General features: G+C 43.3%; 1 long non-coding RNA gene across 2 annotated transcripts; it reads right to left on the bottom strand.

The window, feature by feature from the left end:
• Nucleotides 1-14,158: 14,158 nt before the first annotated feature.
• LOC132353749 (uncharacterized) lies at nt 14,159-70,654 on the bottom strand. 2 transcript variants are annotated; one of them, XR_009499083.1, is made up of 3 exons: nt 70,125-70,654; nt 49,270-49,382; nt 14,159-14,332 (listed from the first exon to the last, which is right to left on the bottom strand). It is a non-coding gene; the product is annotated as an uncharacterized LOC132353749 (long non-coding RNA). The 2 variants fall into 2 exon arrangements; XR_009499082.1 differs by lacking the exon at nt 14,159-14,332 and adding an exon at nt 21,704-21,772.
• Nucleotides 70,655-72,089: the final 1,435 nt, after the last annotated feature.

Raw genomic sequence — 72,089 nt, 5'->3', positions numbered from 1 at the left:
TATTCCCAGACTCCCAGGGACACTTGCCAAGCTGTCCATGAATTCTTCCACTGGCAGCCCCAGAGGACCCGCAGGTTTCATCAGCTCAGCCAGTGTCCTGCCCAAGAGCAAGATGCTTGCCTCCCTCTCTCTATACAGAGTTCGCTTAGTGTTGTCAACCAGTTGAAGCCCCCCAAGGAAGAGGGAAAAGAAACTGATGTGTCACCCCCACCGGACTGATCAGTCAGGACTCCTACAGATTCCTCAGATCTACCTCTTCACACCAGGGAGGGGAGGGTGACAGTGAAGGCGGCCAGAGCATTTCTGCCACCTCTTAGTAAGCCCTGGGGAAGGAGTCTGCTGGCAACTTTGCTGCTCTCAGGGCTGTGGAAGTTCTCAGGGCTGATAGTCCTGAGCTTGGGGCTCTAACCAGAGTTCTGAGGTAACAGGATAAGTCCCAACCAATGTTCCACAATTCTATCTGTTATTATTATTGTGATTGTGATTTTCACAGCTACATTGAGCATATTTCATTCATGGTGGCCCTCTTCCAGGCAGTCCTCCTGACTTAGGCACTTGTGGAAACACGATCACTTGCTTCTTACCTTAGTGGCTCCACACTCTAATTTCCTGATGTTCCCCAGAAACTTACTCAGCTTCCAAGCCTGAGCTTCCCAACCCAGGCTGGCCCTAGAAACTCCTGTGGTCTGGCCAGAGCAGGGGCCTGGAAACAAGTTCTGAGAATTTGCTCCAGTGATATCGCCTTTAGGAATGTATGTGTGTGTGTGTTTCTATATGCTCGCATCTATGTATGGAGATGATCTCTGGAATCTGTAATGGGAAGGGAATTGGGTGTTTGGGGATGGAAGTATAAGATTTATATTAATAACGAGTCAGCACTGTGCTAAACACTTTACATATAGTACTTCACTTAGTTATCATAACAACCCTCTGCAGTAGGTATTATTATTATGCTTATTTTACATATGAGGAAGCTTTGTTCTAATTGTTTACTTTGGGCTCACATTACCTATTTAAATAAACAGAGATGAAGGGGAGAGACAGACAAACAGCTAGACAGACTTAAGCTTCTCCAGGTGAACCAATTTCACATCCCCAGTTGAAACCCTCCTCTCTGAGGGTACCATTCCCACCTCATTAAGAGCCAAGGTTTTCCAGAAGACTCCGGAGGGTGGAGCGGGAGGTGAGAGGACCCCTTGGCCAAGACCTCTGCCCACCTGTGCTTAGAGCTGAACTCCAAGTGGCTGAGCGCTAATGAGGCCTGGCCCAACAGCTGGAGTTATCTCATTCTTGTTCCGTCTCAATAAATCGCTGTCTCCCTGATGAATGGTTCGGGGATGAGATCTAAGTCACTCTGTACAATGCTTAAGAGGAGACGGGCCACCAAAAGAGGCTCGAAGGTGTCAGATGAGCTCAGTGCATGTTAATGGGCCATGGGAGCGGGTGGGAGGGGTCTGGGCTCCGCTGTAACTTGGTTTCCTCCCAGGAATGAGGAAGGCACCTGTACATCAAGGTAACTTCACTCGATTACAGCTGAAAACCAGTGAGATCACACCTGTAAACTCCTTCCAGATCCTCCGAGAGGGAAACACCCTCCTGTTTGTGATTAATTCCAAGCTTGCAGGTGGTGCAAACTCTTTTCCCTCTAATCCAGCCTTCCTTCAGAGCCCCCCACAGAACCAGGTGCATGAAGTCGGTAAATGGTTCCTCTTGCCCGAAAATAACCATTACTCGCTTGGGTATAATGGGTAAAGTGGGGCTCCATTATGGCTATGTGACCTTCAGTATTTCAGGACATTTCTGGACTCGGGTTGTCCTCCTCCCTCTCTGCATCTCTCAGCTCCACTTTTCTCTGTTCCGACCCAGTTCTGAGCAAGCTCTTCCATAGAGGGGGCAAGGTAACTGCCTGCCTGAAACACCAAGTCTCCATCCCACTCTTCAGTGGCCCCATTGTCTCAATAAACATCCCTGGATGGTTGCTCACTGGCTGGCTGGGGTCAGGCCACCAAACCTGGACCATCCACAGGTGGAATGGAAAGGTCTCCTTAGACCCAGTAAGCCAATCACACACCCAGCCCTAGAGCCCAGGAGGGGGGTGTCTGTCCCACTCAATCACAGGGGCCAAGGCAGGTGGGGAAGAGTTCACTGAGGAAATGCAGTGTGGCCCCAGGACTGTCACAGGCTATGTATAAAATCACAAAATGGTAGAAATACAAGAAACTTTGGAGAATTTCTCATCCCACCTCCTCATTTTACAAATGAGGAAGCCAAGTCCCAGGGAGGCCACCCTGGACACTGCAATAGAGCTGGGTCAGACTCTCGCCCGGTCTCTTGACTCCAGGGCCACAAGAATGGTGCCAGCAGAGCCCAAGTGCGGGGAGCACGCACCCTGCACCCCTCACCTCCCTGAGAGCACTTTAAAAAAAAAATGTATTTATTTATTTATTCATTTTTGCCTGCGTTGGGTCTTCGTTGCTGCACGTGGGCTTTCTCTAGTTGCCGCGAGCTGGGGCTACTCTTCGTTGTGGTGTGCGGGCTTCTCATTGCAGTGGCTTCTCTTGTTGTGGAGCACAGGCTCTCACCCGCGGGCTTCCGTAATCGTGGCATGCGGGCTCAGTAGTTGTGGCTCACGGGCTCTAGAGCACAGTCTCAGTAGTTGTGGCGCACAGGCTTAGCTGCTCTGCAGCATGTGGGATCTTCCCAGACCAGGGCTCGAAGCCATGTCCCCTGCACTGGCAGGTGGATTCTTAACCACTGCACCACCAGCGAAGTCCAAGAGCACATTTTTAAAAGAAGTTTTCTTAGAAATTGTGAGAGATTCAATATCCTGGCTTACATTGTACTATAGTTTTGCAAAATGCTTGTCATTGGAAGAAAAGGGATAAAGGGTGCACAGAGTCCCTCTGTTTTATTTCTTACAACTGCAGGGAATCTACAATTATCTTAATAAAAATTTTAGTTAAAAATCTGTTAGAGGGGAACTTCCCTGGTGGTGCAGTGGTTAAGAATCCGTCTGCCAGTGCAGGGGACACAGGTTCGAGCCCTGGTCCGGGAAGATCCCACATGCCGCGGAGCAGCTAAGCCCATGAACCACAACTACTGAGCTCTTGCCACAACTACTGAAGCCCACACACCTAGAACCCATGCTCTACAACAAGAGAAGCCACCGCAATAAGAATCCCACGCACCGCAACGAAGAGTAGCCCTGCTCGCCGCAACTAAAGAAAGCCCGCATGCAGCAACGAAGACCCAATGCAGCCAAAAATAAATAAATTAATCAATTAAAAAAAATCTGTTAGTGGAATTTTAAAATGGTGTGAAATTCTGTATCTAGTCAAGACAGTGCTTGTTGTGTTTAACTCAACAAACCTCTGAACCAAATAGAGAAATATAGAACAATGATAGGAAAAGTACTAAAATATATACATTATTTTATAGCCCCACTAAAAATCAAAGTAAACATCTCCCTAGATAAGATCAGAAGTGGACAGAAGCACTCTGCCACAAGGGGATGGGATGGGGGCTTTGTTGAAGCCATGGGTCTACTGCATTCTGGGACTAGGGGTGGGTAGAGCCAGCTGGGAACTCAGCCCCTATGTAGGAACAGGGACCAGACTGGCTTAGGTTAGGGCAGAGTACAGAGAGGCTGTATCAGGCTTCTCTCATCCACGATGGGTCATAATTCTACACCCACAGAGCTGGTATGGATAACAAAATATTAACAGGATAGCTGGAGAAACAGAGACAACCTACATTCACTGGTTGCAAACAGCACTTGCAAAATCCATGCAGGAAGAGAGGTCAAAGTGGCCAGTGTAAGAGCTGATTCTGAACTGCCTGACCTGGAGGGACGAATACAGGGGAGGGAAAACACACACACACACACACACACACACACACACACACACACATTTCACTTTCCTTGCCTCCCCTTCTCCTGCTTCCCCTTGGCTCTGGTTTCTGCACTTCATCGAGGAGTAGATAAAATTCAGTCCATCCAAGGCAGCCAACACTTCTGCCCCCAGAGGTTAAAAACAATGTAAGGTTCTTTTGTCACTGCCTCGGACACCTCTATACCTCTTCCTCTGAGAAATCCTTTAGAAAAAGATGTGTTACAAGGTCCTTGGAATTTCCAAACTGCTATTTTTCTCTAGAAGTTAATTGGTCTGGCCCTCCTGCCCCTGTGCACTCAAAGCCCCCAGAAGGGCACAAAGAACCATCCTCCAAAGCCTCGGATTCAGTCCCCTCTTAGGAGTTTCATCACTAAGAATGTGCCTCATTTGTACTGTGTGTCCCAAATTCATTTGGCCATAAAGCAAAGCAGGAGTTTTCTCCTCATCTGAAAAAATTGAACAAGCATAAGGACAGAGAGGTCAAGAGTGTTCGCTGAGGTCACACAGCCTGTCAGTCAAAGTCTTCTGGGAGCAGAGTCCACTGCCCAACATGCTTTCCCCCGCACCTCAAGGCCACCTTTTGACACTTTGAATACAGAGTATCAAACAGAAAGCTGCAACCCATTTTCCTTAAATTCCGGCTAAAGTCAAGGAAATCGCAACTGTTCAGTATACCATAATTAGAGGATACTTTGGTTTCACACTGCTTAGCACAACTCCGAGATTCAGATAAATACTGTGTTAAAAATTTTCATGAGCTATGAATTGGAAGTGACCTGGGACATATAATCTAAGGCCTTCACTTCTCAGGTAGGAAAACTGAGGTAAAAGGGAGGGAAGGAATTTGATCTAGTCAGGGGCACAGCCCAGGGCTCATAACCATGGCCCCCAGCATTTACTGAGCACTCACCTCATAGGTATTGGTGCACAGCCGTTACCTGACCTAATCTCCACACAGCAGCAGACAGTGGATACCATTAAATACATCCTCATCTTACAGACGAGGATGTAGAGGCTGAGAGAGGTCAGGTGACTAGCTCACGGCCACACAGTTGGTGAGTAGCAGTATCTAGAGTTGAGGCCAGGTTGAGCTAATTTCAAAGACCACTGGTCAAGACCACATGGTGCCACCCTAACCTTACCCAGTAGTAACATGGCTCCAGGAAGTGTTTAGCATGAGACAGATTTCATTCTGTACCCTGGCTCTACCACTTCCTGCCAGACAGCATTTAACTCCTTAACCTCTTTGAAATTCAGTTTCTGCTTCTGTGAAAATGAGCATTATAATAGCACTTACCTTGCAGAGTTATTGTGAGGACTGAGATAACCTATGGAAATCACCTAGCCTAGGTCTTGGCCATAGTAGATAAAGTTTGTTCTCTTGTTTACCGATTAAATTGCGTGTTTGTGCATGTGTGTGTGTGTGTGTGTGTGTGTGTGTGTGTGTGTGTGTGAGCACGCATCCCTCATGTGGTAACCAGCCTCCAAAGTAACTCCCAATGATCCCCACCTCCTGATGTTCACATCCTGGTGTATTCTCGCACCAAACTGTACCCGAGTCAGTCTGTGTGACCAACAGAATATAGCAGAAGTGACCTATGTCATTTCCAAGAATAGGTTATGAAACACGAAGACTCCCATCTTGGTCAGTTTATCCAGCTAGCTAGCTATTGGATCGCTTGGGGGTGCCAGCAGCCACGCCATGAAAGGTTCTGTGGTACGGAGCACACAGCATGGAACTGAGGCCTCTGGCTAACAGCTAGCAAGGAACCGAGGCCATCCAACAACCACATGAGTGAGCTTGGAAAAGGATCCTTCAGCCCCAGTCCAGCATTTAGATGACAGCAGCCTCAGTGGACAACTTGACCAGAGTCTCTTGAGAAATCCTTAGCCAGGACCACCCAAATAAGCCAATCCTGGATTCTTGACCCTCAGAAGTTGTGTGAAATAATAAATGTTTGTTGACTTAAGTTTTGAAGTTATTTGTTACACAGAAATAGACAGCTAATGCACCCTCACTTGATGTGGGTGGGGATGGGGTGGAGGGTCTGTAAGGTTGTGATGACAGATCTTTTGGAGTGTCAGGCTGAGCCCAGAGGAGTTATTGCAGACCTGGCCAAGGTTCTTCAAAGACCCGTAACTGCTTGATTAAGATTTGTCCCACTCAACCCTCCATGTACATCTTCCCCTTGGCCTGCTTCACTGGGTTTGTGTTTAGAAGTTTCTTTTAATTGTCTTGAAACAGAACCCCGTTCCAAGCCATCAAGCAACAAAAATAAAGGTGTTTGTCGTAGGGGGAAATAAAAGCATTCTTTTCATTTACACGTCAGCCGTGGAGAACAACATGGAAGTGTTTTGCAAGTTTTCTTGAATCTGGGTTTCTGCTTTGATTTTTTTAAAGTGCAAATCAGCATCCAAGCCCAAATCTTGGGGTGGCAGAGAAATTTAATTAGATGGTAGGATGTTTTACATACATTTGTTTTTTCTGTTGTTTTCTTAAGGCTGACAGGATCACCCATCTGCTTAAAATATAATTGAGTAGGGAAGTGAGGAGAGAAAAAAAGACTTAATCTGAAATTTTAGTTCCAAACCAGAAACCTATGGGTAACTAATGATACTGACCTTGAACTGGGGTTTCTTTGTAAGCCAAAGATGACTGTGTATTAGTGAGAAGACTGTACTATCAGCTTCCAGCCTACAATAGTCATGAGGGATATTCACAAATATTCTGATCCTCCTTTTGGGCACAGGATAGGATTGCAATTGCAATTCTCTCTGCCCTTTAGAGTTATGCAGAGCCATGTGAGTTGCTCTCGCCAAGAAAATGTGAGCAGAGACGATGTGTGCCACTTTCAGGTGGAAACTTTAAGAGACAGCCCTCCATTCCCTTCCTTCTGCTACAGAGATCATGGAAGCATCTGTTGAGATGGTACCATGGTCAGCCTGGCTCTCTGACCCCTGATAAGCAGAGCATCTCAGCCAGCCCACACTGAACATATAATAGAAACAATAAATGCATTTTTGTTCAGTTAAACTACTGAGATTTGGGGGGGTGGTGGTGTTTGTTACACACCATTATCCAGCCTGCCTGACTAATACATAGACTTAGAAACTAAGTCCATGACTTGTTCAGTCCTTATTCATTCAGTGAACATTAATCAAGCCTTAACTCTGTACTAAACATCTGGTTAGGTACTGGAGGCAGCACCTAAGACAGTATCAGGCACCCAGCACTGGTACAATAAATATTAGTTGAATAAATAATCATAATAATTAATATTATCAACATAAGTCTTGGTGTATAATAAATGCACAAGAAATAATACATGCACTTAATTTTTTCAACAACTCTAGGAGATGAATACTACCACTGTTTTCATTCTTACATATAAGAAACAGGATTTAAAGAGGATAAGTCACTCACTATAAATTACACAACCAATAAGTTGCACAGCTAGCCTTTATAACCAGGTTATCTCTAAATCCATTGTTTGTGCTCTTAGACATTATACTATGCTGTCTCTAAACAAGTGAATGAATAAATGAGAATAGGATGAAGTATCTGTCTTTGAAGACTTTACAATACAGTGGAGAGACTCATGTGTACAATTACAATTACAAGTAATCTGAGCCTGGTAGAACTGGGAAAGTTTTACCAAGAAAATGACATTTGAGCTGGGTATTGAAAGAGAAGTTCAGACAAGCTAACAGACAAGGAGGAAAAGGCATTCCTGGCTAAGGGAATGGCATTTTCAAGGGCATGATGGGCAGTGCCACCACGAGGAAATAGGCTACATTACAGGAATGATAAATACCCTTTTGTCATTCCCTATAATCCATACCTGATCTGAGAAAGTCCTCAATTGTGACAAAACAGGCTGTAGTGGGAGGAGGAAAGTAGGCACCATGCAGGCTGACTGCCTTTCAATGCCACCATCCATTTATGAGGGTTTATTGAGCCTCACCACCAAGGCTGGTGCTGTGGTGGCCCTGGGGCTAGAGCAATGAGTAGTTGGGCTTTGCAGACCTGAGCTGTAGGCTTCAGAGTCCAGTCCTCATCCAGAATAAGCTGCACAGGCCAGACAAGGCTCAGGAAAAAATCCTCACCAGCCGAATGACATTTGGGAGGATTTTGAACTAGTGGTTAAATCCCTGGGACATAAGTTCACCCCCTTCTAAGGCAACCTTTGTCCCGGTGGGCAGTCACCACATCAAGTTGCTTAACTGGCTCAAAATGTCCAAGAGAGGCTGGGCCAAAAGATGCCTTATCCAAAGACACACTCACTTGCCTTGTCTTCCCTGGCCTCTGGGTGCTTGCATCATTATTGCACTAACAATAATGAGAGTTTCATTTTTTAAAAAATCCCACAGCATAATATGGGGGCAGCAGTGTTTGAGGGCTGGCTGAAAGGGCTTCAGAGGCTTGTAAGAGGATCAGGTTTCCCAGAAGCTCATGTCTGCTTGGCTCTGCTTCAAAGGCCACTAAATTCCTGCCAGAATTAAGGAGAAAGATTCCTCAAAATCCTTTTCACTCAAGGTGTGCAAGACAAGAATTAGATCCATCACGTACAACCTGACTTACTATCTATCGTTCTCTCTTTCCTGTGGATTGAGCTGGCTCAGGGATGCTCCGCCTGGCTGCAGAGGGATGGACCAGATGGACTTAAAATCTGCATCAGCAGAACCAAAAGGTCAAAGTTGCAGACCTCCAAGTGACTGGACTGACCCCTCAGAAACAGACCAATTTGCCACAAATCAGCTATTCAGAAGCTAACTTGCAAAATGACCAGTTTTCCAAAAGACTAATAAAGTAAGAAAAATTCACCAAGTTGGGATTTTTTTTTCCTAGATGCTCCTGCCGCTCACACTGCTTCTGCTCTTCAAATATTTGCCTTAAAATTTTTCTCAAAGTAATCAATCAATCGATTGGACACTCAGTGAACTTCTCATTGAGTGAATTGATTCTCAAGTTGACCCATTATTGGCAAATTGATCTCTAAGAGCCCCCTGACCTGGTGCACACACAGGCTTCTGAACAGTTCCTCCCTCCCCCAATCAGAGTTTGAGAGCATCAGTAGGAGAAGTTCCCATAATCCTCATCCACCTAGCCAGAAGGACTTTGTGTCTGAATATGGGAGAGTTGTCGTCATCCCCCACAGGGCCACAACGTCCCTCCCCAGCATGGGAGGGAGGCTTTAGTGCTGAAAACTTGCCCGATGTTTGTTTACTGAAATTTGGGCACTTTCTCTGACCTCGCTGGAAAGTCATTACGGAAGATCAGGCTCTTGGCAGGTGCGCACATTACAAGTGACATGCTTTAAAAATACATCGTGTAAATCAAATGTTGCCATAAAATGGAAATTGCAGCCACAAATTGCATCTTTATTACAACAGTGTCTGATAAATGAGGTGACGTTGACACTATATAACAGGTAACCTGAGAAGTAGAAAGTTACATGTAGATCATAAAAGATAATTATTTTTCAATCAGCAGTAATACAATATCTCTTATTTTTGCCATCACAGAATCCTACATCAAACCTGGAAAGATTCTTAAGGCCATTATCCAAGCCCTTCATTTTACAGATGGGGAGGCTGAGGCTGACCAGGGGATGAGATCTGCTCAAGGTCACTTGGAGAGAGCCTGGCAGAGTCACTGTTTTGATGTTCACCACCAGGAGGAGGTTCCTTGGCTCTGTCCACTTTCTTTACTGAGTCTGTGAAGACAGGAAATCTCATGAGTCTTTTCCACAGAAGGGTCTGGGGTGAGGGAGGGGGGATTGGGGGAAACAAGGCAGGAGATACATGGCCCCTGTAGTAGAAGCTCGCATGCAGCACAGAGGAGAGACGAGGCTTAAGCCTTGCTTCTGTGACCTTGGTCAAGTCATTCAGTCTCACTGAGTTTCCATTTCTTAGTTTGCAAGATGGACCTGATTTCACCTACCTATCTCACAAAGGTATCATGGAGAATTAAATGAGACATTCTAGGTAAGATAATTAAACAAAGCATTTGACCTATCGAGAGCCAAATTCATGCCATTTTGAACCAGGCTCTACAAAAGGGCCAGCACTGCAGAGAGAGTGAGTGTCGTCGCAGGTCAGGGTCAGACCAAGGGATCACTGTACTCAACAGCTGTATCCTCCAGCCATTGCCCCCAGTGTGTCTCCCCAGAACCTGTGCAGCTCTGCCCCCTCATGCACCCACAGTAACACGATCATTCTTTCCTCCAATTTAGTTACTTGCGATTCCAAAGAACTTCTGATTCCAGAATTTGGAATTCTAAGTCAATTCAGTGGTCCAAGCACACACCTCTAAAATTCTGCCATCACTAATCCCATCTCCCAGAAGGTAAGCTGCCTCAGGACTGGTGTTTTGATCCTTCATTTCACAAGTTCTGGACATTAATGGAGCACCTTCTTTACGCCAGACCTGAACTAGGCACTGTCGATGCCATAATGCACAAGGAACAAAACAGAAAAACTCCTGCCGTAATAGGCTAAGGCATGCAATTAAGAAGTAGAAAAGTAGAAAAGAAAACCATGATGATGTCAAGGAAATACATACATTGACTGAGGACGTGCATGGCACACGATCGGGTGGTGTTCAGCCGGTATGCACAGATGCAGCTGTCCCAGTGGTGTATGGCTAACATCTGTTTGGATTAACCAGTGATTGTGCCAACGCTGTGGTTAGAAAACTTTAATGCCACCGCTGGTGTGTGGTGTGTCATGAGATAGTCAAGGAAGGCGTCTCCAAAAGCACAGTACTGAGCCAGATCTGAATCGTGAGACATCAGCCATGAGTAGATCATAGAGAAGAGTGCTCCAGGAGAGAGTACAAGCATGTGCAAAAGACCTGTGGCAGGAAGAAGCTTGGAGTATGAGAGAACCAGAAAGAAGGCAGCCAGGGTGACTGAAGTATAGCAATCATCCAGGTTGGCAAGGTAGGCGTGAGCCATGTACAGAATTGGGGGGTTATTCTAAGTGTGATGGGATTTGCATCTTCATTTTTAAAGGAGCAACCTGGCTGCCTTTGTAGAGAGGTCATTGTGTATCCTCAGTGCCTAGAATCATGTCTACCACACAGCAGGTGTTGAATAACCTACTACCAAACCTAAGAACGAAAATACCTGTACCTTCTCAGGTGCCAAATGAGGCCACACCCCATCCGAGCTTAGCTTTTTTTAGATCCTCTCTCTGTGGCCACTACTGAGCAAGAATAAAGTGTTCTTAGCTGCTGCTGGTGCTTGAGCTGTTGCCATGAGCCCCAGCTCATGGACCCTTCAGGCAGACTCAGGTCCCTGCATAGCAGAGATCCTTGCTGAGCACCTTGTATTGCTTCCAGGCAGAAATGAGCATCTTACACCTTCCTCACTCACGAACTTTAGCACATAGAAGCCCATGCTGAGGAGCTCCCATTTTTCAGTGGGTCTTTCTGTTATAATGGAAAAATTGGATTGTCATTCAAGAAAAGTTCTGTTTGGCATTGTCATTAGCACCTCGGATTTTGCAATCTGGGGTTTGTATGTGATTTTCTCATTTTGCAGATTGTACTGTTGCTTGTCAACAGTGTTTTTCATTGCTTCTCTGAAGTAACTTTTCTTCTCTCCCCAGTTCCCCCACCCCCATCCCTTCTCAACATTCCAGAGGGAAGGTCTTTGTAATCCTGCTGGGTCAGTGGGAAACCCTCTGAAAGGAGGAAGGGAGTGCACAGGAGTCTACACTGAGGCCTTCAGAAAGGTCTAGCGCCATCTGTACTGACATTGTTGGATGTCCAACCAATATCCCTTCCCCTCTTCTCCTTCCTAACAGAATTCAGTTTGTTTGGGTGCGCATGCAGCCAAGTGCTTCTTGTGAAACTAATCCCACCGCCAGCTCCAGAGATGAGCCTGATTGTTTTCAAAGTAATCCCAAACCCCCTGCAATGATTGGCTTATGAATGGTCATGTGCCCAAATTTGAGCCAATGAAGGGAAAAGAGGAGCTTGGGAGAGAACTTTATCTATTCAACAGATATTTATTATGTGCCTACTATGTTCCAGACACTGCTGTATGTGTGATGGGCATACAAAACTCATGAAATTAAAAAAATAAATCACTGCCTTTGGGAGGGGCACACATAAAATAAAGCATAATATATATACACATAATACTTGGCAGTGATGAGTGAAGCAAGGGGATCTAAAGCAGGGAAGATGAGAGAGAGAGAGTCCAGGGGCGGCATTTTTAAATGAGGTCCTTTGGGAAGGTCGCTTGACAGAGGTGAGGGATTCATCCTAGTGAAGTTTGCAAAGAACACTCCAGGCAAAATGTCCTGAAGTGGGAATGGGCTTAGTGTGTTTGGGGAACAGCAAGGAAGCCCGTGTGGCTAGAGGAGAGTTGACAAAGGGAACAAGAGTAGGAGAGGAAAGCAAAGACGTGATGTTTGGCCATAACCTGTTGGCCTCTACAGGTCTGAGAAGGACTCTGGCTTTTATACAGAGTGAGATGGGAAACACCAGAGGGTTTTGAGAAGAAGTCATGATTTGACTTAAATCCTTGTTTTAACAGGATTGCTTTGGAGAACAGACTGAGAGAAAGCAAAGACAAAAGCTGAAAGAGTCATTCCTCCATATTCTGGAGGGGCTTCCAGAAGCTCCCTCTCCTCTCTTGTCCTTTGGTTTCATTGTGTGTAGACGTGAGAGGTAGCTGCGGCAGCCTCTCCATACCCACCTGAATATGAAGCCACTCCACAGAGTGACAGAGCCAGGAGAACTGTGGGGAAATGCAGCAGAACTGCAGAATCTGGTCAACCGTGAAGCTCACTTTACACCTGAACTTCCATTTTGTGAGTCAATAAACATCCTTATTGTTTAAACCGAAGAGAGTTGGGTTCTCTGTTTCTTACACCCAAGAATCTTTCTAAAACTGATTCATCATCCAGCTTCACTGTCCTTCATCTACTCCATGCATGCTGTGGTTTCCCAGACCGTCTTTACTTGGTTGTGTACAAGGTCTGAATTCAGGAAATGGTGTCACATTTTTCTCTGTGAAAAGTCCTTCCATGGAATCCTCTGAATTTGGATTCCATGAGCTGTCAGACTCATCACCTATTCCTCAGCATTTGTGTATTAATTCACTCAACATTTACTGAATCTTGTGCTGGACCTCACACTGTCCTATATGAGCAAGATCAATCCCAGCTCTCAAGGAGTTGAGAGTGTGTGGAAGAGACAGAGAACCGATGGTTACATGACACAGTATGAAGTGTTTAAAAAGTGTTCTTTAATGCAGTCCATGCATTAGTAAATACTTCACCCTCTCTGGGCCTCGGTTTGACCTTTTGTAAAATGACACTTTCCAACCCTGAAAGTCCATGGGTCTATGACTGATTGTAGCTTTCCTTTGATGTCAATCTCTAGAGTTAGATTTCTGTAACAGACAGAGAACCAGAGGTTGTGAAGAACCTCTCCATATTTTTTTACTCCTCCAGAGTAAAAACCACAATGACATGGCTCATGATAAAGTACATTTGGCAATACCATGAGCCAAGTCAGGTACTTCCAGATATGCACAATAATTTTTTTCATTTTTAGTAATAAGTGTGGTTAACCCATAACAAAGATATTAGTCCTTTCCCCAGTATCAACATCTAATTTCCAGTTTTTCTACATTTCCCCCTTCTTAACCTCTTGCTTTAAGTGATATACCACTATGGTTAAGTCCACCTAGTTTGGAATCAGACTTTCTGTTTAGTACCCTCATTCTTTTTGATAACTGCATATCAATCAATTAATCCTTCTGACTTCCTCCCCCCACCCCCACTCCTTAAAATTCATCCCTGGTTTCAGTGAGACCACTTTTGGGATTTTATCCTAATATCTCTGGCAGGATATGTAAAAGCCAGATAACAGGGGCCACTTCCCAGAGAGGACAAGGGAACTTATAGATCAAAATGGGATAGAAACTGACTTTTCACTATATCCTCCTTTTTTGTACCACTTGAACTTTGCTCCATGTCAATTTTTCAAATAAATAAGTGATTTAAAACATTAAACAAAACACTTCTTTTTTTTTATAGTTACAATTTTTTTTTTTCTGGTGATAAGACAGAGCTGCTCTTTTAGTGCAGGTATTTACAGCTATAAACTTCCCTCTGAGAGCTGCTACTTTTGGTTCATACCTCTAACTATTTTCTAATTTCCCTTGTGATTTCTTTTTAGACCCAGTGGTTGATTAATTTTCACATTATTTGTGAATTTTCCAGTTTTCCTTCCATTTGTGACTCCTAGCTTCATTCCATTGTGGTTGCAGAAGACACCAGTCTTTTCAATGCATTAAGACTTGTTTTATGGCCTAACATGTGGTCTGTCCTGGAGAATGTGCACCTGAGAGCTTGGGTGGAGTGTTGTGTCTGTTGTTCATGTTGTTTCATTGTTGACCTTCTGTCCAAGTAAGATCCTGCAAGTCAAAAAGAAAAAAGTAAATGGATTAATGTCTCCATTCAAAGAGAAGAGACTGGCAGAATGGATGAAAAAAAAACACGATCCAACTACAGTAAGTTACTCACTGTAGACTCAGAAGTTGAAAGCAAAGGGATGTAAAAAATATCCCAAACAAATATTGATAGTAACCTAAAGAGATCTGGGTTAGCTATGCTGACATCAGAAAAACACTTCTAAATAGCATGTAGATCAAAGAAGAAATCTCAATATAAATTTTTAAATATTTTAATTAAATGAAAATGAAAATACAGCTTATCAAAATTTGTAGGATGCAGAGAAAATGGTTCTTGGAGGGAAATGTATAGCAATGAATGCACATATTAGAAAAGAAGAAGGATCAAAAATCACTATTCTAAGCTTACACCCTAAGACACTAGAAAAAGAAGTGCAAATTAAATCTAAAGTAAGCAGAAAAAAATAATGAAAATTAGAGCAGGAATCAATGAAATTAAAAACATGAAATCAATATAGAAAATCAATAAAACCAAAGCTGATTATTTGAAAAGATCAGTAAAATCAGTAAGCCTCTAGCTAGATTAATTAAAAAAGAGAGAAGATACAACTTACTAATATCATAAATGAATGAGTGGACATCACTATAAATCCTATGGACATTTAAAAGATACTAAAGGAATATTAAGAACAACTTTCTGTCCATAAATTTGATAACATAAAATTTGGACCAATTCCATGAAAGACACAATCTGCCAATACTCACACAAGAATACGTAGAAAATCTGATTAGGTCTATATTTATTAAAGAAATTGAATCAATAACTAATAACCTTTAATTAATTAATAAACAGAAAATTAATTACAATTAATTAATAATCCAGGCCCAGATTGATTCACTGGTGAATTCCACCAAACATTTAGAAAGGGATTATACCAATTTTCTACAATCTCTTCCAGAAAATAGGAGCAGAAGGAATACTTCCTAACCCATTCTATGAGGCCAGCATTACCCTAATATCAAAACCAGACAAAGACATAAGAAAACTACAGACCAGACTCTCTCAAGAACATAGACACAAAAATCCTCAACAAAATATTAGCAAATTGAATCCAACAAATAAAAAGAATTAAACACCTAGACCAAGTGGGATTTATCCCACATATGCAAGAATTGTTCATCATTAGAAAATTAATTAATGTAATCTATTACATCAATAGCTAAAAAAGAAAAATCACATGATCATATCAATAGATACAGAAGAAGCATTTGACAAAAATTCAACATCAATTCATGGTAAAAACTCTCAGAAAACTAGGAGTAAAGGGGGAAACTTTCTTAACTTGACAAAGAACATCTACAGAAAACCTACCACTAACATCATACTTAATGATGAGAAACTTGAAGCTCTCCCACTAATAAAAGGAACAAAGCAAAAATGTATTCTATCATGACTGTTTTTCCACAATATACTGGAAGTCCTGATATTGCAATAAGACAAGAAAAGGAAACAAAAAGTACACAGAATGGGAAGGAAGAAATAAAACTGTCTTTGTTCACAGAACACAATCATCTAGGTAGAAAATTCAAAAGTTTCAATAACCAAAAAAAACTTCCTTGAACTAATATGTGATTATAACAAGGTTAACATACAAAAGTTAATTGTGTTCCTACATACCAGCAATGAACAAGTAGAATTTGAAATTAATAACAAATTGCCATTTTCATTAGAGTCCCCAAAAATAAAATACTTAGGGATAAATCTAACAAAATATGTGCAATCTCTAAATGAGGAAAACTACAAAATTCTGATGAATGAAATTAAAGAGGAACTAAATAAATGGAGAGATATTCCAGGTCCATAAGAAGACTAAATATTGTCAAGATGTCATTTATTCCCAAATTGATCCATACGTTCAATGCAATACCAATCAAAACCCCAGCAAGTTATTTCATGGACACCAACAAACTGATTCTAAATTTTATAAGATGAGGCAACTCAATATTAAAGAGAAGAACAAAATCAAATGATTGACACTACCCAACTTTAAGACTTACTATAAAACTACTACAATTAAGACAGTGTAAAAAATTAGACAAATAGATCAATGGAGCAGGATTGAAATCCCAGAAATAACCCACATAAACATAGTCAACTAATCTTTGACAAAGGAGCAAAGGTAGTCTTTTCAACAAATGGTGCTGGAACAATTGGATATCCACATACATAAAAATGGATGTAGACACAGACCTTATACCCTTCACAAAAATTATCTCAAAGGGACCATAGACCTAAATGTAAAATACAAAACTCCTAGAAGATAACATAAGAGAAAACCTAGATGATCTTGAGTATGGCAATGACATTTTAGATACAACACCAAAGACAAGGTCCATGAAAGAACCGATAAATAAGACCATTAAAATCAAAAACTTCTGCTCTGTGAAAGACAAGAGAACAAGAGAAGACAAGCCAGTCTGGGAGAAAATATTTTCAAAAGAAACATCTGATAAAAGACTTATCCTTTATGCACAAAGAACTCTTAAATCTCAACCAAAAGAAAATAAACAGCCCAATTAAAAAATGGGCCAAAGACTTTAGCAGACATCTTACCAAAGAAAATATACAGATGGAAAGTAAGCATATGAAAAGATGTTCAACATCACATGTCATTAGGGAACTGAAAATTTTTTTAATAATGAAATACTACTACACACATATTAGAATGGCCAAAATTAAAAACACTGACAACACTAGATGCTGGCAAGGATGTGGAGCAATAGGAACTCTCATTCATTGCTGGTAAAATGCAAAAATAGTACAGCCACTTTGGCAGACAATTTGACAGTTCCTTACAAAACTAAACATACTCTTACCATAGATCCAGCGATCATGCTCCTTGGTATTTCCCCAAATAAAATGAAAATTTATGTCCACACAGAAACCTGTACATGGAAGTTTATAGCAGTTTTATTCATAATTACCAAAACTTGGAAGCAACCTAGAAGTCCTTCAGTAGATGAACGGTTAAATAAACTGTGGTACATCCAGGCAATGGAATATTATTAATTGCTTAAAAAAAAAAAAAAGAGCGATCAAGCCATGAAAAGACATGGAGGAACCTTAAATGTATATTACTGAGTGAAAGAAGTCAATCTGAAAAGGCTGCATACTCTCTGATTCCAACTACGTGCCATTCTGGAAAGGGCAAAACTATGAAGACAATAAAAAGATTAGTGGTTGCCAAGGGTTAGGAAGGAGGAAAGGAGCGATGAATAGGCAGAGCACAGAAGTTTTTATGGCAGGGAAACTATTCTGCATAATAATATAATGGTGGATTCATGCCATTATACATTTGTCTAAACCCGTAGAATGTACACCACCAAGAGTGAACCCCAAAGTAAACTATGGACTTTGGGTGATAATCATGTGTCAGTGTAGGTTCATCAAGCGTAACAAATGTACCACACTGGTACAGAATGTAGATAATGGGAGAGGTTGTGTAGGGACAAGGAATATTTGGAAATTCTCAGTACTTCACACTCAATTTTTCTGTGAACTTAAAACTGCTCTAAAAAATGAACTTTATTAACTTAAAAAAAAACTAATAGGGCCACAAAAAGAACATCGTTTGTAATGCTAGGGATCCTGAATTCCACTCCTTACTGTGACCCCCCACCCCCACCTATCCAGGTCCTTGTGCAGAGACCCAGGTCCAAAGAGGTCATTCTGCTTTGGCCCAGAATGCAGTGACTGAGCAGAACTGGTTCCTTGTGTAAAATCAGGCACTTTGTTCTGATTGCCCACTCTTATAGCACACTTCCAGACTATTCTGCTTGTCTCTAAGTCCATAAAACACCAGCATTAAGATAATGAGGCTTAGGAAAATATAACTCCTTAAAAATGATGTAGCCTCTCAGAAACAGTCTTAATGGCAGGAATTTTTTAAAAATTAACTTCAGTGCTCCAAGGCATCAGAGTTTATCTGGATTTTATGGCAATAGAGTCACCATCTCCTCTTGCACAGAACATAGAGGTTCAATAATAGAATCTCATGTTATTCAAGCACCATCATCATCATGGCCATCATCGTAATCATCATCATCATCCTAACATTTTGGAGCACTTATTATGTGCCAGGTGCAGTGTCAAGCATTTTGCATATATTATCTCATTTAATCTTCATAACAGCTCTATGACATACTTTGTGGGAAAGTGATGAAACTAGGATTACAACCCAATCAATTCAATTCCAGAACAAATATTCTTAACCATGGAATCCCCAGGCCAAACTGAGAGCTACAATATCTGGCTTCCTGGGTCCTAGGGAAGGTCCTACTGGGAGCTCACTCGGGATCCTTCAGTCTGAGCACCCCTTTACATTCCAACAAAAATTTCAGCATACCTGGGAACACACAGGTTGAATCACCACACATGACCCCAAGCTTACTGGTGCCTGTTGGAGGTGAGAGACCCATCTGTGTCAGCTAAACAGAGAGAAGATGGAAGATGTATCTGTTTATTCTGATAAATGTAAATGAATTCTATTACTTGTCAAAATGTTATCAGGACCCCAGTGAAATGAGCTCTGAGTTTTTTTCCCCCTTTCAGGGTGAAGGGAGAGAAGTGGGAGAGAAATGAATGCTCAAGACAGATTGCTTTGATTTGAAATGAAAACAAACAACTTTAGAAAAAAAAAAAAGGCTTTCATTACGTTGGAGACCTTGGCATTCTTGCAGATACGTTCATGAATTAATCATTAAAATCCTGAAATGTGGAATAAATCATGTGGTTTTCAAGGCCAGACCACGATAAAGGGGGCCTCAAACAGTTATTAAGACACAGCACTCTAAGCTGCTACAGCCTAGAATGACTTTTCTCCAGGAATAAAGTGGGTGAGATGAGTGAGTGTGTGTGTGTGTGTGTGTGTGTGTGTGTGTGTAAGGCAGCCCCAGGGTCCCAGGCTGGAGCTGTGTGCAAACCAGCTCCAACCGTGTGTCACCACACATTAGCGCTATTTAATATCTGCTAATGGAATGGCTCTGTCTGGCGTCGACAGCAGGATCAAAAGAGGGCCATGCAGCTTTTACATTATTAGCACTAATTAGGTAAATCAAAGAGGAGGAGGGCAAAGAGACCAGAGACTGCATTAGAAGGAAAGCAAGGGGATCACTACCTACCTCGTAGTGTCAAGATCGAGGTACCAAACAGGCAATTAGTGCGGAAGACCCTTCCTGAGTGAGGAGAGAATGAGCAAGGCCCGCCCGGGGAAAAGGAGGATGGCTTCATTACAGTGACTCCCTAATTAAAATGTAAGGGTTGCTGATCATTGCATAATTAAATGTGGTGGCAGGCGGTAGCAGTCAGTTATCCAGGAGTTTCTGGGCTCATGTTACTAAAGCCCCCTTCATGGGCTCCTTCACCGCCCTCCAGCAAGAGAGTCCTGGAGCTGTCCGTGGTCCTGACAGACGTCTGACTTCTAACAGGCCTGTTAGAGTGAAAGTGCTTCGAAGGGGCTTTTCTCCTAACTGCCCCGTGACCGCTTTACCAGTCCTGAGAACCACTCTGATTTTCTCTGTAACCCATTTTCAAACTATTCAGGAAAAAGAAAATGGGAAGGTGGGATTGGAAAAGACACCAAGCTTAATTAACTCCCAGCCACTGCATTGTCTATATAAAGTTGCTGAAGCTCAGGTTGACTCCTGCTGGCGTAACCTTTACCTCTCTTCTGTTTTGCCTGCCAGGAGGAAACTCTACTTCCTTAAGAGCTTGACTGGGAGCTAATCTCAGGTTTGACACGAAAACTAAGGCTACTGAGCACAGTGCCATATCTACTCAGAAATATTTGCAGGTGTGAGAGGGTAACAGCTTGGTGGATTAGATATATAATTCCATACCAGGAAAGAAGCATCTTTCAGTATCAGAGGTCGAGTGTGATGAGTTCCTGGGGAAGTCATACTGGGAGAGCCTTATCTTCTTGGACCTTTAGGAGTGACTTGATTTTAATTTTTCCCCCTCAGGCTTTTTAATCTACTCTTTTCCATCTCTTTATCCTCTCCTGTTTCCTCTCTCTCTCCTCTTTATCCTCTTTCCTTTCTTCCATGTCTTCTCTCTCACATTTCTACTTGCTCTTCTCTTTCTTCCTCCCAGCTCTCTTCTTTCTCTGTGTCTATTTCTCCCTTCTTTCATGCCCCTGTGCTGGGTCCCACTATCATATTACTACTATAACTAGAACAAACGTGAAGTTTCCATTCACTCACTCTTTTATCTTTATCTGTAGACTCCTTGGCTTAGCTCATTTTTATTAGAATGGCCCAAATTACAATTAGAATGGCCCAAATCTTGAACAAAGGCTGGAATGATCTTTGAAAGGAAATCTAGATCCTCAGGAGCAATGACAGAAAGTAGACATATTAGTATGGGTCTGGCTGCAGTAACAAATAGACACAATCATGTAATGATTCAACACAATAGAATTTTATTTCTACTCGATAAAATAGAAATAAGCAGTCTATTTTATTTCTGATAAATAAAACACCACAGTCTAGGTCAGGGAGTGGTCTCTTCTCCACACAGTTATTCAAAGACACAGGCTAAGAGTGGTTTTGACATCTTCAATGGATGGCTCCCAAGACATCCAAAAAAGGGAAACAAGTAAAGAGTGGGAGTGGGAGATTTGGGGGGCAGACCTGGGAGTGCCACACAACTGTAAGGGATGCTGGAAAATATATTAAACCACGTGCCATAAAGAGGAGAAAACAGATATTGGTGACCATTTAGCAGTCTCTGCCATATGAGAGATGGGAAAGAGTCATAGGCAGAAAAGGAAACACTGAGCCAAGAGTTATATCCACACAACAGGAGAGAAGCAAGTCTTGCCACAGAACTCATCCTGGAAAAGGGTGGTGTATAACCAGAGGTATACGCCAGAAAATGTATAACCAGAGGCCCACTTCTGCTCAATCAGGATTCTCTTAAGGGCATAGGATTCAGTTTCAGAATCAGTCAGACATGGAATGAAATACAAATCCACCTCTTTCTGAGTATGTGATCTTTTTTTTTAATTAATTAATTTATTTATTTATTTGGCTGCATCAGGTCTTAGTAGCGGCACACGGGATCTTCATTGCAGTGCACAGGCTCTTCATTGCGGTGCACAGGCTTCTCTCTAGTTGTGGCACGAGGGCTCAGTAGTTGTGGCACGCAGGCTCTCTAGTTGTGGCGTATGGGCTCTAGAGCTCATGGGCTGTAGAGCACATGGGCTCAGAAGTCACGGCGCATGGGTTTAGTTGCCCCGTGTCATGTGACATCTCAGTTCTTCGACCAGGGATTGAACCTGCATCTCCTGCATTAGAAGGCAGATTCTTAACCACTGGACCACCAGGGAAGTCCCTGAGTATGTGAACTTGAACAAGCATTTCCATGAATCTCAGTTTCATCATCTGTAAAACAGGAGAAAAATATTGCTTACTCCAGGTGGTGTCCCTGAAGATTACGCAATATAAAAGATGCTAAATTCTTAGCATGGTATCTGGCACATAGTAAGTACTCAATAGATGGTAACTGCTTATACTGTTACCATGTTCACCCCTGCTGCCATATTATTGTTCTTATAGTTTCTTCTATCTGTCATGGGTGTTCCCTATTCATTTCCCCACCTAATCCGAGTCACATCTTCTCCATGAAGTCTTTCCCTCAAATAGCGTTCCCAATGACTTGCTTGAACTCTATGCCACCCAACTGAGTACTTTATTAAGGTTTGTCCACTATGAATGTAAGTCCGTGAGGTTCAGGATATTATTTATATTGTTTATTTGCTGTATCTCAGAACCAAGTACAATGTCTGGTATATAATAGGTGTTCAACTATTATTACTGTTAAATGAATATTCAGTGAATATGAGAGACACTCATGTTAAAGAGCCTGATGCATGCCCGCTATAGACACAGAATCATATTGCTTTGAGGTTATTCTCTAATTTTCCATGTCAGTTAGTCTTGTCTTCCTGATGAAATTGAATTCACAGTAGCCAGGGTGATCTTTTTAAAATGTAAATTGGATCCTTTCATTCCTCTGGTGACCCACTCCAATAACTTCTCATCATCCTTAGAATAAAACCCAAACTCCTCACTGCAATATATAAGGCCCTGTAAGACCTGGCCCTGTCACCCTCTCTATCCTTTTATCTTACTTTCCTTCTCGATCACTACCCTCAAGCCCCATAGGCCTTCTTCCTATTCCTTTAATACATCAAGACTGTTCCCATCTCACGGGCTTTGTACTAATTATCCTCTAATATATGTACTAATATACTCCAGAGATACTTTCCCCAAGCATATTCTCAAAGCTGAGTCCTGCCTCATTATTCAGGACTCAGCTCAAACATTACCCTCTCGGAGAGGTCTTCTGGCAACACTGTATAACTTAATTCTCCTTCCATCAGTCACACACTGTCTTGGGTTGGATTCTCCAGGAAACAGACTCTGAGTTGGAGACCTGTTTGCAGAAAGTTTATGGGCCTCCCTTGGAACCAGCACTTGTTATGGGTGAAGGAACAGGACAGAGCAAAAGGAGGAGTTAAGCTTAGATACAGTCACAGCAAAGACCTCAAGTGATCCCACTGGGAGCCCTGGAGCTGAGCCAAGGGGGCTGGGCTTTGGACTTCTGCCCTGCTCGCCCTTGGATGCAAGCTACCCTCATGAAGGAGACGTGACCTTGGGAAAGGCAGCTCTCTCGTGGAGGGAGGTTTCCAGAGAGTGATTTGGCTGAGAGCCATCAGCCACCAACACTCCCAACAAATGGGAAGTGAGTGCCTATGTCCTAAAGGGGGTGTGTTTGTGACACGTCATAGCATCTGCTACATTCCACTCATTGTGCTGCTCAGATATGCTTCCTTCATTTGCTCAGTTCTGGGAACAGCTTCCGTAGGATTCTGGTTGGTCTCTTTTGGGGGCAAACTTCCAAAAGAGGATTCATGGGATCATCTGAGCCCCCACCACCGCAGCTAACCTCTGGGTCACCTTCTTCTCCGACCCATTCTGGATCCCCCTTCCCCTCACAACAAGCATGCTGGTCTTCATGGCTTACCTGGTGGCAGGTCTGAGCCACCATCATCATGCCCTTCTTGGGCCATGGCTGCTGCATTTACCCATCTACTTCCAAAATTGGACAAGAAGTGCCCCCATGGATCACCTGGGTGACAAGTATATTCTTCCCTGCCCCCATTATTCAATAGCAGCCTACCTCCTATTGACGATCAGAGTTACGTACCAGGAGCCTGAAGTGACCAGGTGGCAGCTACACCTTGAGGTGTACGTGACTCTAGCTGTGGCCCCCCTGTTGGCAAAACCCCTCTCTGGGAACCAGGACTTCTAAGCCCACAGAGCTCAGATTTGCTGAATAAGTGCATCACCCCTGAAGGGAGACATCTGGGTAGCACAGCACAAACCCCACTGCACAATCTGTCACACAAAACCCCACCTTAGTTTCCTGCACAGCACACTTCTCACATCCTCCATTTACCTTGTTCATTTTGCCTGTGTTCTGCCTATCTCTGGTTCCAGAATATAAGGGCTTTTTTGTTCCATCTCTCAGCGCCAAATACAGTGCCTGCCTCACAGTGGATGTCCAGTCAATACTTGTTGAGGGAGTGAATGGCGGAGTGATTGAACTGAGTGACATGGTTACAAAGTCCTCAGAGGCGGGCTGTGTTTCCTGCTGTTCTTGGAGCACAGAGCAGTGACTCAGAGAATAGTTGACTGACCGGCCCGTCCCCTCTCACAGGTCACTTACAACTCTCCCCGAGTGTGAGAGGCCTCCCTAACACAATCGCAGGCTATTTTTAGTCTGCTTCTTCCTCTCTGGTCTATTAAGGTGGTGAGAAGAGGCTGGCTACTTGGGGCTTGCAGTAGCTCTAAAGAAAACCAATCTTCCTCTCTCTGGAAAACCCTAGGAGGTGTCCTGTATACCAGGCTCCAGGGCGACAACTGCCCAGGTTGTGTTAGCTGAGAGTCTTGTGATTACATTTTTCGTTTTCTCACCGGGGGTACCATGGAAGTGATTACTGAGGTATACACAGCAGCTGGAGTCTCTCCTCCCTCCCACAGACACACAAACATGAGCCTCTCCCTCTTCTCTGATGGTTCCATTTTCTCTCGTTAGACGACTTTCTGGGGCCTTAGGAGATTTCTCTGGTGTAGACTCTAAGGGCCCTCTTCCAGCTAATTAGATTGTGAGCTGAAAGGCTGACTGTGGACTGCTTTATAATCTTCTATTCAGGGCTTTACATGCTCATCTAGTTTGACAATTGGAGAGGAAATTCTTTTCTTCTTAAAGAGAGAGAGACAGCAAGGAAGATCGTGTGAGGAAACAGGTTTTCTCCTTGAGACTCTATCAGCACCAAGGGCAGATGTAATGATGCCCTTCCCACGGAGGTTTTAGAGGATCTGTGTGTGGCTTGGAAAGAAAACTCTAAATCACTGGTTGTAACCCTTCTCAATTATGAGTCACTGCCATGATTCCCTTAGGGGAGGAAGGAGGGAAGGACCATCCTTTTAATAGGTGAGGAGAAGCCTCAGAGACACAGACTAATGCAATGGCTCTGAAATCAGTGGCCACGCCCCTTACTAGCTGTGGGACCTCTCTTGCAGGGATTTGGAACACCCTGGATGTGAAACCTAGCTTCACCACTTACAGCTCTGTGCCCTTGAACAAGTTCCCTAATTCTGTAAACCTAGGTGCCTTCTTCTGTCAAATGGGGATAATAATAATACCTTTAGGGTGTGTTCAGAGCATTCAATTAGAAAATAAATGCAAGTGCTAAGAACAGTGCCAGAAATATAATAAGTGCTCAAAAATGGTAGCTACTACTATTATATTCGTAATCTGTAAAATGGGGATATTAATAGAATCTGCCTCCTGGGGTTGGCTGAAAGGCTTAAACAAGATGATGTATGTAGTAATGTGATCAGTGCCTGGCAAAGTATGTGTCTTAGCTTGGGCTTAGCTTCTCATTTTGCCATGACAAAATACCACAGATTAAGTGGCTTTACAGAACAGAAATTTGTTTTCTTACAGTTCTGGAGGCTGGAAAATCCAAGATCAAGTTTCCAGCAGGATTCAATTCCTGGTGAGGACTCTCTTCCTGGCTTGCAGATGGCTACCTTCTCTCTGTGCCCTCATATGGCAAAGAGAGAAAGACACACACACACACAGAGGCAGAGACAGAGAGAGGCAGACAGAGACAGAAAGAGAGACAGAGGCAGAGCTAGAGACATAGTGTATGAGTTCTTTGGTGTTTCTTTTTATAGGGACACTAATCCTATTAGATCAGGGACCCACCTTTATGACCTCATTTAACCTTAATTACCTCCTAAAGACCCTCTCTCCAGAGACAGCCACATTGGAGGTTAGGGCCTCAACATATGAATTTGAAGGAGCATACAATTCAGTCCACAGCAGTATGTACTCATGACAATCCCATGCTGCAGATACAGAAACACGATGTAGAGAAAGGTCAAGTAACTTGCCCAATATCACACAGCTAGTGAGTGGCCCAGCCACATGTCAACATTGTCTCTTTTCCTGCCATTCTCTTGTCCTGCTCCTTACCTGGAAGCAAACTCTTGAGGGCAGGAACTGTGGCTTACTCCTTCTGGCACCCTAGCAGTTTTCTTAGAAGGTAGCATCCATCAAAGCCTTGGGAACTAGAGAATGAATGAATGGTCTGAACATTGGTTTAGCAGCTGCCTGGATCATCCAGATAAGACACGCCATTTATTCACCTGCCGAGGTGTCCCTTCTCATGTCATTCTCCATTGGCCTCAAAGATGGCCATGACAGATGACATCCATCCTCAGCAGCAAAACCTTCAGAAGATTTCAAACTGACTTCACTGCAACCACCAACTGCCCTTCCCCCAGCTCCATGTGACCGTGCTTATACACAAACCCACGCTCCAAGCTGATGCGTGGGGTTAACAAGAATCAGCAGCAACAAAGGTAATGATGTCTATAGCTCCTTGAGCGCTTAGTAGGTATCAGGCTTGTACCAAATACACCTTATTTATGCAGTATGTTCTATAATTGTTCCCCTCTTGTAAAGGAGGAAACTGAGGATCATGTTATCTTCCTGATGTCACACACAGCAGGTAAGAAAAGGAGCTGGGATTTGGACCTAGTTTCGTCTGGCTCCAAGGCTCATTCTGTTAACCAAAGGTCACAAACTGGAGGCCACAGGCCTAAAAGGCCACCAGCTATGTTTTGTTTGACCTGCAGTGGGTTTTTTTTTTAAATTTTTTAATCTAGAGGGCGACATTTTAAAATGTCTATTTCGCCAAATAAAATATGTTTTTTTAGCTTCTCTTGGAAATAATCAGATCTGGTAACTAGAGCCCACATTCCTGCTTGGCAGAGCTGAATAGAGGCTGCTCCCATGAACGGGGCACTCCCTCTACAGTTTGCCCCAAGCCCACCACTCCTTTTTGTTTTACCCCAGCCCGTTTTTGCTCATTTGTTTTACTTTTCTAGCCCCTCTGTGCAACCTCTATGCTTGCAACCTCTGTATCACCCACTAAGCCACAGCCCCCCCTTGGAACTAAGATTATCCCTCCCACCAGGGAAGATAACATGGCAGCATCCAAATGATGGGGATAATAATAATGTATTGATGTTCCACATTTTACATAGTACTCCTGCATCCATTATCTTATTTAATCTTCAAAACAATAAACATTTCCTGGGTAACTGATCTGGGCCAAGGCCTGCTGCCAAGTACAGGAGGGGCAAAGAGAAATACAGCCTGGTGTCAGCCTCCCAAAAGCCCACAGCCTTGCAAGAGAGACAAACCACCAAAACTGCAGGCCAGTATGATCACAGAAGACATCCGTACCCAGCAAAGGGAGGTCCAGAGAGGCAGCAGCTGGCTGCCCAGGGAAGCTGAAAGGGCTTCATGGAGTTGATATTCCTGCTGCATCCTGAGGGATGAACAGGACTGGGCAATGAGAAGGGGTGAGCGTAACTTCCAGCAAAGGAACAGCAATGACAAGAAGCCAACGCTCCTCATTTTCAAGACATGAGTTACTCGTAGGACAAAGGCCAAAATCCTAAAGGACACGGCCCCGCCCACATCTCAAACCCTCCCCCTGCTCATACCCTCCAGCCACACTTGCTTCCACCTGACCTAGGGACTTTGCACGTGATGCTTCCTCATCCGGGATGTCTTTTCCTACTCTGTCACCCTTCAGATCTCATCCTAATCATCACCTCCTCTGGAAAGTTTACCCTGGTGCCTCTGACTAAATCAGGTCCCTCCTCAAACTCAGAAATTTCCCTTCATGGCATGTGTCATAGTTTATAACTACATATTTGAGGCACTGTTTCATTAATGTCCATTTCCCTTGTGAAAAGACTGAAATAATGGTCCTAATTCTTTAACTCTCCCTGTGTCTGCACCCTTTGTTATGTGATTTTGCATCCCTTGACTTGGGGCTCAGCCACATGACCTATTTTGGTAAATGGAGGGAAGTGATGGTGACTCAGTTTCGAGCCTAGACCTTGAGGTATTTTGTGCTTCTGCCATCAGCATGCAAAGAATGTGCCCAGCTATTCCACTGGCACAAGGAGGATGGGAGTCATGAGGATTGGACCCAGACTTGACCTGCAACTTAGAACGGCCCTGACGAGCCCAGCTAGATCAGCCAAACTTGAAGCCAACATATAGATACAGAGGCACAGCAAAATAAATGCTCATTGTTGCATGCCACTGAAGTGTTAGAGCTGTTTATTACACTGCACTAGCAGGCTGGTACACCCTACTATGTGCTAAGCTCCATTTAAGCATAAATCACATTTTTGTTCAACATCGCATCCTTACCACATAACAAGAGTGGACCCTTAATAAGTATCAATATTTGCTAAATGGATGGATGATTAGTGGACCAAGTCACATCAGCAGTGAGAGAGACCTGAACTGCCAGGGGGCTTTCAACAAAACACAGTACACCTCCAGTCAGCCAGCGTGGCCCAAGCTTCTCGCAGATAAGCAAGGAAGAACTGGGTAGATAGAGACTCTCTCTGTGCCTGCTCTTCTCCAAGCCCTCTTCCTCCAGAACTTCAAGGCTTGGAGAAGAGGCTTACACCAGAATGAGTGCTCATACCCTTAGAAAATTAAGACATCTCTACAGTCATCAAAATCTATTTATCAATCAGCAGCCTGAGTCTGACTTGGTACCTACAAATTATCTCCCAAGCTGCTTGTCTTCATCTCGGTCAACTCCGAGAGACCACGAGTAAATGGATGATGACGATGACTGTCTTTAATAAAAATACTAATAAGTGTGGGCTAGCCCCTGTGTTCCACCAGGTTATCTACTTTCATTCCTTGCCATAATTAAGAGAGGTTTGTCCTATTTTACAGATAAGAAATCTGAGCTTCAGAGAGGTTTGTTAGCTTACCCCAGAGCACACAGCTAGCAAAAATCTGGAAGAATTCCAAACTGAGTGATCCATGTCCCTAACCACTGAGCTATGCTGCCTCGGCAATGATTCAGGAGCCACAAGAGAGTCCCAGCTCCAGCCCACATGATCCACTCTGTCCACGTGGGCTCGGGCAAGGCTCTCCCTCTCTGTGAGTGTGGTTTCCTTCTCGGTTAAGAAGTCTGAAGGACTTCCCCAATGTGGCTGCCCTTGGTCTGTGGTCTGAACTACCCTTCCTTCACCTAATCCAGCTGCCTTACGCCGAGAGCATCCTATTAGGACGAGCAGGACCCCACATTCTCAGACACTGCGGCTGGCGACTGGCACAGCCTTTCCTGGGGACAGATGCGCAGGGTGTTATCAAAAGCCTTAAAAATACTCCTAGCATTTCCCTGAGAGAAGGATCAAAAGTAAGAGCACAAGTGCTCATGAGCCTGAATGTTCACATCAGCATTATTTGCAATAAGGGAAACCCAGAAACAACCTAGATATCCATTCATAGTGGATTGGTTAAATAAACTGTGGCATGTCACTCAGCAGGAATATCACACAGCCTTTAAAAACTGAAAAATGGCTCATTTGCAATGTTATTCTTTACAGCGTTATTGGAAAGGGTGAATATTAAGGAAAATATTCAAATGTCTATCAATAGTGACTGGTTAAATAAATTGCAGCATATTCATATAATGGATTACTATAGCATGACAAAAAGAAATGAGGAAGTTCTGCATACACTTGATGTAGAAAGTTCTCTCAGAAACATTGTTCAGTGAAAAAGCAAGATTTATAGTGTGGAACAATGATTATAATGTGCAATCTTTTTTTACATTTCTTTTTTTTTTTTAAATTTATTTATTTTTGGCTGCATTGGGTCTTCGTTGCCGTGCATGGGCTTTCTTTTTAGTTGCGGTGAGCAGGGAGCAGGGGCTACTCTTCATTGCCGTGTGCGGGCCTCTCATTGTGGTGGCCTCTCTCGTCTTGGAGCACCGACTCTAGGTGCGCGGGCTCTAGAGCGCAGGCTCAGTAGTTGTAGCGTACGGGCTCAGCTGCTCTGCAGCATGTGGGATCTTCCTGAACCAGGGCTCGAACCCGTGTCCCCTGCATTAGCAGGCGGATTCCCAACCACTGCGCCACCAGGGAAGCCCCAGTGTGCAACCTTTTGCAGAAAAATAAAAACCTATATGCGTACCACCTTGTATCATCGCAAGGAGACTCTGGAAAGAGATCCAAGAAATGAGCAAGAGTTTTTGGTGAGAGTAGTCACAAGGGGGACAGGAATGAACAAAAGCTCCTCACCGTAAACCTTTTTATTTTTTAACCATGTGGATGAATTACTTAGTTGCAAAATTAAATATCTGAAATTCTAAGTTGTGTTTTAGAAGTATATTTAACCACATGTGGAGACACTTATAATAGATTGTTAAAGAGCAGAAGCAGTTTACAGTAGAGGATGTTTGACCCTGAGCAGGTCGCATGTCTCTGAGCCCCAACTTTCTTATCTATAAAATGGCAAAATCGATACCCACCTCGCAAGGCTATGGCGAGGTTAAAATGAGATCAGAGGAAGTAAACCGTGTTAACAAAACACACAGTTGATATTAAATAACTACAGCTACTAATGATCATAAAAACAGCACTGGGCTGACGTGTGGTTAAACATGGTGGTGGATGCAGGTGGTTTTTATGTTCTTCTTTGTTCTTTTCTAGATTTTTCAATTTTGCCATAAAGAACATACATTCCTTTCAGAGAACAATGGAAATATTATTTGCAAGGTGACAGAAAACAATATTTAAAGTATTTTTCATAGCCCTCCCCAGCCCTGTCCCAAGGTTACTAGAAGGTTCCTGAGGGGGTCTGTGCAGGCGGGTCAGCAGGGCATGGATGGCACTCATTGGGAAAGCTCTGAACTGTGGGGTCACAGGCAGCTGAAGGGACCACCTAACAGTTCATCTAGCGGGAAGCCCCACAGGTGAGGATGCAGAGCCCTGAAGGTGAGGACACTGCCCCAGCTTGGAATTTTGCCATTTGCAGCAAACATGGATGGACTTGGAGGGTATTGTGCTAAGTGAAATAAGTCAGACAGAGAAAATACAAACAACAAATGAATGAATATAACAAAAAAGAAGCAGACTCACAGATATAGCAAACAAACTAGTGGTTACCAGTGAGGAGAGGGAAGGGAGGACGGGAAAAATAACGTGTAGGGGATTAAGAGGTACAAACTATTATGCTTAAAATAAATAGGCTACAAGGATATATTGTACAACAAGGGGAATATAGCCAATATTTTTAATAACTATAAATGGAGTATAACTTAAAAATTGTGAATCACTATACTGTACACCTGTAGCTTATACAATATCATACATCATCTATACTTTGATTAAAAATATGATTTTTTTAAAATGTACCTTCAGACCCTAAACATACAAAAATTGTTATCACCAACCCTTATTGAGACCTGAGTGCTGACCAGGTGCTGCTCTAAGGCTTTAGGTGCCTTAATGCAGTTAATCCTCACTACAGTCCTGTGAGGTATTATCCCATTTACAGCTTAAGAAACTGCAGTAGAGAGTAGCTAACTAACTTAGCCAAGAGTGCAGAGTGGGTAAGGAAGAGAGCCAGGATTTAAACCCCATCAGTTTACCCCTAGAACATGTGTTCATAATCTCTATGCTCTGTTATGGACAATGCTCATTGGTGGTCAGGCTTTATGATGAAAACAGATTTTGGTTTGGGTAGGAATCAAACATCACTTGATGACAGATAGATAGAAGATAGATAGATAGATAGATAGATAGATAGATAGATAGATAGACAGACATCAGTCTGGTGAACAAAACAAGGTATAAAATCCAGATATCATAATTGTGGTTAAACCCAAGTACCACAGGGTGTATAGAAACCAGTTGCCTTGTGAGTATCAACTGGGAATACGGAGGCAGTTGGAATTTCAGGACCAGAGTCAGACATTCTCCATCAGAACCATTCTCAAAATGCTGCCAAATACTCATCCCAACCAGTGGCCAGATGTTCATTGCACTTTGGGCTAACCCGTGCTAACTTTGCACATCTCTGACTGTGAAAACCTATAATCCTAGGGTCTTTCGAGGAGACTGCTTCCTAAAGAAATCCTTATTTGGGGCATGAAGTCTTGGTCTATTTGTTAAAATATGGGTATCATTGGTTTGTGTTTTGTTCCGAATGTCCTTTCCCAGGAGAGGTCACACTCTAAATAAAACACGGCCCCAGGTCTCTAATCCCTCCCTTTGCAGCCAGATCTTGGGAAATGTATATGTGCATTTCAGGTGGCCCTCTGTGGCTTGAGGGTGGTGGTTTGGCAGCCCCTGGCTATTGAAGATCGAGGTCTTGGTCTCATGTCCTTACCCTACCTCTCCCGTGTCTCCCATTTCACTTTGAGGGAATCGTCTCAGTGTGAGCTCGTCAGCGGCCGTCGCGGTCACTGGGCAGGTTTTCCACTTCATTTCTTAGCCTGTTAAGTTTAATGTCCCTATGCTTGGTGAAATAGAGGGAATGGCTTCTCCTTGTGGCGGTAACAGTGGTTTTAATCTTCTCTCAGAGATTCTACCGAGATACATACAGTTCATATTTATTCACTGCTTGCAGTAGATTCCTGGATCAGCTAGCATGGCTAAAATGTGAGGCACTATCAAAGCAGAGAAACTCTTCCTAATCATTGACTTCCTGAGTGCCTTTCATGGCAGAATACCACCCAGCTCCCTCCATCCACACTGGGAATCAAGAAATCAAGGCATTATCCTTGACCCTCCTTCCTCTCCCTGCCCCCTGCGGTCCATCCACCATCAAGTCCTATTGGTTTATCCTCTAAAATATATCTCAAATCTATGCATGTGTCTCCACCTGTACCACATCCCCTAGCCAGCATCAGCTCCTACCCGAACGGCTGCAAACAGCTTCTAACTTGTCCTCTGCTTCTACTCCGGCTCCCGTCTAACTCATTCCACAGAGCACAACCTGAGGAGCTTTTTAACTTATAAACTGGTTCATGCAATCCCCATCCCCTGCTTAAGCTCTTCAGTGGTTCCCCACACACTTAGAATAAAGTCCGAGTTTCCTACTGTGATCCGCAAGGCCCCGTGTGATCTGACACTGCACGGCTATCTGACTTCCACAGCTGCCATTCGCCCTGGGTGCATTTCAGTCCCGCCATGAGCTCTGTTGGAGTTCTCCCAGAAGCAGACCTTGAGACAAGGATTCGGTGCAAGGAGATAATTTGAGAGATAATCCCGGAAGCGCTGTGAGAGGGTGGGAAAAGTGTAGCGGTGCATTACTGAGGGGATCACTTCTGTGGACAGTAGGGGCTCAGCTCTCCTGGGGACCCTCTGTGTAGACGTGCCTCAGAGCGGTCTCAGCACAGGGCGAGGAAGCTGGGGAGTTTACTATCCCGTCCCACCCCTCACTGTTGAGCATCATTCTGGAGACATTAATCCCCAGTGCTCTGGCAGAGTGTCCGTTTGGGCCTGGGGACACTCTTTTTCTTTTTTTTTTTCTTAGCTCTCCTTTTATTTTTTTTTTTATTTTTTTTTTTAACATCTTTATTATAATTGCTTTACAATGTTGTGTTAGTTTCTGCTTTATTACAAAATGAATCAGCTATATGTATACATATATCCTCATATCTCCTACCTCTTGCATCTCCCTCCCACCCTCCCTATCCCACCCCTCTAGGTGGTCACAAAGCACAGAGCTGATCTCCCTGTGCTATGCGGCTGCTTCCCACTAGCTATCTATTTTACGTTTGGTAGTGTATATATGTCCATGCCACTCTCTCACTTCATGGGCCTGGGAACACACTTCAGCAAGAAGACACAGGGCCATGCCTGCCTGGATAGACTGAGGGATCTGGCTGGAAAACCGTCAACATCGGCTTCTGCAGGACTACTCAGTGTGTTGTCCCCAGACCAGCTACCATCCACAAAATGTAACCAGTCTGGGATAAGATGAGGAGCTTGGGCCAGAATGTCGATCAACTACATCACTGAGCACGCTGCTGGGTTCCACTGACATTTTCTTCAGAGCCAGACTCTCTCGATGAAGGAAGCAGTGCATTACCATACACTCTGGTGCAAGCTTCTTCCCACGTCATAGCCTGGCAGTGTCAGAGACCAGTGCTTTGAATAGCCCCGTATATTATCCATCTGCTGCTAGAACACCCTGAGCATAGTCCCACCACATGATCTCTATCTTGGCCGTTCCCACGACCTGAAATTATTTTCTCCCAGCTCCTTCCCAGCCTTCTTATGGTTTATGTGGTCCCATCTCAGGGAGGCCTTCCTGACTCCCTATGTAAAATATCCACCAACACACTATCCTTTGTCAGAGCACCTATGTATTTTCTTCAAGGGGCTAATCATACATACTTATTCTATGCGTTTGCTGGTTAGCACACTGTCAATCATCTCCCCACTTGAATATATGTTTCATGGGGGCAGGAAACTGGCCTTTTGCTGTCACATCACCAGCACCAAGCACAGAGTTAACCTTCAATAAACACAGAACGGGTGAATGAATTTGCAAACAAAATCCATTCCAACTTCCTTAGGGAATGTCCTCCTCCTGTCAGAAGGTGCTTAGTGCTGATGTGCCCTCCTCCTGGTGTCAAGAAGGAACACAGCTCCCCCCATGTTCACCATTGAGCTCCCATGATAGACCCTAAATTGCAGCTTAGCAATTGATAACAGTGCTCCAGAGTCCAACTTCCCAAGACCCAGACTCTTCTCCATTCCTGAAATGCTGTGTACCAACCCCTCTGGAGCCACCCACCTGTGTAGCTAAGAGCCCTGGCTTGAAATTAGACACACATAGCTTCAACCCCCAGCCCTGCCACTCACCTACTGAGAGACCTTGGGCATATGGCTTCATCCCTGTGAGCCCGAATTTTCTCATCAGGGTCCCTGTAAGGATTAAAGTAGATCACTTGTATAGAGCAGGGTTTCTTGACCTGGGCACTAGTGACATTTTAAGCTGGGTAATTCTTTGTTAGGGTTAGGAGTGGGGGTGCTGTCCTGTACATTGTGGGATGTATATCAGCATCCTTGGTCTCAGCCCATTAGATGCCAGTAGCAGTGCCCCTCAGCTCCACGTGAAAACCAAAAATGTCTCCTGACATTTTCAAATGTCCCCTGGGAGCAAAATCACTGCCAGTTGATAACCACTGGTGTGTCTTTAACGGAATGCCTGATAAGCTTATTACACTATGTGCCTCAGTTTCCTTACCTATAAGATAGGCATAATAATGGTGCCTAATTCATAGATTGGTGTGAGGAGTGAGATAATACGTATAAAGTGTTTAGCAGAATACCTTGTACGTGCTAGTGCTTTTTTTTTTAAATAAATTTGTTTATTTTTAATTTTTTTTAATTTTTGGCTGCATACAGTATTTGTTTTTTTCTCCTTTTGGCTGCTTTTGGTCCTCATTGCTGCACTCGGGCTTTCTTTAGTTGAGGCAAGTGGGGGCCACTCTTCGCTGCAGTGCACAGGCTTCTCATTGCGGTGGCTTCTCTTGTTGCAGAGCACGGGCTCTAGGCGCGCGGGCTTCAGTAGTTGTGGCTTGTGGGCTCTAGAGCGCAGGCTCAGTAGTTGTGGAGCACGGGCTTCGCCGCTCCACGGCATGTGGGATCTTCCCGGACCAGGGCTCGAACCCGTGTCTCCTGCATTGGCAGGCGGATTCTTAACCACTGCACCACCAGGGAAGCCCCGTGCTAGTGCTTTTAAAACTAAAAGCTACTATGTGAGGTGATGGCTGTGTTAGTTAACTTGATTGTGGTAATCATTTCACAACATTTATGTATATTAAATCGTCACATTGTATACCTTTTAAAAAATCACATTGTACAACCTAAATATATACAATTTTTATTTGTCCATCAGAGCTTAGTAAAGCTGGGGAAGTAAAAGAAATAAAAACATGCTATCTTTCATAAGGAGAAACAAATAAAACAAAAAGCTATTTTTATCATTAAAACTATAATTGGTTGCAATTATTGCTATTTGTATTAGAGCCCTCCTTTAATCATTATTCTGAGTTCAATCCAATCACCCACATAGTTTAGTTTTCCCAGAAAGCCCTATTGGTCACACTGCATCCCCCAGAACTAGAGCCCTTTTCCTAATCCCCAGCTACCCTGGAGCTCCCCAGATATCAAGGTACCCGCTCACCTTCTAAAGCCAGTATGGCTGGCTCTGTTGGGAGCCTCATGGCTATGTCCTAGTCACCTATGGGGCATTTAGTTATCTCATCGTGGCCACCTAGAGCTGACAACTTCAACTGAGTCAGAATATTAAAGATTGTTGGTTGAGCTTCCAGAATACCATGATTTTCCTGTCCATTTGAACCTTCTTCATTACTAAGGCCTTCATTGGGCATCATACCCAGCTTTCGATTAGAGTATTTTAAAAGACATTGAAGTAAATGAGGTCAGTGAAGCATTTGAGGATGCTGAGCTCTCCTTTACATTTTCCTAGGGACCCAAAGAATGAGACATGGACTCCTAATAAAGCAAGAGACTGTGGTCAGCCATAAGAAGGAGTCACCAGGGAAATGTAGCTTTTAAAAGGAAAGGGAGGAAAATGGTGGTTCCCCATCCTTGGAAACCTCCAAGAAGAACTGGGTGTGTCAGATTTCCATGTGCTGAAGGAAAGGCTGGTACCCCTGATCTTTGTAGGTCCTTCCCAATTCTGGGATTCTAAGTAGCATCCCTCCAATTACCCTGCTTCCCCCCAGGTCCTGTGCATGGGCAGGACCACACTTCTAGCTACCCAGCCTGATCAGACACCCAGCGCATCTCCTACCTGGCCCCTGACTCAGCTGATCATTCTACAGAGTTCAACCCCACCCTCCCAACCCTGGTTAGCTGCTGCCATGACCATGGAAGGGATAGGAATGACATGCCTCTCAAATACCAAATTCTAGGTTCATCCATTCCACCAAGCAGCACCTCCTAAGTTCCTGTGCTGTGTCTGGTGTCTTGTAGTCATTAGGGTTTCCAGGATGAACCTTCTATTAATGGTGCCTTCAGAGGTTTCATAACATAGTAGATTTAGAGATTTCACTGTTTACAGGCCAATGTATGTGACTACGAGTGTATACATGTATTTTCATTTTAATCATTCATGGTGGAAAGCTTTCTAAGATTCTTACAGATGTCACTGCCTCACAGTCTACATTTTTCCTGGAACTCCAAGGCTGTGTTTGCGAGCCCCAAGTGCTCTATGGTCCTGTGATACAGAGCAGCTCTCCACAGTCCTGAGTGTGGTTTTTATTGTATTCTTATTGTTCCTTTCTCTTTCACTATCCTCTGCCACTCATAGCAGCAAGATTCTGCCTGCTTTTATCAAACCATGATGTTCAGCAAGCACACATAATGGGGCAACAGCTTGATAGCAATTCTTCCCCATCCTCTGACCCTCCAGATACACTCCTCCATCTGTGAACTCTGGATAGTGGGTACTATAGTTATGCCCATTCTACAGATGAAGAATTGAGTCTCAGATAGGTTAAGTGACTTGCCTGAAGTCACAGTAGCAGAGCCGGAACCCAAACTCAGACTGACTGAATTCCAAGATCGAATCCCTATCCACTCTGCTATACTACTGGGAGCTTGTCACCTTAGCTGGGGTGATCAGAGAGCTGTGTGGATCTATCCGAATCTAGATGGTTATGAGCTTTAAAATAATCATGACTGGATACCCCACAGGTATTTCCTGAGCACGTAGTGCCATCAGGGATATGAAAGAGCGTATCAAGTCCTTGAGAGGCTCACAGTCTGCCTGGGAACACGGGCAGGAAGTAGCAAGAGGACATCACCAGACAGCCCGTGAGGAATGCGTTGGAAGGGTCCAGAATAAACGGTGCAGCAGAGCAACCTCCACTCAAGGTTCCGCTTTCCACCAGAGGTGTGCTGTCAGCCCTGAATCAGAACACCTTAAAGAGCGGTGGGAGGGATGAGCTCACTTTCACAGGGGCTGTTCTAGCAGGGACAGGGGTCAGAGGTGCTGTGCTGCGCAGAGACAGGCTCTATGCCTCCAAAGACTCTTGCATCCATTCCCTAAATCTTGGTTCAGCATTTACGACATGCAAGGCACTGTGCTAGGCTGAATGAAACAGGCAAGGCCTTGGGAAGCTTGCATGCTCGCGGGGGAGGCAGCCAACAATTAAACAAACCAGAGAATTAGAGACAGTGAGAAGCAAATGGGAAAGGAGCTGCTTCAGGTGGGAGGAAGAGGTGAGGGGAAATCTTTCCAAAGATGTAGCATGTAAGTTAGGACATAAAAGGATGAGGAGGGGCCGTGCAAAGAGTGTTCCAAGGATATGGAAGAGTATGTGAGAAGGCTCTGAGGCCCCCGGTGGCCCATGTGGATGAAAGCTATCTTCCCCCCCAGCAGGCTTTGCAGGTGGAGCTGTCGAAAAGAAAGAAACACTGACAAGAGGGCTCAAGGGGAGTGATTAGGCAGCTGTCCCTTGTGCAGCTTTGTTGTTAAGACCTGAGAAGGGAAGATGGAAGGACGACCTGCTACAAGTGGATGACTCTAAATATTTGATGATAAATGCTGATATAATAACTGCTAACGATGATGATAAAAATGATCAAGAGACCAGGCCGTCAGGGGACAGTGCTGTCCCTGGCATTGTGTATGTGGCCTTTTTCAGCCTCAAATAAAGGACAAAGTAGAGAGCAGTGTTCTTCATTCTTTCTGCTGCCTGTGACACACCTGAGAAGCCCAGGGACCAGTCTCACTGCCCAGAGCCAGCTGGTCCCTCGTGTGTGAAGGCATTCCTGCTGCTGCCAAGTCCCTGCTGGGATCCGGGCACCGTGACGCTCACAGGCTTCCCTGTTGCTAGAGAAACATGCTGCCATCGAGCCCTTGTGGCTGGTGGGTAACATATCTGGTTTCCCCCTTAACTGTGAACACCTTGAGGGCAGAACCAGGTCTTAACCATCCTTATGTTCCCGGCACCTCCCCTGCCGTCTGGTGCACAGTACATGCTCAGTAAGTATCGGCTGGAGGGAGCGAGGGAAAGATGGAGGAATGGATGGATAGAGACTAGATCGATTGCTCACCTCCAGTCAGGGCTAGGTACTTCACAGCTGTTCAGTAAATAGCTGAATGATGTGCACAAGAAAATGGTAGATCTCAATAAAATATTCATCGTTGCTGGTGTCAGTTGGATTAGACTTTGAACAACTGTTTCTGTAAGATACTGATTCTGTATACCCCAGAATGCCTCCTCTGACATTCACATCAAATAAAAGCACGTTGTAGTATAGTGCAAAGGCAAAAAGCATAAGGACCACAGCTGGAGACCAGGTTCTGCCACTTACCAGGTTTGTGATTCTGGGCATATTTTCATAAGTCTCTGTTTCTTATCAGGGAGAGTGGGGACAAGTGTGCCCACCCCAGAGAAGTATGGGAAGAATAAAATTGGATACTAGTTTTGAAAGTGCTTTGGGGGGTTTTGTTTATTTTTTGTTTTATCAAATAAATATGCATTTATTGAGTACCTGCTGCATATTCATCACTGAGAGAGTGCTGGAGAGAAAGATAAAAGACAGTGACTGCCCTGGGGGATCCCACAGTCCAGCAGTTAAGACAGACCCTGGAATGGGAATCCGTAATTTTATGTGTCAGCTTGGCTGGGCCATGGAGCCCAGATATTTGGTCAAACATTATTCTGGATGTTTCTGTGATGGTGTTTTTTGGATGAGATTAATACTTAAATCAGTGGACTTTTTGAGTAAAAGCAGATTGCTCTGCATAATGTGGGTGGGCCTCATCCATTCAGTTGAAGGCCTGAATAGAACAAAGACTGACCTCCCCCAGGGACAAAGGAATTCTGCCAGCAGAGGTCTTTGGACTTGAACTGCAACTCTTCCCTAAGTCCCCAGCATTCCAGCTTACCCCATCAGATTTTGGACTTGACAAGACTCCATAATCATGTGAACCAATTCCTTAAAATATATATATATATTTCTCTGGAGAACTCTGATTAATACAAAGGACAGTAGCGCAATAGTGAGTTATATACCCTAAGAAGAGTCCTTATGGACCCGGTGCATCCAACAGCACTTGTTCCATCTGGAGGAGTGTAAAGAAAGGTCTTGGATATTGGAGCAGGGTCCTAGAGACTAATTTTCTGTGAAGAGATGAGAAAAGCTCTCCAAAGCATCACTCAACAGGTTCCTGCCCACTCCCTCCATTTCCTTAGTAGCTGTATGGATTTTGATCTGATCCTCTCTCTATCCTTCTCTTTCCCAGGCCTTTCCAACCTGTCGTCTAGTTCGAGCGCCCAGCTGTGTGACCTAGGCAAATCCTCTAACTTCTCTGAGCCTCAGTTTACTCCTTGCTAAAAGCCTATTTCATGGGGTCTAGAAGGCACCTTGTACACTGAAGGACCCTATATTTCTTGATTATTATTAAAGTATCAAGTAGATTCATGCCCTAAGGAATATCAGTGAGTTTCTTCAGATTTCTGTCCAAGGAGGTAATGGGAAATGGGTTGACATTACAGCATGCAGTATTTGAGTTAGCTGTAAGAAAAGACAAATATCTAACAAATTTGAACCATCAGATTGTGTTATAGAAGATTGTGGAATCTTATATTCTGGAGTTTCATTAAAAACAGAGAAGCTCCTGGGACATCAGCATGCAAAGGGCAAGAAGGTAGAAAAAAATGGCATCTTGAGTCACTCCAAGGGCACAGCTGGATACAAAACCTAGATGTCTGGACCTAAAATTGGCATCAGAGGGAGGACAGGTGGGCTGGCTATTCTCTGGGATGGGAAAAGCATCGACCATGGAAGGATGGGAGTCCTCTGATCCACCCTCCCCACTAGGCAGAAAAGCAGGAGTTAAAGGTGATACATCTGCCTGGCCACAGACCAGGGTCATCCGCAGACACCAGGGATGACCCTGTAGAAAGCCCTGTGTGGTCAGTAAATCTATAGAACCTGCCCACTAACTGAGGACCCATCACTAGCCTGATGCAGGCTGGGCCATTCAGGGGATCAACTTCCACACTTGGGGCTCTCTACTTACCTGATGGACCCAGATTCTTTTTCAATAACCAGTTTTATTGTTCAAAGATGAGGGACAATGCCCCGTGGACAGAAGAAACCAAATCCGCGCAGAATTCAAACGGCTGCTGCATCCACTTAGAAGATTCAAAATATACCAGCAAATACTGTTTCCCTCTTATGAGGAGCAAGCTACTAACTAGACTACTCGAGGGATGTTCCTTAAGTCTCAGGTTAAATTAAAGCCCAGACACACATTAGGGAATTGAAAAGTTCATAAGTCTAGAGCCTCGAAGTGGAAAATAAGAAAAACGAAGCAAAATTGTAAAAGGATGGAAAGGCAAGACACCCATGCAAGTATTCAGAGCCCAAAGCAGTATTGTGATAAGATCAGGGGCCTCGTGAGCCTGAGACCTGGGTTTGAATCCTGATTCTACCCCCTTATTAGTTTTGTCATCTTGTCTTTCCTTGCTTACTCTCTCTTTGCCTCACCTTCTTTTTCTATCAGATCTAGTGATACCTACTCTCCAGGTATTTGAATCAAATCTAGTGACATCTACTCTTCTATTCTTCAACATTGTGAGCATTAAAGAATAGAGGATATCAGTAGCTAGTGTGCCTGACACATTGTGGGCTTTCAATAAACAGTCACAGTTAATGTTAATTCACCAGAAATGCTTCTTTAGGCTTGCATTAAAACACACTGGATAATTGTTTTGCAATCCAGACATATAGCAATGAGATTATAATCAAGGGAACAACATAGTGTGCACTATGTAGAAGCTCTAATTCCATGCTACCGTTTGGTTTAGAATTTAACGTTTTCGTCTTTATTTTATGCCCAGTGCAGAAATGCCTCAAGTTTATTTACCAACTAGACGCTAATGTGCATTCTAAGGGAAATTACCCTCACCAGGATCTGACTATGGTTGTAAAATAATAAATAACAAATCACTTAGTGAAAAAAAAACATTGTTTTTTGCTTTTAAATAAAAGTGAGAGAGATGGTGGAGTTCATAAAATAAGTCAGCTCTGTGCTTTGTTCTCTTCAACATGTCACTAAAATCGAGGGTCCCCCTGTCTCCATTTATCTTAAACTGAACCGAGGCTCCCAGCTCCTGAAAATGAGACCACAAATGATCAATTACATCTTAGTGCATGAAGGCAAAGGTTAAATGTATTATTGCTCACCACAGGTCGACCCTAACTTCAGGATTAATGCCATAAACAAAAAAGGAAAAATATAATTAGGCCTGTGAAGGCTTTAGTCTCCAAAGAATTACAAAGGGAAATGATGACCCCTACTGGTAGAAAGTAGAACAGCCCGCCCGCCTTGGGCACACGGAGGGAGGAAAGCACTTTTCGGACTCAGACTGAGGCCCATTGAGGATCTCTGTGAGAAGAAAAGGATTGGATCTTCTCGTGTAGGTTGGAGCTGTTTTTGTATTTGCAAAACAGAGACTGAATGAGAGGGAGTGTTTCGGCCCAGGGTGTGAAGCCCGAAGGCAGGCTCCTTATGGACACAGATGGACTCTTCCGCCTCCGACTCTATCCTGTCTGCCAAGGCTGAGAGGAAGGCAGGCAGTGCCGCCGCCCACCAGCCCCTTCCCATACAAGCCCTGATCTCAAAGCCCAGAGCTCACTTTCCAGCTTAGAGGTTCAAGGCCCCAATTGCAGATCCCATTATAAGGAGTCTCTTCATGGGCAATTGAGAGGGACGCATCATCCCTTAAAGTGCCCTAGAGAAGGGAAAATCCATAATCCATTGAGCCAGTCTCTGAACAATTGTGGAAGAGGATATAGAACAGGCAGAGTGGACAAAGATGACAGTATCCGTCACCAGGACCACTCAAAGAAACCACCTGTGGGAGTACACGGGGCTGCTCACCCACGAGTCCTGGCTCTCTACTGTCTGGGCACACACTGGAAGCATACTTTCTGGCCCCCCTGTGGCTGGATGGGACCTTGTGAATAGTTCCAGGCAGCTGTTTGAGCAGAAGTCAGAGCATTTAATCATGGGTGCAAAACCTTCCAGAGTTCTTTTATCCACAATGAGCAGAGTTCCCCCAGTGCCCAATGTGCAAGCACCATGTACTATAATAGAAAAATAAAACTTGAGATTTGGGGGTTGTTTGTTATGCAGCATAACTTAGTCCATTATGACTGACTCATCATCTAAGCTCACAGGTTGAGAACTTTCTACTCAGAAGAATGTTGACATTCAAAGAGGATTTGTGAGGCCATATCTGGCAAGCCAGGGCTTAGCTGCTTCTTGAACTGATTAGAACACAAGTCAGACTGGTGCCGCTCTTGGTTCGGTAGGGCACTTCTCTGCCTTCTGCACATCTTGGCATGTGTAGAAAATGTTAATATGTGTATGGCACCCAGGGGTAAACTGAAGGAAAATTGGGAATATCTATATAGGATTTGGCGAAAACTTCATTTTCTTTTCTTAATGTTATATAATTATAATATGCAAAGATTTAGGGAACATGTTTATTATTAAATTTGACACACCCTCCCTTTAAAATCTTTCTTAATATTTTAATGGAGAAACTTGGGCTTGTTTCGATGAATACAACTTTTTCTGCATTACATTTTATGCTTGAAATGGCCACACACAATTCCTGATAAAGACTTGTTAATGATCATCTCTTCAAAGTCTTGGTATTCGCCATCTATGAGAAAACTTGTATATGCACAGGTAATGAGGAAATTTTTAAATTATCTTTACAACAATTCCAAAATTGTTAAAGTTATTCTTCTAGAATCGAATGGCTCTTTTGAATGTTGAAATTTCCTGTGATAATGCAAATGGTTTTTTCATTCAATGCAGCTTTTTCACATCGTGTATTTCAAAAGTGATAAAACTCTAATTTGCAAAACACAAAACACATATGAATTGGTAGAGCTGTCACCTCGTGTCTAGCTTGGACACCAGGGACAGAGCTCATCAGCCACAAATAGACAGAAATATCCAAGATCCATGATGTTTCTATGTCAGGGTTTCCACTGCGAGCTGCGCCCTTCTTAAACTCCTCATTGCCACCCCATTGTTCTTATAAGGAAAGCCAATCTCCTCCCTGCCCAGCCGACAAGGCCCTCCATTCTGGCCCTAGGACCTTCACACAAGCTATTTGTTACCTCTGCCTGGAACATTCTTGCCCTGCTTTCTCCCACCTAACCCCTATTCATACATCTAATTGCTCAGAATGCCTTCTCTGACCCCCAACCCCAATAAAGTCTCCCAGATAGAGCCTGGAGTGTCACAGGCCCATCAGACTAGGTTCATGTTTAGGTTTTAAATTAACTACAAGGAGAGTGTCCACTCCCACTGCATTAGGGGAACATCAGGCTGGAGATTTTTGGGGAGATCTTTGAAATCACAAGAAGAAATTTCCTCCATGCTAAGGGGGCGGGGGGAGTACCATATCCATCCTCTCATTTATCTAATTGAATGATCCATCCATTGATCTACCCATCCAATGATCCTAGCATTTATTCAGTATATATTTAATGAGAACTTACTGTGTACCAGACGCCATATTATTGACTTATTTTTTTGTATTTTAATACCTTTTACTTTTCCTTTGTGGCCCATATTACAATTGTAAATAGAATTTATCTAGGTGTATTTGTTTCCCACTAAACTGTAAACTCCATAAGACCAGAGAGTCTGTCTTTTTTTGTCTACTACTGTATACCCAAGGCCTGACACAGTCCCTGTATCAATATATATTTGTTAAATGAATAAATGAATTCATCCAAGAAGAATGTACTTGGCCATGGAAATTCTACACAGCAGAGAATACACATAAAATAATGGGAGAGTGAATCTGAAAGAGCTTAAAATGCTAACATAAAATACATTTGGCCTACTCCCCTTGCTACAGACTCACATCCCTAGCCCCACTCTGCCCTCCTGCCTTCCCTTATTCACTATTATCCCTTTCTGCTCCTGAATCTGTTTCTCTGGCATTCTGTGTTTCTCTATTCTCTGTAGCATTCACATATGGCATCTGGTACACACTGGTACAGAGTAAGTGCTTATTAAATACGTACTGAATAAATGCTAGGATCGTTGGATGGATGGATCATTCAATTAGATAAATGAGAGGATGGATACGGTACTCCCCACCACCACCACCCCTTAGCATGGAGGAAATTTCTTCTTGTGATTTCAGAGATTTCCCCCCCAAATCTTCACTCTGATCCTCCCCTGAACCAGTGGAAGTGGACACTTCCCTTGTAGTTAATTTAAAACCTAAACATGAATCTGGTCTGATGGGCCTGTGACATTCCAGACTCCACCCAGGCAGCCTCTCCATTACTCCTAATGACCAGCCTTGAAATGGAATTACTTCATTCTTCAGAGGAGAGTGTGGGAAGTTTTTGCCTCTCTGAACAGCAAGCACATACTGCAAAGACATTCTGCTTCTATAAATATGCTTTCCTAAATGTTAAAGGGTTAGAGCAATTTCCAAAGGTCTCTGCCTCGAAGGAGCCCTTAGATGGTATTTAATTGAACTACTTTTTGCTTTGAGAAGTGAGGAGACTAAAATGTAAGGAGTGGAAATGCTTCTTGGTTTTATGTCAAAATATAGGCCTCTAGATAAAATAATGGAAAGAGAATTTTCTGTTATTAAACTCGGGAAAATGAATATAAACAGCTCAACCAAGAAAGAACAGTATGTATAGGATTTTTATAGGATAGTTGGAGGAAAAACAATCTCCTTTTAAACTCTGTTTTCAAACACTTAACAACTGTTGAAGGCACGTTTGCTGAGAAAAATCATTAGAAATCTCTCTCCTTCCTTTGGCATTCAAAAGTGAACATTAAATATAAACACGTCTACAGCAAGTTTAAATATTAACTTCTTTCATAATATCCCTAAGTGTTTCCAGAGCAAATTCCTTTGATCAGAGAAAACTGAATTTTGTAAAGGTCGAAAAGAGATCACCTAACGGAAGCAAACTCCCTGAAAAAGGACAAATGATCAATTTGCCATTTTGTATTTCTGAAAACATTTGAACGACAATTGACATACTTTCAACCCAAGTCACATCAAGGAGCCAGCAATTAAATCCTCGCTCCTTTTCGATGTATTCAGAATGTTCGTGTAATTCTGAATTTGATGTGATGTTCTCTGGAGACAAAGAGAACTGGGGACTGCTGGGTCAGCATTCACAGGATGCTGAGAAGAGAAGGTGAATGCGTGCACTGGTTTTGATGACCGCACAGTACAAGCGGCTGTGCACACAGAACCTGGCGGCACCTTTCATTTAGACCACAATGCGAATGGCGCCCCCTAGATTCTGCAGTGAACAACCTGCACATCTGTACTTGGTGCAGTTTGTAAGTTGTACTGTTGTCTTTTGTTTGGCTACCTGGCACGGAAATATTCTTTCAAGTTGAGGGGAACCCAAACCCCGTTATGGTAGCCAAAGGGGATACGTATTTCCCCTTCCCCACAGCTTGGATCTGGGCCAGGCTCAGTCAAAGTAAGCCAAAGTAAGCCAGTGCTCTTGCCCAGAACTCTAAATCTAAAAGCAGTGACACACACAAAAAATGAAAGCATTAATTTGAAAAGATACATGCACCCCAATGTTCATAGCAGCATTATTTACAATAGCCAAAATATGGAAGCAACCTAAGTGTCCATCAACAGATGAATGGATAAAGAAGATGTGGTATATATACACAATGGAATATTACTCAGCCATAAAAAAGAATGAAATTTTGCCAGTTGTAACAATATGGATGGACTTAGAGGGCATTATGCCTAGTGAAATAAGTCAGACAGAGAAAGACAAATACTGTATGATATCACTTATATGTGGAACCTAATATAGAAAACAAACTAGTGAGTATAAGAAAAAAGAAACAGACTCACAGATTTAGAGAACAAACTAGAGGTTATCAGTGGGGAGAGGGAAAGGGGGAGGGGCCAGAAAGGGGTAGGAGATTAAGAGGTACAAACTACTATGTATAAAATAAATAAAATTCAGGATATACTGTACAGCACAGGGACTATAGCCAATATTTTATAATAACTATAAATGGAATATAAATCACTATGTTGTACACCTGAAACTTACATAATATTGTACATCAGCTATACACCAATTTAAATAAATAAATAAATAAAAGTGGTGAAACAAAAAATGCAGGCTGAATGGAAATCATCAGAGACAGCAGCAGCGGAGTTGAGAGGCCAGCAGTGGTGGGTCCAGCGGGCTGCCCCTGACCCCTGCTCTAGGGTGGCCCCTGCCTGGGTAAGGACATGTGGAGGGCTGAATCCAGGCCATGCTCTGCTCACCAAGCTGGTCCTCTAACACGTGGTTGCAAAGCAGGCTCCTTTTTCTAACCCACACAGATGAAGAGCCGAAGTCCTGAGCAGGAGTTCAGGTGGAGGCACCAGCAGTTTATTCCAGGGTTGTGTCCTCAGCCACCCAGCCTCCCCTGGTCTCTGGTCTCCAGCCTTCCTGTGGATCCTGCAAGCTGCCCGTTACCCTCCCAACACGTCACTTTTCTCCTTAAGGCTGCAAGAGTCAGTTTCTGTTGTGTGCACATCTGGCGTCTGTCCAGCGGGGACCCCTGACCACACACCCCTTCTTAACAACTTATCCCACCTTGCTCTGTCACGTAAGCGTCCCTGGCAAAGGCCGGACTTAATGGGGTGTGTGGAATTAGAAGAGAATGAGCATGTTGGATGAGATTATTGCTCCACTACCCAGATAATAGGAATTGGTCTCCACGTACTGAATTTTTTAAACAGACAGCGATGTTAGAGAACATCTATCCCAAACTGTTCATTTGGCGGATGAAACCCAGCAGAGGCAAGTGAGTTGTGGAAGGTCATCTAGCTAGTTAATAGCAGCTTCTACAAGCCTCTCTACCTTGGCTGCTCAATTGCATTATTTCCATGGACACCAGGATGTGGCTGGAGTTGAGTCGAAGAGGGGCATCACTTCTGCTCACCAAGCTGTGCCAAAACGCTCACAAGATGCTTTGCTGGGGCTTCCCTGGTGGCGCAGTGGTTGAGAATCTGCCTGCCAATGCAGGGGACACGGGTTCGAGCCCTGGTCTGGGAAGATCCCACATGCCGCGGAGCGACTAGGCCCGTGAGCCACAACTACTGAGCCTGTGCGTCTGGAGCCTGTGCTCCGCAACAAGAGAGGCCGCGACAGTGAGAGGCCCGCGCACCGCGATGAAGAGTGGCCCCCGCTTGCCACAACTAGAGAAAGCCCTCGCACAGAAACGAAGACCCAACACAGCCAAAAAAATTAATTAATTAATTAATTAATTAATTAATTAATTTAAAAAAAAAAAAAAGATGCTTTGCTGAAATCAGTTTGCCTTCAAAATTTAACCCTGGCCCAGAAGTGCAACCCTGAAACCTTAAGGGCAATGTTGTGAGACGTTTTGAACGTTAAAAAATTAAGATCTACAGTATAGAGCTGCCTCCACCTGTGGTTCCTGGAATAAAATAACAAGGACCCTTGAGGTAGAATGGGAGGTGCATGCATGAGAGAAGTGATGAACCGCCATTCGGACAGTCAGACATGTGCACCTTTTCTCCCAGAATAAAAAGAACCTTCGTCCCACACATGCTACAAAAGATGTGGGAGGGGAGCAGTAATGAAGGGCAGAGGGGCTAATCCAAGACAAGTTTGGTTTCAGTGCCTCGCTTGTCTTAGTCTTGGTTCACAGGATACAGGACATCAAGGAAAGAATGAAAGCCTATGTTGCATTTTCTCAATTACTGAGTGTGTGTTTCTTAGTGAGAAAATACAAAAATTCATCAGACAGTGTTTCAACTGTTATACCTCACACAGCACTTTAAGACACAAAGGGTAGGAAGGTTTAGCCCCATCACAGAGATCTGCAAACAGAGGCCTGGAAAGGAGACCACAGAAGTAGCGGCCCTTCTCCCCGAGCTTCATCCAATAGACCACAGAATCCCTACAGTTCAGAGGTCAGCAAAGTTTTCAATAAAGAGCCAGATGGTAAATATTTTAGGCTGTGAAGACCATACAGTCACAACTACTCAACTCTGCCCATGTGGTAAAGGCAGCCATAAACGTAAACTAATGGGATTGGGTGTGGTCCAGTAAAACTTTAAGAAACAGTGGCCCAAATCTGGCCCATGGCCATAGTTTGTTATTGTTGATCAGAGCGTGCCCTCCGATACCCACACACTCTATCATCACAGACTCTCTAAATCAGCCTCGAATGTTTTCGAGGTAACATCATGGTAACATCATCTCTCAGATCCAGAGGTGGTAATTACTGCCATAAGAGACAACATCCTTGGATTCTCATAAACAATAACAGGCAGAGAGCCGTGTCAGAGGAGGGTAAACCTTTCGGACACACCCCTGTTGCTGAGACAATCTTCACTTACCAGGAAGCCGAAAGCCCCTCTCACTCCCGCCGTGGGTCTCTCCATATAGCATGTGTAATTCGATGCGCAGAATTAGTATGTGACATCTCCTCTCCCCTCGCAAGCATTTTGGCCTGAAAAACCAGACAGCAGTCTCATCGTGACAGCACGAGAATAACTTGTCATCCTGGTAATGCTCTAACTGCATACAAGTGTCTGTCATAATGAAAATTGGTCTCTTCCATTTCAATTCATTTTGTCAACAATCCAAATGGAACCCGAATATATCTTCCAACACCACTGCACACAGAGCAAATAGGAAGAGAACTTTAAAATGGACCTCATCATCATACGACTAAATATTTACATTTAAAAAGATTCTCTCTTCTGGAAGACATCCCAGCTCTACCATTCTCCCCTGCCAGTACACCTGCAGCTTTTTGTAGCTAATTAAGAAACTCCAGAAAATGCATTCAAAAGGCCTCAGCAAACAGATGCCCACTCCATTAATTAAACAAGCCGGAGCAATCACCCAGGCTGTAATTGGGAAATGTGCTTCCTTCCTCCACTGTAAGGCAATCACAGTTATTTGCAAATGTTTTCTGATAGTTTCTCAAAAGACATAGTAGGCTCTGGCTTCCTCTAGCAGGGGGCAGATGTTTGGGAAAGGTTAGAGGTAGGAGACAGTCACCCAAGTTCACTAATTAGCTCTTCTGCCCCTTCCTCTCCCTCCAGAAGACTGTGCTAATGAGAAAAGGAAGTTTAAGTGCTAAAAAAAGAAAGGAAGCTTGCTAATACTACTTAAAGGCATAAAAACGTTCCCATGCAGTGCACTCTTCAGAGCTCTAATTGGGATGCACAGTGGTCCAGTGTGTGTAGAAAGTAGCCACAACCCAGTGGTCCTCCATTTAGCTGAGTTCTCACCAGTATTGGGAAAAGGAGGAAGGTGAAGAAGGCCACTTGCGGAAGGAGGAAGGAAACATTATAGTGTGGAGTCTCTCCTATCATCTTGTCTTTGGGTTCCAGGCAATGTTTTAGGGGAGCCCTGGTCTTAAGTAAAATTCCCTTAGTCGTGGATTATACTTAAGCATCTCATTCAGGGCTTACAGATGCCATGGCCTCCAGGAGCCAGTACTCAGGTTATTAAGCTATTGTTCTGAGCAGTAAACCCACCCTTCTACACTCCCCTCTGTGGTGCGGGGCTAAGACTCTGCAAATCATTTCTCCTTTGCCAGCTGGCTTCCTGTTAAGTGCCACTGATAGAGGGCACTAAAGGGAGACTGAAAAGCTGGAGGAGTGGGGCTTCCCTGGTGGCGCAGTGGTTGAGAATCCGCCTGCCAATGCAGGGCACACGGATTTGAGCCCTGGTCTGGGAAGATCCCACACGCCGCGGAGCAACTGGGCCCGTGAGCCACAACTACTGAGCCTGCGCGTCTGGAGCCTGTGCTCCGCAACAAGAGAGGCCGCGACAGTGAGAGGCCCGCGTACCGCGATGAAGAGTGGTCCCCGCTTGCCCCAACTAGAGAAAGCCCTCGCACAGAAACGAAGACCCAACACAGCCAAAAATAAAATAAATAAATAAATAAAATTAAAAATTAAAAAAAAAAAAAAGCTGGAGGAGTAAAAAAGGACTTGCTCTTTCCTGTTTTGCTGTTTCCTGTTGGCATCAACCAAGTGATGGCCCTTCCCCTCAGCAACAACAGTTGGTCCCATTTCTAAGCTCCTTCCAGCCCTCCCAGATATAAACTCATCGCATCCTCCCCACCCACTCAGATACACCAGCCCCAGCTGGTAGCACTTCCTTCTCAGAGTTCTGAGTCCCAGTTCCATAGGGCCCCTCCTCCAAGAACTTAGGTTCCAATAGCCCCATGTTCTTAACTTTGTTTCTCAAGCCTTAAGAATAATCCATGCTTTCTGCAGTTACTACCTTTTGATACCTCAGTATTCCCTCTTTGCCCTTCAAGTCCCTTTAAAAGAGAGAATTTAAAATAGAGAAAGCTAGTGAGTTTTTTTTTCTACTGATTTGACTCTGACTAATCCAATATTTGACACCAAAAGTGGTCCTAGGAAGTTGATCCTCAAAGATGGGATTCTGGGATTGGTTTGGTCATCTTGTTCTTGGTCTGTTGAAAACAGTGCTGCGGTCCTTGAGAAATGGGATATTAGTAATAGTAACCTCTAGTGAGCAGTGACACCATGATTAATCACATTATCACCTGTAATTATTTCCTTTCACAGTTTCTGTGAGTCAGAAGTTCAAGGAGCAGCTTAGCTGGGCAATTCTGGCTCAGGGTCTCTTATGAAGTTGCAATCAAGATGTCAGCTGGGGGTAAATCAAGGGATGGCTTGACTGCAGACTGGTGTACTCTTATGGCTGGAACGTTGGTGCTGGCTGTCAGCAGGAGGCCTCAGTTCCTCTTCACACGGACCTCTCCACAGGGCTGCTTGAGTGTCCTCACAATATGGTGGCTGGGTTTCCCAAAAGTGAGTGATGCATGACAGAGTACAAAGAAGACACAGCCCCATCCCCTAGCCAGGGTTGGACACTGACCCAGGAGGTGTCCTGGAGGGAAAAGCTCTGCTTAAAAAAAAAAAAAAAGAGAGAGAGAGAGAGAGAGAAAATGGAGACAATGGAGCCTGTCAGATCCTCTCCCTCAGGAATTTGATCAGGAATATTTGGTGGTCAGAGCCTAATTCCTAAGGGTACACACTGGAGGGGTATTCTGAAGCAGCAGGGGCTATAAGTGAACTCAACTTATGCAGAAGCAAAAATCATCCAGAGGAGAAAGATATTTGGAGGGTAGGGGGTACACAGAGACTCAGAGGACAGGGAAGAAGGATGTCAGTAACGGCAGGAATAGTAAAAGCAAATATTATGAGATGTTACATTACTTTAAGGTAGCATATCTACAAATTCCAGTGGAGGGGCCAAAAGAATCTTGTTGGTAGAAAGGCCTCGGACCCTTTCAGTCCCTGAACGATGCCTCACTCTGACTCTCTGACAACTCCCAGGACAAGCCCAAGTCTTGTCTCTTTTTTGCCACGTTTCCTCTTATTAAAACCTCATTGCTGCAGTCATCTTTGTAAGGTACTCTTCCTTACACCAAAGCAACCAGATAAGCCAGGGCTTTTAATCAAATAAAACATCTTAGGGTTTACACAGCTCTCTTACAGCCCACTGGCATCAAATCCTCACAGCAGCCCAGAGAGGGAGGCAGAATAGTGATGTCTCCATCCCACAAACGAGGAGACTAAGGCTCACAGAGATTGAAGGAACTGACCAAGTTCAGCCAACTAGTAAGGTAAGTCAGGGCAAAGCTCAAATCCAGTTCTACCTGCCAACCCAGTGCTCTTTCCCATGTCACCATATAACTACCATATACCTAGATAAAGGTACACTGATAAAGAGACACTGAGACACTGAGTACCCTCCACATGACAAGCACTGTGCCAGGAGTTCAGAAGTATTAGGGAACAACAGAGAAAAAGATTTCTGCCTTATGGAGCTTCCGTTCATGTGTGTAGTCATGTGAAGCAAACTACAGATGTAAGGTGAATTCTCAAAGCCCACCATGAAATCTGCCTCTTTATCCTGCAACTTCAGCATTTCAGGCCTTGTATATAATTATTAAATACACACACATGCAGCCTTATTTATTTATACACGTAATTGCTATAACTGTGAGTTAGGTGAGCCACTTCACCTCTCTGAGCTCCAGTCATCCTACCTACAAAATGGAGTGCAGTAACATCCATGTCTTCTGGTTTGTTATGAGAATTCAGTGGTGTGTTGCACTTAACACTGTGACTGGCACATGGTAAACACTGAATAAGCAACACCCAACTGCTGTCCTATCATCATCGTTGCTGTTACCTCTGAACTCCAGTGGGTGACAACCAAACAGATTTAATTTTGAAAATATGCAGATTTTATTAGGAAAGTAAAAAGCGTGGCCTGTTATGTCATTAGTATTTCCTATTTGCCCCCAGTTCTGATATGGCAACTGTGAGGAATGTTTGACCCGTGGGAGATGTTCAATGCAATTTTTAATTTAATTAATTAATATGTTGCTTTGAATTAATTAATTAATATTCAAGGTCCCTTTCCCCACCCCACCTGCTTCCTCACTTGCCCAGGAAGAAGGAATCTCCATGGACTGGTCAGATCTGTGAACACTATTGGGCTGAAGGGTAGAGACACCCTGTAGTAGGAGGTAAGAGGGGTAAGGAGACCGGAGCTGAGATCCAGCCCCCCTCCTCACCTCCTGCCTCCTCTCCCACATGGCACCAGCCCTGGCACAGGACTAGGCCAGCCTGGTACCAGGCACTGGAGACTAGCACTGTCTTTCTACACCAGCTCCTCTTGTAAGTCTTCTGGCTCTGGAGGGATGGAATGAATCAGCCTTCAGTCTTCACACTGAGGGACCACATAGGCAAAGCAGGACCCATACTCCACTCCATATCCATAGTAGTCTGAGTAAAAGGGTTGGTCCACGTTGCCCAGGTCAGCTTGCCAGAGTGTTCTACATTGGGAGACAAGGGCCAATTCCCATTTACCACTGCGCATTTCCCTCAGGGTTCTGGTGGGAAAAAAACAGGTAGAATTTGGGTTTTCCTGACTTCTTGGCCAAACTGCACCTTCACACTATCTCTCACTAGGACATCTGACAGAATGAACAAATAGATGAATATGCATTTATTTATCACCGTCCCTACCTCAGGGAACTTATCCTCTGATTACGGGAGCAGAGCTGGCTTCTAGAACACTCTCCAGTGCTCTCTTTTCCCTTAGAGACTGAGAGGACCATGGGGTCCAGGTGATGCCGCTACAAGAAGATGGTGACTCTGGTTCCCTGAGTGTCTATGTGGAGAAGAGCCCCTTGCCAGCCCACATGGCCCAGGGCTGTTTGTTAACACAGCATAACTTAGACCATCCCGACTCTGTGGTTCAGATGTGAACTGCAGCATGGCTTAATTTCAAAGACATGCTGCAGGTTGAGTATCAATAAAATCTCCTGAGAATCTGTCTAGTCTGTCTTAATTTCTTAAATTATATTATTCCAGGATCCTAGGGGCCATGGTGAAGAGACAGGTCCTAGTAATCAAAACACAGCAGCAAGGAGGAAAAAAAAAAAAGTCACCAAAACAGAAAAGCAACATAATGAAAATTACATTCTTGGAAGACCCTCTTGTTCGATACGAAGATATATCGGTGGAGGTAGGGACTAGAGGGGTAAAGAACAAATTCAGCCAGGAATGATAAAGATACAGGAAAAAAGAGGCCATAAGATGATGCTAGAGGAACCATGAGAATCATGGAAGATTGTGGGGAGAGGGGCCTGGAGACTCCAGGCAGCCATGTGAACTTTGATCCTTCCTTTGCCCATATTCCTAGAGTCCCCAAATCATTTAGCTTCTCTGTATCTGCCATATATATATATATATATATATATATATATATATATATATATATATATACATACCAGTATTGTTTATAAATATCGGTATAAAAATCCTTAACAAAATACCAGCAAACCAAATTCATCAGCATGTTAAAATGATTACAAAACATGACCAAGTGGGATTTATTCCTCGAATGCTAGGAACATATGAAACATTGTTCAACATATGAAAAACAATATGATACACTACATTAAGAGAATGAAGTGAGAAAAAGTCACATGATCCCATCAATAGAGACAGATAAAGCGTTTGGCAAATCCATACCCTTTCATGATAAAAAAAATGAATTCAATAAACTCAGAATAGAAGGAAACTACCTCAACATCAGAAAGATCATATATGAAAAAACTACAGCTAATATCATATTCAATGGTTAAAGTTGAAAAGCTTTTCTTCTAAGATCAGAAACAAAACAAGGATAACTTTCATAACTTCTATTCAACATAGTGTTGGAAATTCTAGCCAGAGCAATCACATAAGGAAAAGAAATATAAGGTATCCAAATTAGGAAGGAAGAAGTAAAATTATCTCTGTTCACAGATGACGTAACCTTATACGTGGAAAACCCTAAAAATTCCACCAAAAAAACTGTTTGAACTTATACACAAATTCAGCAAAGTTGCAGGATACAAAATCAATACACAAAATCAGTTGCATTTTTATACACTAACAGTGGACAATATGAAAGGAAAATTAAGAAAACAATCCCATTTACAACAGCACCAAAAAGAATAAAATACTTAGAAATAAACTTAACCAAGAAGGTGAAGACTTGTACACTGAAAATTACAGAACACTGTGGAAAGAAATTAAAGAATATACAAACAAATGAAAATGCATATTCATAGACTGGAAAACTTAATATTTTTCAAATATCCATACTACCCAAAGAAATCTAGAGATTCAATGCAATCTCTATCAAAATCTTAACAACCTTTTTGCAAAAATAGGAAAGTCCATCCAAAGTTTCAAGGAACCCCAAGTAGTCAAAACAATCTTTGAAAAAAGAACTAACTTAGAGGTCTTATACTTCTTGATTTCAAAATATATTACAGCTACAGTAATCAAAACTGTATTACCAGCATAATGGCAGACCAATGGAATATAATAGAGAGCCCAGAAATAAACCCTCACTTATGTGGTCAAATGAGTCAAAAAGGGAGCCAGGACTACACAATGGGGAATGAAGAGTCTCTTCAACAAACGGTCCTGGGAAATCTGAACATCCACATGCAAATGAACAAAAATTGACCCTTACTTTATACCATAGACAAAAATGAATTCAAAGTGGATCAAACCTAAACATAAGAGCTAAAACCATAAAACCCTTCTTAGAAAACATAAGGGTAAAACTTCATGACATTTGGCAGTGAATTATGGATATGACACCAAAAGTACTGACAACAAAAGAAAAAATAGATAAGTTGGACTTCATCAAAATTAAAAATTTTGTGCATCAAAGGGCACTACCAACAGAGTGAAAAAGCAACTCATGGAATGAGAGAAAATATTTGCAAATCATATATCTTATAAGTGGTTAGTATCCAGAACATATGAAGAACTACAACTCAACAACAACAAAATATTCCATTAAAAATTGGGGAAAGGAGATTTCCAGTGTCCAATTCCCTAAGAAAGGAGCTGAATAGACTGAAAAATTAACAACTCTTTTTGGATCCATAAGAGAGGTAAGATCAAAGGGCAAATCAATGTTGAAATTGTTACCTCTAAAATCAAGAAAAAGATGGAGATGCCCACTCTCACCACTTTTATTCAACATAGTACTGGAAGTCCTAGCCAGAACAATTAGGCTAGAAAAAGAAATAAAAGTCATTAAAATCAAAAAGGGAGAAATAAAACTGTCTCTATTTGCAGATGATATGACGTAGAAAACCCTAAAGACTCCACCAAAAAATTTGTTAGAACTAATAAAAGAATTCAGTAAAGTTGCAGGATACAAAATCAATATACAAAAATCAGTTGTGTTTCTATATACTAACTACAAACTATTAGAAAGATAAATTAAGAAAACAATCCCATTTATAATTTCATCAAAAGAATAAATAGGGCTTCCCTGGTGGCTCAGTGGTTGAGGGTCTGCCTGCCAGTGCAGGGGACACGGGTTCGAGCCCTGGTCTGGGCGGATTCCACATGCTGCGGAGCAACTGGGCCCGTGAGCCACAATTACTGAGCCTGCGCGTCTGGGGCTTGTGCTCCGCAACAAGAGAGGCCGTGATAGTGAGAGGCCCGTGCACCGCGATGAAGAGTGGCCCCCGCTTGACGCAACTGGAGAAAGTCCTCGCACAGAAACGAAGACCCAACACAGCCAAATAAATAAATAAATAAATAAATTTATTAAAAAAAAAAAAGAATAAATATCTAGGAATAAATTTAACCAAGGAGGTGAAAGACTTGTACACTGAAAACTATAGGACATTAATGAAAGAAACTGAAGACAGAATAAATAGAAAAATATTCCATGCTCATGAATTGGAAGAATTAAAATTGTCAAAATGTCCATACTACCCAAAGCAATCTACAGATTCAATGCAATCCCTATCAAAATTGCAAGGGTATTTTTCACAGAAAAAAAAGTCCTAAAATTCATATGAAACCACAAAAGACCCTGAATAGCCAAAGCAATCTAGAGAAAGAAGAACAAAGCTGGAGGTATCAAATTTCCTGCTTTCAAACTATATTACAAAGCTATGCTAATCAAAAGAGTATGAAAAAAAAAAAAAAAAAAAAAAAAAAAAAAGAGTATGGTACTAGCATAAAAACATACACATAAATCAATGGAATAGAGAGTCCAGAAATAAACTCACACATATATGGTCAACTAATTTATGACAAAGGAGCCAAAAACAACAACGGGGAAAAGACAGTCTATGCAGTAAATGGTGTTAAGAAACTAGATATCCACATTCAAAAGAATGAAATTGGACCCTTATATTACACCATACATAAAAATTAACTCAAAATAGTTTAAAGACTTAACTGTAAGACCTGAAACCATAAAACTCCCAGAAGAATACAGGGGAAAATCTCCTTGATGTTGGTCTTGTCAATGATTTCTTGGGTATGGCACCAAAAGTACAGCCAACAAAAGCAAAAATAAACAAGTGAGACTACATCAAACTAAAAAGCCTCTGTAAGCAAAAGAATAAATCAACAAAATGAAAAGGCAACCTCATGGCATTCACAAAAATTAACCTGAAATGAATCATAGGCCTAAAAGTAATCGTTAGCTCTCAAAGAAATCATAGACTATTTTGAAGTAAGAGTAGGCAAAATTTTTTCCAATAGGATACAAAAAGCACAAATCATAAAAGAAAAAATATGATGAAATTGGATTTCATCAAAATTTAAAACTCCTCCAGGATTATGTAAAAACTCCTTAGATGTGCCTTCACTTCCCATACCTTAAGCTCTTTGGGGTTACTGGAGGTTAACCAACCCGGAAAGCCTAAGTCTCAGCCCTGGGCATTTGAGGTGAAATTTGAAGCTGACATATGCACTGTAATAGATGACAATAAATTTTAAGGAAGTTTAGAATGCACGCAAGAACTGCTATTTAATAGGTTGCTTTGAAAACAATAAAGATCCTTTTGGAATTTGTATAGTTATCCATGTTTACGTTTATTGTCCTTACAGTTGAATTTGTCTCCTGGTGAGTCTTTGAGGTCTTCCCCACATCTTACAGCTGGAAAGAGGGGAGTGGGGAGGAGGAGGGGGCAGGAAAGGACCCCAGAAGAATGATGGAAAGAAGAGAGGGGACAGAAGACAGGAGGAAGGAGCAAATAGTGTGATGAGACCCTTCATCACCTAACAGACCAGTAGGGGATCCACAGGGGGAAGAGGGTAAAGATGAAAACCAGTGTTTCCTAAGGTGAGGACCCCAGGCACATGGCCGAGAGGTGGGATTCTCCCAGCCTCCTGCCCATAGATGACAAGCACTTTTGCCCTGGTCTAGGGATGGAGAACCATGAGGGACACTTCTCAGCCACAAGTTAGAACTCCTTGTGGACCCTGAGAATGGGAACTGTCTGCCTTCTTCCCACAGTGCTGGGCAAGTAGGGCTCTGAAAGCCACTAATATTCTGCAAATTCTTGGACATTAAAACAGACAAGGAAAAAAAAAACAAAACAAAACAGACAAGGTCCCTGCCCTCAGAGACAGTCAAGTGGGAAAGACAGATACATGAATCCACCAAGATAAGATTACAAACCAACATAAGTGCTACAGAGAAAAAAAGAGGATATTTGTATTTAGATTCACAGTGTCAGATGTTGCAAAGGTAGGGCCCCAGCAAGGACAGAAGCCTACCCAGCTTACCTGGGATTTAGCTCTGGCCCCTCTCCTTGGCAGCCTCCAGCTGAGATGTCAGGGCCAAGGCACTTCCTAGCTGGCATTACTGACTGGGAGCAAGTCAGGGGGACAGATGGATTCCTCCCATGCAGTGTGCTTGGCCAGAGGAACACTGGGGACTAAGGCATGTTATGTGAACAAATAAATAGCCTTCCCACTTCTCAGCACCAAAATAAATTTTGAAAATTAAATCTTGAAAATCCACTTGGCAAAAGAAAAAAAAATTTAACTCCTGCTCTCCTAAAGATATCATTTTAAAAAATGAAAGAGCAAGCCACAGAGGGGGAGAAAATATAACACATATAGTTGAAAAAGGATTGGTGTCCAGATACATTTTTTTAAAAACAACTCTTACAACTCAATAATGAGACAATGCCCAATAAAAAATGAGCAAAAAATGTGAGTAGACCCTTCGCAAAAGAAGACTTTCATAAATGGCCAATAAGTCCATGAAAAGATACTCCACATCATTAGTCATCAAGAAAGTCCAAATAAAAATCAAAATGAAGAGATACCACTGCACGCTCAATAAAACAGCTAATATTAAAAAGACCGACATTGGGACTTCCCTGGTGGTCCAGTGGTTAAGAATCCACCTTCCAATACAGGGGACACAGGTTCAAACCCTGGTTGGGGAATTAAGATCCCACAGGCCGTGGGGCAACTAAGCCCGCACACCACAACTACTGAGCCCACGTGCCACAACTAGAGAGCCTGAGTGCTGCAACTACACAGCCCATGCACTCTGGAGCCCATGTGCCACAACTACGGAGCCCACATGCCCTGGAGCCCCCACACCACAACTAGAGAGAAGCCCGAACATCGCAACAAAAGATCCTGCGTGCTGCAACTAAGACCCGAAGCAGCCAAAAATAAAAATAAATAAATAAACATTTTTTAAAAAACAACAAAACCAAAACAGAACAACAAAAAAAAAAAACCTCACAGTGCTAAAAAAAAAAAAAAAAAAAAGTCAGGTTTAAAAAAAAAATCAGAAGACCGATATTATCAAGCATTGGTATAGACACAGAGCAACCCAACCCAAGACCCTTATACATTGCTAATGGGAATGTAAAATGGCAAAATCGCTTTGAAAAATAATTTGGCATTTTCCTTTTAAAGGCTACCCATTATAGTATGACTCAGCAATCCCACTCCTAGGTATCTACCTAAGAGAAATGGAAGTATACATCCACACAAAATCTTAAACAAGGAATGTTCATGGCAGCTTCACTCACATTAGACAAAAACTGGCAACAACTCAAATGTCCACCAAGAGATAAATGAATGAACAAATTAGGGTATATACATACAATGGAAACTAGTCAGAAAAAAAAAATTAATACACATGACCTGGATGAGTCTCAAAACATGCTGAGAAAGCCGGACATGAAAGAATACTTACCGCATGTTTCTATTTACAGGAAGTTCTAGAAATGGCAAATCTAATCTTTCATGGCAGAACAGAGGTACGTGGGTACAAGGAAACGTGCAGTGACAGCACTGTTCTATATTTGAATGTGGTGGCAGTGGACACGTGGGTGTAAATATTTATCATCACTCGTGGAACTGCACGCAAAAAGGGGATGCATGCTGTTGTACGTATATTATACCTCAGTAAAGTTGTTTTTTAAAAATCTCAGGCCTGGAGACTTTAAGCATGACACCACTGAAACAAGGAAGTCAGGAGAATGTTCTTGGTGAGGTAACAGAGCTGAAACTTGCCTCTGGCCTTACCCTCTCCTACCAGCTCCACCCTCTGCTGACATCTTCTCACACTGAGGCCCAGATTTATACTCTTAAGCTACCCAGACAGAGTAGTGTCACAGCCATACAACAGTCCTGCAAACAGGTAAAGAAAGGGAAACACTAGGTGGTAACAAGCCCTAGAGTGAGGAACAAAAAGCCCCTCAGCTTTGCCCCCCACCAGCTGGACAGCCATAGTCAAGGAAGTGGCTTCACTTTGGTTGGCCCTTGGCTCCTTGTCTGCAAAACTGGGGTGATCATCAAGAGCCCTGGTGACTTTGAGGGGTCTGCTTGCTGGAGTGATGAAGCAGGAGCCAGGCCAAGGGGACTGGGAAGGGAGGTGCAGGAGAACACAGTGCTTAAGAGTTCCCCATGTCCCACCCAGCTTGACTACAGAATATCATTGAATCCAGTCAAGAAAACAGGCCTGTAAGCCCTTTGCCAATTGCTAAGGGCTAAGCAATTGTAAGCGACTGGCATTTTGTCCCACTCCTCCTGCATTTTCTCTCTTCTCTCATTTCCTCAACGGATCTCGACAGGACAGTTTTCTCCTCTCTCGATGTGTGTGCCTGAACGTGGAGCAGGCATCTTATTCCATAGGAATTCCCTTTTTAAAATTTATTTATTTATTTATTTATTTATTTATGTATGTATGTATGTATGTATTTATTTATTTATTTATATCTTTGGTTGCGTTGGGTCTTCGTTGCAGTGCATGGGCTTTCTCCAGTTGCGGCAAGCCAGGGCTACTCTTCCTTGCGGTGCACGGGCTTCTCATTGCGGTGGCTTCTCTTGTTGTACAGCACGGCCTCTAGGCACGTGGGCTTCAGTAGTTGAGGCTATAGAGCACAGGATCAGTAGTTGAGGCACACGGGCTTAGCTGCTCCGCAGCATGTAGGATCTTCCTGGACTAGGGATCGAACCCGTGTCCCTTACATTGGCAGGCGGATTCCTTTTTTGTTTTTTAAGGTTTATTTTTATTTTTTTATTTTTTTTTAACATCTTTATTGGAGTGTAATTGCTTTACAATGGTGTGTTAGTTTCTGCTGTGTAACAAAGTGAATCAGCTATACATATACATATATCCCCATATCTCCTCCCTCTTGCGCCTCCCCCCCACCCTCCCTATCCCACCCCTCTAGGTGGACACAAACTACCGAGCTGATCTCCCTGTGCTATGTGCCTGCTTCCCACTAGCTATCTATTTTACATTTGGTAGTGTGTATATGTCCAAGCCACTCTCTCACTTCATCCCAGCTTACCCTTCCCCCTCCCCATGTCCTCAAGTCCACTCTCTACATCTGCGTCTTTATTCCTGTCCTGCCCTTAGGTTCTCCAGAACCTTTTTTTTTTTTTTTTTAGATTCCATACATATATGTGTTAGCATACGGTATTTGTTTTTCTCTTTCTGACTTATTTCACTCTGTATGACAGACTCTAACTCCATCCACCTCACTACAAATACCTCCATTTCATTTCTTTTTATGGCTGAGTAATATTCCATTGTATATATGTGCCACATCTTCTTTATCCATTCATCCGATGATGGACACTTAGGTTGCTTCCGTGTCCTGGCTATTGTAAATAGAGCTGCAATGAACATTTTGGTACATGACTCTTTTTGAATTACGGTTTTCTCAGGGTATATGCCCAGTAGTGGGATTGCTGGGTCGTATGGTAGTTCCATTTTTAGTTTTTTAAGGAACCTCCATACTGTTCTCCATAGTGGCTGTATCAATTTACATTCCCACCAACAGTGCAAGACAGTTCCCTTTTCTCCACACCCTCTCCAGCATTTATTGTTTGTAGATTTTTTGATGATGGCCATTCTGACTGGTGTGAGGTGATACCTCATTGTAATTTTCATTTGCATTTCTCTAATGATTAGTGATATTGAGCATCCTTTCATGTGTTTGTTGGCAATCTGTATATCTTCTTTGGAGAAATGTCTATTTATATCTTCTGCCCATTTTTGGATTGGGTTGTTTGTTCTTTTTGATATTGAGCTGCATAAGCTCCCTGTATATTTTGGAGATTAATCCTTTGTCAGTTGCTTCGTTTGCAAATATTTTCTCCCATTCTGAGGGTTGTCTTTTCCTCTTGTTTATGGTTTCCTTTGCTGTGCAAAAGCTTTTAAGTTTCATTAGGTCCTATTTGTTTATTTTTGTTTTTATTTCCATTTCTCTAGGAGGTGGGTCAAAAAGGATCTTGCTGCGATGTATGTCATAGAGTGTTCTGCCTATGTTTTCCTCTAAAAGTTTTATAGGGTCTGACCTTACATTTAGGTCTTTAATCCATTTTGAGTTTATTTTTGTGTATGGTGTTAGGGAGTGTTCTAATTTCATTCTTTTACATGTAGCTGTCCAGTTTTCCCAGCACCACTTATTAAAGAGGCTGCCTTTTCTCCATTGTATATTCTTGCCTCCTTTATCAAAGATAAGGTGACCATATGTGTGTGGGTTTATCTCTGGACTTTCTATCCTGTTCCATTGATCTGTATTTCTGTTTTGTGCCAGTACCATACTGTCTTGATTACTGTAGCTTTGTAGTATAGTCTGAAGTCTGGAAGCCTGATTCCTCCAGCTCTGTTTTTCTTTCTCAAGATTGCTTTGGCTCTTCAGGGTCTTTTGTGTTTCCATACAAATTGTGAGATTTTTTGTTCTAGTTCTGTGAAAAATGCCATTGGTAGTTTGATAGGGATTGCAATGAATCTGTAGATTGCTTTGGATAGTATAGTCATTTTCATAATGTTGATTCTTCCAATCCAAAAACATGGTATATCTCTCCATCTGTTTGTTATCGTCTTTACTTTCTTTCATCAGTGTCTTATAGTTTTCTGCATACAGGTCTTTTGTCTCCTTAGGTAGGTTTATTCCTAGGTATTTTATTCTTTTTGGTGCAGTGGTAAATGGGAGTGTTTCCTTAATTTCTCTTTCAGGTTTTTCATTATTAGTGTATAGGAATGCAAGAGATTTCTGTGCATTAACTTTATATCCTGCTACTTTACCAAATTCATTGATTAGCTCTAGTAGTTTTCTGGTAGCATCTTTGGGATTCTCTATGTATAGTATCATGTCATCTGCAAACAGTGACAGTTTTACTTCTTCTTTTCTGATTTGGATTCCTTTTATTTCTTTTTCTTCTCTGATTGGCTAAAACTTCCAAAACTATGTTAAATAATAGTGGTGAGAGTGGGCAAACTTGTCTTGTTCCTGATCTTAGTGGAAATGGTTTCAGTTTTTCACCATTGAGAATGATGTTGGCTGTGGGTTTGTCATATATGGCCTTTATTATGTTGAGTAAAGTTCCCTTTATGCCTACTTTCTGGAGAGTTTTTATCATAAATGGTTGTTGAATTGTGTTGAAAGCTTTTTCTGCATCTATTGAGATGATCATATGGTTTTTCTCCTTCAATTTGTTAACATGGTTTATCACATTGATTGATTTGCATATATTGAAGAATCCTTGCATTCCTGGGATAAACCCCACTTGATCATGTTGTATGATCCTTTTAATGTGCTGTTGGATTCTGTTTGCTAGTATTTTGTTGAGGATTTTTGCATCTTTGTTCATCAGTGATATTGGCCTGTAATTTTCTTTCTTTGTGACATCTTTGTCTGGTTTTGGTATCAAGGTGATGGTGGCCTCGTAGAATGAGTTTGGGAGTGTTCCTCCCTCTGCTATATTTTAGAACAGTTTGAGAAGGATATGTGTTAGCTGGCAGGCGGATTCTTAAACACTGCACCACCAGGGAAGTCGGAATTCCCTTTCTTATAGTCCAAGTCCTTTTCTCCAGCTCCATTCCCTCTTTTCTGTGTAATTCAATCTATGGTGGACTTAGCAGTTTGGAGCAGCTATGTTGTATTGAATCATTTTAAAATTCAAGCTCATTCAGACCCATGAACAGAGGTGTAGCACTTTGTGGGGGAGGGCACATGGCAGCAGCCTTTCTCAACACACAGCCATCTTCCCAGAAAAACAGTCAGTCCTCAGCTCAGCATTTCCCCCAACGGCAGTCATGTGAATATACCTTCATTATTCTGCCAAGATTGTTATATTCACTTATCAACCAACTAATCTAATTTTCTTTAAATCAACTTCAAATCAGTTTATTATTTTTTAACTTAGCTCACTCTAAACAATAATAACCATGAAGTCATGAGTATGCTGTGTTAATAATATATCTTCCTAATTTAAAAAATTACATATATAGAATTACATTCATCCATATAACCTTTAACATCATTTCATGTACCACCATGTTCCACATACCACACTTTGGGAAACACCACTTGAAGTCACCACTGTGACCCAAGACCAGGCCTCAACATGATAGTAACACTAGTCAACCCAAACCCCTTTTTTATTTTTTATTTTAATTTTTTTTTATTGAAGTATAGTTGATTTAAAATGTTGTGTTAGTTTCAATTGTACAGCAAAATGATTCAGTTATACACACATATATATCATTTTCTTTCAGATTCTTTTCCCTTATAGGTTATTACAAAATACTGAGTATACAGTAGGTCCTTGTTGGTTATCTATTTTACATATAGTAGTGTGTATATGTTAATCCCAAACTCCTAATTTATCCCTTCCCGCCTTTTCCCCTTTGGTAACCATAAGTTTGTTTTCTATGCCTGTAAGTCTATTTCTGTTTTGTAAGTAAGTTTATCTGTATCACTTTTTTTAGATTCCACATATAAGCTATATCATATGATATATGTCTTTCTCTGTCTGGTTTACTTCACTTAGTATGATAATCTCTAGGTCCATCCATGTTCCTGCAAAATAACATTATTTCATTCTTTTTTACAGCTGAGTAATATTCCATTGCACATATATACTACATCTTCTTTAACCATTCATCTGTCGATGGACACTTGGGTTGCTTCCATGTCTTGGTTATTGTAAATAGTGCTGCAATGAACATTGGGGTGCATGTATCTTTTCAAATCATAGTTTTCTCTGTATGTATGCCCAGGAGTGGGATTGCTAGATCATATGGTAGTTCTATTTTTAGTTTTTTAAGGAACCTCCATACTGTTCTTCATAGTGAGACCCCATTTTTTAAATAGAGCTTCCACTGTATATGCTCTGTCTGGATTGAGTTTATTGCTTTTGGGGGCTTGTATTAGTCTGCTTGGGCTGCCACAACAAATTACCACAGACTGGAAGGCTTAAACAACAGAAATGTATTTCCTCACAGTTCTGGAGTCTGTAAGTCTGAGATCAAGTTGTTGGCAGCGTTGATTTCTCCAGAGGCCTCTCTCCTTGGCCTGTAGATGCTGCCTTCTTCCGGAGCACGCAGAGATGCTATAATGTAAACAGCTCAAATAGTATTACCCCCTCTTCTACAAACTCAGAAAGATTTAGGTGAATGACTCACCTGCAACTCCCTGGGTAGGAGAGAGGGGTACTCATGCCAGAACCCAGGTCTCTGACTGCCTGACTCCAGTAAATAAAATAGCACAGGTCTAAAAAGAGTCTAAAATTTGGGGGTCCACACCAGAAAGGCCTCCTTCTCTTGCTACAGAGGAAATATATCAACACTGTTATAATTGTTTGCTCTGGGGCCCGGCTGCGCTGAGCTCCTTCCCAGCTCCAGCCTTCACCTCTGAGGGAGCCTGATCAAATCACCTCATCCCTCTCCATCTCCGCTCCCCCAGCCCTGCAACGTAGGGGTAACAATAGTACCTGCTTCACATAAACTAATCCATGAGGAGGACTTGGCACAGTGCCCGACGTATCAGAAAGGCTCAGTAGGATGTAGCTATCAACATCCTGTTACCACAGACGGAAGTCACTCAGTTCTTACCCTCACCGGCAGCTTTCTGGATGGTAATGCCAGGCTCTTGCCACAGGGTGGCACTCTTGTCTCTGACCTCCTTTCTTGCCTGAGTCACCAAAGCTTCATTTCTCAAAATGCCAGGTTGGGCAAGGATGAAAGACAGACCCAGAGAAAGATTAAAAAGTTTGGGCACTACAGCCAAAAGAGTGTCTCCCCTGTCACATCAAAAGTGCAGAAACTGCTTCATTCATTCATCTCTGCTGGCTCTTAGAGCTGGGTTCCCAAGCCTGGGTGGTCCCCAACCTTCAGAAGAGGCTGAAGGAGCTGATAAAACTGGATGGTCCAGCCTCACCCCCACACGCCATGCAGGGGGGTCAGGAGTCAGGCCTGGGAGTCTGAGGGAGAAGGGTGATTGAGAGTCACTGCCACAGAGCAGAGCTCTCTCAGACTTTAATGCACCTGCAAATCACCTAGGGACCTTGCTAAAATGCAGATTCTGATTCAGCTGGTCTGGGGAGGGGCCTGGGATTCTGCATTTCTAACAAGCTCTCAGGTGATGCCCATTCTGCTTTGAGTATCAAGAGCCTAAAGGACCTGGCCCATTGCCTAGCAGCGTACACTCTTTGAATGCTTACTATGTGTAAGCTCCTCACATGTCCTAATTCACTGAACCCTCGCGACAGCCGCATGCACTCAGTACTATTGTCCCTGCTTTATGGATGAGAAACAAAAACATTAACTAACTGTCCCAAGGTCGAAACAGCTAATGAGCAGCAGAGCCGAGGCTCACAATACACTTTTGCTAAAGCAAGTATTGAAGTAAACACGATCCAGCTTTCCTCCCTCACTTTCCAGGACAAAGAGGAAAGGTCACAGAGGCAGCAGAGCAGAGCAGAGCAGTGAAGAGGACAGATTCTGCAGCCAAACCACCCAGACTCACAATCTCAACTCTGCCACTTAGGAGCTGTGTGACTTTGACAGGTTGCCTGACCTCTCTGTGCCTCATTTTCTTCATCTCAAAACTAAGAATAACAATAGCACCTACTTCAGGGAGTTGTTACCAGGATTAAGTGAGGCAATTGAATAAGGTGCTGAGCGGGCCCCCGGCACATGGTCAGCACCCAGCGTTGCCTGTGCCCCAGTCATACTTTCAAGGCTGTGAGAATGGCAGGGACAACGAGTTCTCCACTTTGGGTTTTCAGGAGCTCACAGTTTAATGAGGGACAGTGGGAGAAAGTGCTAATGGAAGGGCCATCAGAGCACCCACGGGGAGTGACCACCACCTTGCAGCACAGCAAGAGGTGGCACCCCAGCACCCTCGTGTGCAACTTACGTTAATTCATTTGTATGCATCTTCCCACCCACCCCCCAAAAAAAGTTTAATATCTTGAGTGACTCCACCCACCACTCCACCCAACAAGCCCAGAGAGGGCATGAGATGGGGGCTGTGCATCTGCTGGGCCCTTATGCCAAAAGCCTCTCACTGTGTGAGCTGACCACAACGTGGGTGACTGCAGTGTGTAAAGACACTTGATTTGGACCCCAAGGCCCCTAAAGGCACACCTGCTACTCCATATGACACGTTATCCATTCCAGCACTGGAGGAAAAACAGCCTGGGATTTACTGAGGCAAGGGGGCGAATCTTGAACATGAGCCTGTCGGTTTTCAAGGGTGAGTCTAAGCAATACATTTTATTTTGAGGTCATGGTTTAAACTCTGGGTAAGTTGAGCGGGATCCTTTGGGTGCTAGTTACCAATATGTCTTCAAGAGACTGGAAAAAATCTTAAGGCCCATCAGCAGGGGAGTGCTGAGCGGAAACTATGGTCTCTATACAATGAGCTACTCTAGCAGCTAACAGAAGCAATGAGGTGCAGCATTATTTACAATAGCCAAGATGTGGAAACAACTTAAGTGTCCATGGATGAATGGATAAAGGAGATGTGAGGTATATGTATATACACAGTGGAATACTATTCAATCATTAAAAAAAAAAAGAAGGAAATCCTGCCATTTGCAACAACATGGTTGGACCTTGAGGGTATTATGCTAGGCGAAGCAACTCAGAGAAAGACAAATACCATATGATCTCACTTATATGTGAAATCTAAAAAACAAGCAAACAAAAACCACACCCATAGCTACAGAGGAGGGGGTGGGAGGATGGAGAATATGGGCAAAGGGAGTTAAAAGGTACAAACCTCCAGTTATAAAATAGATGTCATGGGGATGTAATGTACAGCATGGCGACTCTAGTTAATAATACTGTACTGAATATTTCAAAGTTGCTAAGAGAATAGATATTAAAAGTCATCATCACAAGAAAAACTTTCTGTTAACTATGTAAGGTGACAGATGTTAACTAGACTTATTGTAGTTAAGGTATACAGATGTTGAATCATTAGGTTGTACACCTGAAACTAATATAATGTTATGTTGATTATACTTCAATTTAAAATTTTTAATTATTAATTAATTTTAAAAAGGAATGAGGGGCTCTTGAAGTTCTGATATAGAAAGATCTCCAAGATATAGTGTCCTATGACAATAACAAGGTGCAGATTGGTATGGATAGTTTGTTACTCTTTGTGCAAAAAAGGAAGGGGGGAATGTATCTGTATGTATTCGTGTGTACTTTAAAAAGGAAAGATCCATATAAAACTAATAGCAATGGTTACCCATGGTGAGGGGTCACCAGACAGACAGGGGACAAAGGCAAGAGAGAATCCTCCTACTGAAGGCCTCTTTTTAAAAATTGTGGTTAAAAAAAAAAACACATAACATAAAAGTCACCATCTTTAAATTTTCAAGCGCAGTTGTCAGGAATGTTACGTGTATTCACATTGCTTTGCAATGGTACTGAATATGTTTTAGTACTTTGAAAAATTTTTGAACCACATACCTGTATTGCCTATTTTAAAAATTAACTCTAAAATCGTTATACCCAAATAATGTGAATAAAGAGAATTGTTGTATTGGGAAAAGTTAGGGAAAAAGAACACGTGCTTTGAAATCAGAGTGAATTGAATTCCAATCCTGTCCCTGCCATTTACTGGACTGCGGCAAGTCAAGTAATCCTCTAAGCCTTAGTCTCCCCTTTCTTTAAAATGTACGGAAAGACAGTGCCCCCTCAAAGGGCAGTGGTGAACATTAAATGAGAATTCTCATGAAGCCCAGGTGCAGTACCTTGCAGGAAGTACGTTCCCCATCCACAATCAGTTATTTTTTCACTGCACTTGGAAGAAGCCTGGACAAAGGAGTGCCTTTCAGGCCAGTGCAGTGGTGTGCAACCTTTGAAGGACAAGAATCACGGGGGTGGGGGGTGGGGGGGACTGCCTCCCAGGACTCCACTCCAAACCCACTGCCCCAGAATCTACTGGTGAGACCAGAGCACTCCGATTCTAACACCCACCCCCTCCCCACCACCAACTCAGACCAAAGCGAGAGAACACCTAAGGTGGAGAGCCTGTGCTCCTGGATGCACCCCGGCCTCTAGCTGCAAAACCTACCTGGACTTTAAACTTTAAACTGTTTGCTCAAGCTTCCACCACGTGGAGGAGGGCGGGCGCTGGCGGTGGGGGCGGGAGGTGGCAGGCCCAGGCGGACGGACAGGGAGACGTCATTCTGGAAGCAGAGGAGTTCCAGCCTCCTCGCTGATACTGCTGAGAAAGAGAGCTTTGGGGAGCAACTTCCGTGTGTGTTGCGGGGCGGCACGGGGAGGAGGTGCCTTTTCTGTACCTTGAATCTTGCATCGCCTTCCCCTCCACTTAAAGCAGCAAAAAAGAATGCACTGTCCCAATTAAATTCATTCATCATCCATTTTTTGAGATTCTGATGCAGCTCCCCAGCTGCTCTCTCCACACCCGGGGATGCGGTGGGGAGCAGACCCAGTGCCCCTTGGTCGCCTGGAGGTGCCAGTGGTAAGCGTTTATCCCAGAGAAAAGCACGGCGAGACGCGGCGGCGGCGGCTGCTGCCCACTTTCTTTCTGTTCTCTCCGGGGCCCTTCCATCCGTGGGAGGCTTTTCTTCCAATCGCCCACATCCATTTACTTCGCATCCCCTTTCGGCCTTGCCAGCTGCTCGCAAAAGACCTGCGTCCCCGGATTTCCCGGGGATTCTCATCCTCTCCCTCCGGATGAAGGGGCCTCGAAATCGGAGGCTGCACTGGCGCCATGGGGACAGCAGGTGGCGACCTGGGCTTTGGTGGCCGAGACAAGGAGGCCTTAAGTAACGACTTCCCTAGAGAGAGCAGAGGTGCCCGGTGCACAGAGGGGCGCAAGGAGTATTTGATAAGGAAGCGAGTGTGCATGTGGAACGTGAAATCGTTTCCCCTTACACTGTCTCCTGGTCTAAGCTCCAGAGCTGGCAGGAAGGTGAAAGAAGGAGAAGGCGTCGGCTGGAAGGGCGGCAACCTCCTCAGTTGCAGAAAAGGGGAACTCGGCCCAGAGCGAGAAGGCTCACGCAGGCCCCCAGGGGGAATGGCAGAGCCAAGACTCCGGTCCTTCCAGCTCCTGGGCCGGCCTAGAGCCGGCCCTTAGACGCACCGACGGGGCTCTTCCAAAAAATTTGCCGCTCTTCGCACAGCCCTTCATAAGAGATGGTGTGCTGGGCTCTGAACTAAGATGAGTATTTCCCACGCTCGAGCCCTTTAGGTCCTTGTTCGTGATTCTGGGCGTATCTCCACACCACCCGAGTTGTTAACCTGTTAACATTTTTCTTAAAATCAACTCACGTTTTAAATTTAAATATAATTATAAGGGAAATATTTGATTGCTGTAATAACTGGAAGCCCGGCATTTCTTGCCAAAAACAGGACTGTAAAAATAAATACATAACAATTACGATTCCTTAGAAGTCTGGCTGTTTCCCAGTGAAGATTGTTTGCCATACCAGCAGTGTCGAGTTTTCCACACTTTAGGAAAAACTGGAATTCCAGTACAAGCTGTCCCAGTTATTCTGAATGAGAGGAGACAAGAGGTGGTGATGGGAGAGAAGGGAGCGGAGCTGGAGAGAGAGGCAGCTACGCTTTTTACCCGGTTGCAGAACAAAGGGAGCCTTGACTAACATTCCATGTCCTTCCTGCAGTGTGCACGTACTTCCGGAAACAACGAGTTATTTTTTACTCTGGGAAGCTGGAGGAAAAGGGTGGTGACCCAGCTTCCTGTGAGCCTGCCCCACCCTTTCTATGGAAAGAAAGACAGCATCTCAGGGTGAGGAGGCCCTTAGATGTTGCCCAGCCAGAGAGTTGGAGGGGAACCAACGTAGGCCTCCACCCTTTCTGCTTCTGCGGAGAAGCCTTCAATACTGCAGACCTGCTCTGCCAGTTCTGCCTCTATCACTTCCTGGTGGCGGGGACTTCACACAAGTTCCTTAACCCCCCTAAGTCTCAGTTTCTTCATCTGTAAAATGGGCATGATGCCTACTTCATAGAGTTGTTTGTGGGGGCTAAATAGGATCATCTGTGTAGAGTCAGC

The sequence above is a fragment of the Balaenoptera ricei genome, chromosome 19, assembly GCF_028023285.1.
Source record: "Balaenoptera ricei isolate mBalRic1 chromosome 19, mBalRic1.hap2, whole genome shotgun sequence".
Lineage (NCBI taxonomy): Eukaryota > Metazoa > Chordata > Mammalia > Artiodactyla > Balaenopteridae > Balaenoptera > Balaenoptera ricei.
Note: the sequence above shows the minus strand (reverse complement) of the source record. Positions and strands in the feature narration are given on the sequence as shown.